Here is a 71,238-nt window from a genome sequence, read left to right on the forward strand (position 1 = left end):
CCGTCATGCATGGGTGAGTGGAAACATCCAGATGCACACTGCGCCCTGCCTGCAAGTCTCCCGTGGGTGTGCGGACACAGCCAGTTCCACACTGTGCCCTGCCTGCCCATCACCCATGGGTGAGTGGACACAGCCTGATCCACACTGCGCCCTGCCTGCCCGTTTCCCATGGGTGAGTAGACACAGCCACATCCACACTGCGCCCTGCCTGCTGTCTCACGCGGGTGAGTGGACACAGCCAGTTCCACACAGAGCCCTGTCTGCCCGTCTCCCGTGGGTGAGTGGACACAGCCACATCCACACTGTGCCCTGCCTGCCCATATCCCAAGGGTGAGTGGACACAGCCACATCCACACAGTGCCCTGCCTGCCCATCTCCCGTGGGTGAGTGGACACAGCCAGATCGTCACGGTGCCCAGCCTGCCCATCTCGGGTGGGTGAGTGGACACAGCCACATCCACACAGCACCCTGCCTGACAGTCTCCCATGGGTGTGTGGACACAGCCACTTCCACACTACGCCCTGCCTGCCTGTCTCCAGTGGGTGTGTGGACACAGCCAGATCCACACAGCGCCCTGCCTGAACGTATTCCTTTGGTGTGTGGAAACAGCCAGATCCACACAGCGCCCTCCGTGCCCGTCTCCCGTGAGTGTGTGTACACGGCAATATCCACACTGCGCCCAGCCTGCCCGTCTCCCGTGCGTGAGTGGACACAGCCACATCCACACAGCGCCCTGCCTGCCCATCTACTGTGGGTCAGTGGAAACAGCCAGATCCACACGGCGCCCTGCCTGACCATCTCCCATGGTTGTGTGGACACAGGAAGTTCCACACAACGCACTACCTGCCCCTCTTCGGTGGGTTTGTGGACACAGCAAGTTCCACACTGCACCCTGCCTGCCCGTCTCCCGTGGGGGAGTTGACACAGCCACATCCACACTGCACTGGGCCATCCCGTCTACCGTGGGTGTGTGGACACGGTAACATCCACACTGCGCCCTGCCTCCCCGTCTCCCGTGGGTGTGTGGACACGGCAAGATCGACACTGCGCCCTGCCTCCCTGTCTCCCGTGGGTGAGTGGACACAGCCATTTCCACAAAGCGCCCTGCCTGACCATATCCCATGGGTGAGTGGACACACCCAGATCCACACAGCGCCCTGCCTTCCCGTCTCCGGTGGGTGTGGGGACAAAGCCAGATCCACACAGAGCTCTGCCTGCCCATCACCCATGGGTGAGTGGACACAGTCAGATCCACACTGCGCCCTGCCTGCCCGTCTCCCGTGGTTGAGTGGAAACAGCAGTATCCACACTGCGCGCTGCCTGCCCATCTCCCGTGGGTGAGTGGAAAGAGCCGGATACACACGGCGCCCAGCCGGCCCATCTCCCATTGGTGAGTGGACACAGCCACATCCACAGAGCACCTTTCCTGTCATCTCCCATGGGTGTGTGGACACAGCCAGTTCCACACAGTGCCCTAACTGCCCGTCTCCGATGGGTGTGTGGACACAGCAAGTTCCACACTGCGCCCTGCCTGCCCGTCTCCCGTGGGTGTGTGGACACAGCCAGTTCCACACTGCGCCCTGTCTGCCCGACACCCCTGGGTGAGTGGAACCAGCCAGTTCAACACTGGGCCCTGCCTGCCCATCACCCAAGGGTGTGTGGACACGGCAAGATCCACACTGTGCCCTACCTGCCCGTCTCCCGTGGTTGAGTGGACACAGCCAGTTCCACACTGTGCCCTGCCTGCCCGTCTCCCGTGGTTGAGTAGACACAGCCAGATCCACACAGCACTGCGCTCTGCCAGCCCGTCTCCCGTGGGTGAGTGGACACAGCCAGATCCACACAGCGCCCTGCCTGCCCGTCTCTCATGAGTGTGTCGACACAACCAGATCCACCCGGCGCCCAGCCTGCACGTCTCCCGTGGGTGTGTGGACACAGCCAGTTCCACACAGCGCCCTGCCTGCCCGTCTCCCTTGGGTTAGTGGACACAGCCACATCCACACAGTGACCTGCCTGCCTGTCTACCGTGGGTGAGTGGACACAGCCAGGTCCACACAGCGCCCTGCCTGACCATATCCCATGGGTGTGTTGACACAGCCAGATCCACACTGCACCCTGCCTGCCCGTCTCCCATGGGTGTGTGGACACAGCCAGAACCACAGTGCACTCGCCTGCCCATCTCCCGTGGGTGTGTGCACACAGTGAGTTCCACACAGAACCCTGCCTGGCAGTCTCCCATGGGTGTGTGCACACAGCCAGATCCACACGACGCCCAGCCTGCCCATCTCCCATGGGTGTGTGGACACAGTCAGATCCACTCGGCGCCCAGCCTGCCCGTCTCCAGGGAGTGAGTGGACACAGCCTGATCCGCACTGCGCCCTGCCTGCCCGTCTACTGTGGGTGTGTGGTCACAGCCAGTTGCACACAGAGCCCTGCCTGCCCGCCTCCGGTGCGTGTGTGGACACAGCCAGTGCCACACTGCGCCCTGCCTGCCCATCACCCATGGGTGAGTGGACACAGCCACATCCACACTGCGCCCTGCCAGTCCGTCTCTCGTGGGTGAGTGGACACAGCCAGTTCCACACTGTGCCCTGCCTGCCAGTCTCCCGTGGGTGAGTGGACACAGCCAATTCCACACTGCGGCCTGCCTGCCCGTCTCCGGTGGGTGTGTGGACACAGCAAGTTCCACACAGCGCCCTTCCTGCCCGTCTCCCGTGGGTGTGTGGAAACAGCCAGATCCACACAGCACCGTGCCTGACCATATCCCATGGGAGTGTGGAAACAGCCAGATCCACGCAGCGCCCTGCCTGCCCGTCTCCCGTGGGTGAGTAGACACTGCCATTTCCACACTGCGCCCTGCGTGCCCATCTTCCATGGGTGAGTGAAGACAGGCACATCCACACAGAGTCCTGCCTGCCCATCTCTGATGGTGGTTGTGGACACTGCCAGTTCCAAACTGTGCCCTGCCTGCCCGTCACAGATGTGTGAGTGGACACAGCGAGATTCACACGGCGCCCAGCCTGCCTGTCTCCCGTGAGTGAGTGGACACAGCCAGATCCACACCGCTCCAAGCCTGCCCATCTCCCATGGGTGTGTGGACACGGCCACATCCACACTACGCCCTGCCTGCCAGTCTCCCGTGGGTGTGTGGATTCGGCAAGATCCACACTGCGCCCTGCCTGCCCGTCTCCCTTGTGTGAGTGGGCACAGCCAGATCCACACTGCGCCCTGCCTGCCCGTGTCCCATGGGTGAGTGGACACAGCCAGATCCACACAGCGCCCTGCCTGCCCATCTCCAATGAGTGTGTCGACACAACCAGACCCACATGGTGCCCAGCCTGCCCGAATCCCGTGGGTGAGTGGACACAGCCACATCCGCACAGCACCCTTTCTGAACATCTCCCATGGATGTGTGGACACAGCATGTTCCACACAGCGCCCTGCCTGCCCATCTGCCGTGGGTGAGTGGACAGAGCCAGATCCACATAGCGCCCTCCCTGCCCGTCTCCCGTGAGTGTGTGTACACGGCAACATCCACACGGCGCCCAGCCTGCCCGTCTCCCGTGCGTGAGTGGACACAGCCACATCCACACAGCTCCCTGCCTGCCCGTCTACCATGGGTCAGTGGAAACAGCCAGATCTACACTGCGCCCTGCCTGCCCGTCTCCCGTGGGTGAGTGGACACAGCCACATCCACACTGCACCCTGCCATCCCGTCTCCCGTGGGTGTGTGGACATGGCAAGATCCACACTGCGCCCTGCCTCCCCATCTCCCGTGGGTGTGTGGACACGGCAAGATCGACACTGCGCCCTGCCTCCCTGTCTCCTGTGGGTGAGTGGACACAGCCAGTTCCACACAGCGCCCTGCCTGACCGTATCCCATGGGTAAGTGGACACACCCAGATCCACACAGCGCCCTGCCTTCCCGTCTCCGGTGGGTGTGGGGACAAAGCCAGATCCACACAGAGCTCTGCCTGCCCATCACCCATGGGTGAGTGGACACAGTCAGATCCACACTGCGCCCTGCCTGCCCGTCTCCCGTGGTTGAGTGGAAACAGCAGGATCCACACTGCGTGCTGCCTGCCCATCTCCCGTGGGTGAGTGGACAGAGCCAGGTACACACAGCGCCCAGCCTGCCCGTCTCCCATTGGTGAGTGGACACAGCCACATCCACAAAGCACCTTGCCTGACCATCTCCCATGGGTGTGTGGACACAGCCAGTTCCACACAGCGCCCTACCTGCCCGTCTCCGGTGGGTGTGTGGACACAGCAAGTTCCACACTGCGCTCTGCCTGCCCGTCTCCCGTGGGTGAGTGGACACAGCCACATCCACACTGCGCCCTGCCTCCCGTTTACCGTGGGTGTGTGGACACACCAGTTCCACACTGCGCCCTGTCTGCCCGACACCCCTGGGTGAGTGGAACCAGCCAGTTCAACACTAGGCCCTGCCTGCCCGTCTCCCATGAGTGTGTGGACACGGCAAGATCCACACTGTGCCCTACCTGCCCGTCTCCTGTGGTTGAGTGGACACAGCCAGTTCCACACTGCGCCCTGCCTGCCCGTCTCCCGTGGGTGAGTAGACACAGCCAGATCCAACAGCGCCCTGCCTGCCCATCTCCCGTGGGTGAGTAGACACAGCCAGATCCACACAGCGCCGCGCCCTGCCTGCCCGTCTCCCGTGGGTTAGTGGATATAGCCAGATCCACACAGTGCCCTGCCTGCACGTCTCCCATGGGTGTGTGGACATAGCCAGATACACACAGCGCCCTGCCTGCCCGTCTCCCGTGGGTGAGTGGACACAGCCAGATCCACCCTGCACCCTGCCTGCCCGTCTCCCATGGGTGAGTGGACACAGCCAGATACACACAGCGCCCTGCCTGCCTGTCTCCCGTGGGTGACTGGACACAGCCAGATCCACACTGCACCCTGCCTGCCCGTCTCCCATGGGTGTGTGGACACAGCGAGTTCCACACAGAACCCTGCCTGGCAGTCTCCCATGGGTGTGTGCACACAGCCGGATCCACACGACGCCCAGCCTGCCCGTCTCCCATGGGTGTGTGGACACAGTCAGATGCACATGGCACCCAGCCTCCCCGTCTCCAGTGAGTGAGTGGACACAGCCAGATCTACACTGCGCCCTGCCTGCCCGTCTACTGTGGGTGTGTGGTCACAGCCAGTTGCACACAGAGCCCTGCCTGCCCGTCTCCGGTGCGTGTGTGGACACAGCCAGTTCCACACTGCGCCCTGCCTGACCGTATCCCATGGGTGTGTGGAAACAGCCAGATCCACTGCCAGTTCCAAACTGCGCCCTGCCTTCCCGTCACAGATGTTTGAATGGACACAGCGAGATCCACACTGCGCGCTGCCTGCCCATCTCCCGTGGGTGAGTGGACACAGCCACATCCACACTGTGCCCTGCCTGCCAGTCTCCCATGGGTGTGTGGATACGGCAAGATCCACACTGCCCCCTTCCTGCCCGTCTCCCGTGCGTGAGTGGGCACAGCCACATCTATACTGCGCCCTGCCTGCCCGTCTCCGGTGGGTGTGTGGACACAGCACGTTCCATACTGCGCCCTGTCTGCCCGTCACCCATGGGTGAGTGGACATAGCCAGTTCCACACTGCGCCCTGCCAGTCTGTCTCGTGGGTGAGTGGACACAGCCAGTTCCACACAGCGCCCTGCCTTCCCGTCTCCGGTTGGTGAGTGGACACAGCCACATCCACACTGCGCCCTGCCTACCCATCTCCCGTGGTGTGTGTACACAGCCAAGTCCACACGGCGCCCAGCGTGCCTGTCTCCCGTGGGTGTGTGGACACAGTCACAACCACACTGCGCCCTGCCTGCCCGTCTCCCGTGGGTGTGTGGACACGGCAAGATCCACACTGTGCCCTGCCTCCACGTTTACCGTGGGTGAGTGGACACAGCCTTTTACACACTGCACCCTACCTGCCCGTCTCCCGTGGGTGAGTGGAGACAGCCACATCCAAACAGCGCCTGCCTGCCTGTCTACTGTGGGTGAGTGGACACCGCCAGATCCACACGGCACCCAGCCTGCCTGTCTCCCGTGGGTGAGTGGACACAGCCACATCCACACTGCTCCCTGCCTGACCGTCTCCCATGGGTCTGTGGACACAGCCAGTTCCACAAAGCGCCCTACCTGACGTCTCCGGTGGGTGTGTGGACACAGCAAGTTCCACACTGCACCCTGCCTCCCAGTTCCCGTGGGAGAGGGGACACAGCCACATTCACACTGCGCCCTGCCTGTACGTCTCCCGTGGGTGAGTGGACACAGCCAGTTCCACACAGAGCCCTTCCTGCCCGTCTCCCTTGGGTGAGTGGACACAGCCACTTCTACACTCTGCCCTGCCTGCCCGTCTCCTGTAGGTGAGTGGACACAGCCACATCCACATGCGACCTTCCTGTACGTCTCCAGTGGATGAGAGGACACAGACAGTTCCACACTACGACCTGCTTGCCCGTCTGACTTGGGTGTGTGAACACGGCAAGATCCACACTGCGCCCTGCCTGCCCGTCTCCCGTGGATGAGTGGACACAGCCTGTTATACACTGTGCCCTACCTGCCCGTCTCCCTTGGGTGAGTGGACACAGCCACATTCACACTGCGCCCTGCCTGCCCATCTGCCGTGAGTGAGTGGACACAGCCAGATACACACAGCGCCCTGCCTGCCCGTCTCCCGTGGGTGAGTGGACACAGCCCTGCCCGCCCCGCCCCGCCTGTCACCCCCGTCCCTCGGAGCCCGCCGGACCCGGCCGGTGAACTCAACAGGCCCGGCCCGGCGCGGGTCAGCGCCGGCGCGGGGCCTGGGGCGGGAGGAGGCGGCGGGGAAGCGCAGAGAGGCTCGGCTTCTTGAGCGGGGCAGGGGCGCCCTCCGCCGTCTAGGGCCACACCACCCTGAACGCGCCCGATCTCGTCTGGTCTCGGAAGCTAAGCAGGGTCGGGCCTGGTTAGTACTTGGATGGGAGAACGCCTGGGAATACCGGGTGCCGTAGGCTTCTTCTTTTTTTTTTTTTTTGTTTTGCCTCTTGTTCTGTCCCCTTTCTGGGAGCGAGGCGGCGGCCCGGGGTGGGGGTCACCCCCACCCTCAGCGCCTGCCGCGGTGCCTGGCGCCCCAGCCCGCACCGTGGGGCCTCCTCTTGTCCCAAGCCGCGACACCGCCGTCACGCGGCAGCATGCGTGGCTTCTGGACTGTCAGGTCTCAGACCAAAGGTCTGCTCTGTGGGAACCGACACGCTGGAGGAAACCTTGAGAGTCTGAGAGGGGAGGGAGTTCCAGAAGAAGGCCAGGATGTCATTTTGAGGGAGTATGTGACCAGAACTCGTCCCGTTGCTTTTGGGGTTCTATGGGCTACACGTAGGAATCTTTGGTGGTGGCACCTGATGTTGGGGGATCCGGAGTCACACCCAGACCTGCTCCACAGGCCTCCTTTTACTTTTCTCTTCGGATTCATTATTTTTAAAAAGTGTCTCTTATCTCTATGATTGCATTTTCTTTTCTCTCTCTTTTCAAGCAGATGATGGGAGTCCAAGTATTAAGGTGACATGTGTTGCCCGTGCCCCCCTCCCCCCTGTGTTCTTATTCATTTACCTCTGATGTCGTTGCAGCGTATTGTGGGGGCACCAATGTTAAGGTCGGGTACGTTGCCCTCTCCCAGCCTCCCCCCTCGGGTCAGAGCCTCAAGTGCGCCCATCCCCCAGTCGGTGCGCACCCACCCCATTCCTAATGGAGGTGTATGCCCATCCCCTCCCCCCACCCGCCCGACACCCACCCGATGAAGGTGATTCCTCTGTGTCCACTTAGGTGTCCATCGGTTCGTACCCATTTGCTGGTGAGCGCGAGCACGTGGTGCTCGTGTGTCCATTCTTGGGCTACCTGGCTTACTGGAACGGGTTCCAGCTCTGGCCAGGAGAACCACGAGAGGTGCCCTCTCACCGCTGCTCCTCCTAGCTGAATAGCACTCCGTGGTGTCCACGCGCCACATTTCATTTACGCACTCGTGGGTCGATGGGCACTCGGGTCGCTTCCAGGTCTTTGCGATTGTGACTTGTGCCCTGACTCTAACCCTAACCCTTACCCAGCCCGTCTCCTCCTCGGCCCCTGCCTGACTGACTCCTTCCCGCCCGGCCTGTCACCTGTCACCGTCCTCTGCCCCTGCCTGACACGCTCCTCCCCGCCCGGGCCGTCACCGTCCTCGGCCCCTGCCTGACGGGGCTCCTCCGTCGCCTGGGCCTTCCAAGGGCTTGGTGTGGACGCTGGTTCCAGGACGCCCTCCCAGGAACCCGGTAGCAGGGCGGCCGCAGCGTCTCGCGCCACCCAACCGTCCGCCGGCCGGCGGCCGTCGCTAAGTGGCCTGCGGGGGACGTGCCCCCACTGTGGGGCGGGCGCCCAGCCTGGTGTCTTCTCTGAGGCCCCGTGGCTGCTTTTCCCCCCCGCAAGGGGAGAGCCGCGGAGGTGGGGACCGCCTCCTCGTGGGGACGTACACCCAGCTCTCCACGTCCGATTCCGGGGCTCTCTGTCCTGCCAGAAGGCCCAGCTGGCCTGCGGGTCCTTAGAGTGGCAAAAACATCCGAAAACTGAGATTGAGGGTCCGGTGGTTGTCTGCACTTTTGTGCTGGGCACCCCAGGGAGGCCCGGGGGCTGGCTGGACAACGCGGTCTGCTGGGCAGGGGGGGGGTTTGGAGGAGCAACTGATGCCCTTTGCACTTTGGGTAGCAAGTGTCTGAGGTGTCTCTGAGCCCTGCGCCATGTCGGGGGGGGTGGGAGGTCCGGGGGGTGGAGGAGCAGGAGGAGGAGGAGGAGGAGGTGGGAATGGCCGTGGCCTGCAGTCGTGTTCCCGGGGTGGCTTCTTCCACAGGCTGCTTGGCCTGGGCTCCCTGCACCTGGGCCTTTGGAGGACTGGCCCTGTGCTTGCCAACGCTTCCCCTGCAGGGACCCAGAGCTGGGAGGTTGCACCTCTCAGCCCTGGGTCGGGCAGAGCCCCAGCGGGCCATGCCCACAACCTCTCTCAGCACGGGTCCCCCAGAAGGCTCCTTTGGGACCAGGATTCTCTTGCGGGTGACTCTTTAAGGTCTGGCCCCTGGATGGAGGGGCACCAGGACTAGAGGAGCAGGAAGGGGAAGGGGGTGGCCATGCGAGGGGACACTTTCAGGCCAAGTCCCAGCTTCAGCCTGATCCTCCTGGGAACCCCGGGGTGTACGTCACACCTCCTGGTTGTCCCGCTCTGAGACAAGGGCTCTGAGACAAGGAGCCGGGCTGCGCATTCCCCCAGCAGCCAGTCGTGGGCTGAGGACACCTGGGGCGTTGGGAACTCCCTGGCTTCTCCTTGGCTTAACATCTGGAGCTGCTTGTGAATCGTGCCGCCACACACACCCGAGTGCAGGTGTCTTCTGCACAGACTGCGGGCCTCGCTCTTCTGAATGCCGCTAGCTCGCCACCCACCCACGGGTGAACCTGGTCAGGGTACTTTCTCTCGGGGGCAGACTCTGATCCTGGCGGGCTACTGGTGTTTCTGTTTGCTCGTTTCTTTCTTCCATTTCGGGAAAGGCTTCCTTACTGGGTGTGGAAATCTCCTATGCCTTTCCTCGCCTATTCTGTCAGCTTTAAAATTCTCTTTCAGTTGCCACCCTCACAGATGGATTAGAAAACTCTTTCCGGTGCACTCATTAGTCAAATGACCTCAATGAAGCTGGAATCCAATATCTAATGGCCGATTTTTAGCGAGTCCACACGCCAGGGTGGTCGGGGTCCAATGCAGCCCCGGCCAGGCCCAGGCCCCTTGGACCGGGCCACAGGAGGACACAGAGGAGGGTCCCGGCCCCCACGGTCGCGTTGCCGGCAGTTCTCCAAGGGCTTGGGCGTTTTCCAGAGGTAGGAGATGGAGGGGACTGATTTCTTCAGCGCCCCACAACCACGCCACCCCACCCATGGGACACATCCCTAGAGAGAGAGAGAGACGCCCCATACACTCGCTCCCCTCCCCCATGCGCTGTGCCCCAGCCCGGGCCCGGGGGAATAGGCGGCAGCCCACCCACAGGGTGGGGGGCGCAGCTGAAAGGGGTTGTCGGGGAGGGCGGCCCCTGCCTGGGGTCAAAGGGCGGGCGACCCGCGCGTGCGCAATCAGCGGCGGCGGCGGCCATGAGCTGGGGGTGGGGGGCGGGTAGGTGAAGGAGGCTGGAAGGTCTCCACCTTGGCGAGTCCAGCAGTGGAGGCGCATCTTGTGTGAGTGTGAGTGAGTGAGTGTGAGTGTGAGTGTGTGTGTGTGTGTGTGTGTGTGTGTGTGTATAGAGAGACAGCCTCCCACCCCGGCCCGCCGCTCCCTGCCCGCCCCGCCCCGCCCCGCCTGTCACCCCCATCCCTCGGAGCCCGCCGGACCCCGCCGGTGAACTCAACAGGCCCGGCCCGGCGCGGGGCCTGGGGCGGGAGGAGGCGGCGGGGAAGCGCAGAGAGGCTCGGCTTCTTGAGCGGGGCAGGGGCGCCCTCCGCCGTCCACGGCCACACCACCCCGAACGCGCCCGATCTCGTCTGATCTCGGAAGCTAAGCAGGGTCGGGCCTGGTTAGTACTTGGATGGGAGACCGCCTGGGAATACCGGGTGCCGTAGGCTTCTTCTTTTTTTTTTTTTTTGTTTTGCCTCTTGTTCTGTCCCCTTTCTGGGAGCGAGGCGGCGGCCCGGGGTGGGGGTCACCCCCACCCTCAGCGCCCGCCGCGGTGCCTGGCGCCCCAGCCCGCACCGTGGGGCCTCCTCTTGTCCCAAGCCGCGACACCGCCGTCACGCGGCAGCATGCTTGGCTTCTGGACTGTCAGGTCTCAGACCAAAGGTCTGCTCTGTGGGAACCGACACGCTGGAGGAAACCTTGAGAGTCTGAGAGGGGAGGGAGTTCCAGAAGAAGGCCAGGATGTCATTTTGAGGGAGTATGTGACCAGAACTCGTCCCGTTGCTTTTGGGGTTCTATAGGCTAAACATAGGAATCTTTGGTGGTGGCACCTGATGTTGGGGGATCCGGAGTCACACCCAGACCTGCTCCACAGGCCTCCTTTTACTTTTCTCTTCGGATTCATTATTTTTAAAAAGTGTCTCTTATCTCTATGATTGCATTTTCTTTTCTCTCTCTTTTCAAGCAGATGATGGGAGTCCAAGTATTAAGGTGACATGTGTTGCCCGTGCCCCCCTCCCCCCTGTGTTCTTATTCATTTACCTCTGATGTCGTTGCAGCGTATTGTGGGGGTACCAATGTTAAGGTCGGGTACGTTGCCCTCTCCCAGCCTCCCCCCTCGGGTCAGAGCCTCAAGTGCGCCCATCCCCCAGTCGGTGCGCACCCACCCCATTCCTAATGGAGGTGTATGCCCATCCCCTCCCCCCACCCGCCCGACACCCACCCGATGAAGGTGATTCCTCTGTGTCCACTTAGGTGTCCTTCGGTTTGTACCCATTTGCTGGTGAGCGCGAACACGTGGTGCTCGTGTGTCCATTCTTGGGCTACCTGGCTTACTGGAACGGGTTCCAGCTCTGGCCAGGAGAACCACGAGAGTTGCCCTCTCACCGCTGCTCCTCCTAGCTGAATAGGACTCCGTGGTGTCCACACGCCACATTTCATTTACGCACTCGTGGGTCGATGGGCACTCGGGTCGCTTCCAGTTCTTTGCGATTGTGACTTGTGCCCTGACTCTAACCCTAACCCTTACCCAGCCAGTCTCCTCCTCGGCCCCTGCCTGACTGACTCCTTCCCGCCCGGCCTGTCACCTGTCACCGTCCTCTGCCCCTGCCTGACACGCTCCTCCCCGCCCGGGCCGTCACCGTCCTCGGCCCCTGCCTGACGGGGCTCCTCCGTCGCCTGGGCCTTCCAAGGGCTTGGTGTGGACGCTGGTTCCAGGACGCCCTCCCAGGAACCTGGTAGCAGGGCGGCCGCAGCGTCTCGCGCCACCCAACCGTCCGCCGGCCGGCGGCCGTCGCTAAGTGGCCTGCGGGGGACGTGCCCCCACTGTGGGGCGGGCGCCCAGCCTGGTGTCTTCTCTGAGGCCCCGTGGCTGCTTTTCCCCCCCGCAAGGGGAGAGCCGCGGAGGTGGGGACCGCCTCCTCGTGGGGACGTACACCCAGCTCTCCACGTCCGATTCCGGGGCTCTCTGTCCTGCCAGAAGGCCCAGCTGGCCTGCGGGTCCTTAGAGTGGCAAAAACATCCGAAAACTGAGATTGAGGGTCCGGTGGTTGTCTGCACTTTTGTGCTGGGCACCCCAGGGAGGCCCGGGGGCTGGCTGGACAACGCGGTTTGCTGGGCAGGGGGGGTGGTTTGGAGGAGCAACTGATGCCCTTTGCACTTTGGGTAGCAAGTGTCTGAGGTGTCTCTGAGCCCTGCGCCATGTGGTGGGGGGTCGGAGGTCCAGGGGTTGGAGGAGCAGGAGGAGGAGGAGGAGGAGGTGGGAAGGGCCGTGGCCTGCAGTCGTGTTCCCGGGGTGGCTTCTTCCACAGGCTGCTTGGCCTGGGCTCCCTGCACCTGGGCCTTTGGAGGACTGGCCCTGTGCTTGCCAACGCTTCCCCTGCAGGGACCCAGAGCTGGGAGGTTGCACCTCTCAGCCCTGGGTCGGGCAGAGCCCCAGCGGGCCATGCCCACAACCTCTCTCAGCACGGGTCCCCCAGAAGGCTCCTTTGGGACCAGGATTCTCTTGCGGGTGACTCTTTAAGGTCTGGCCCCTGGATGGAGGGGCACCAGGACTAGAGGAGCAGGAAGGGGAAGGGGGTGGCCATGCGAGGGGACACTTTCAGGCCAAGTCCCAGCTTCAGCCTGATCCTCCTGGGAACCCCGGGGTGTACGTCACACCTCCTGGTTGTCCCGCTCTGAGACAAGGAGCCGGGCTTCGCATTCCCCCAGCAGCCAGTCGTGGGCTGAGGACACCTGGGGCGTTGGGAACTCCCTGGCTTCTCCTTGGCTTAACATCTGGAGCTGCTTGTGAATCGTGCCGCCACACACACCCGAGTGCAGGTGTCTTCTGCACAGACTGCGGGCCTCGCTCTTCTGAATGCCGCTAGCTCGCCACCCACCCACGGGTGAACCTGGTCAGGGTACTTTCTCTCGGGGGCAGACTCTGATCCTGGCGGGCTACCGGTGTTTCTGTTTGCTCGTTTCTTTCTTCCATTTCGGGAAAGGCTTCCTTACTGGGTGTGGAAATCTCCTATGCCTTTCCTCGCCTATTCTGTCAGCTTTAAAATTCTCTTTCAGTTGCCACGCTCACAGATGGATTAGGAAACTCTTTCCGGTGCACTCATTAGTGAAATGACCTCAATGAAGCTGGAATCCAATATCTAATCGCCGATTTTTAGCGAGTCCACACGCCAGGGTGGTCGGGGTCCAATGCAGCCCCGGCCAGGCCCAGGCCCCTTGGACCGGGCCACAGGAGGACACAGAGGAGGGTCCCGGCCCCCACGGTCGCGTTGCCGGCAGTTCTCCAAGGGCTTGGGCGTTTTCCAGAGGTAGGAGATGGAGGGGACTGATTTCTTCAGCGCCCCACAAACCACGCCACCCCACCCATGGGACACATCCCTAGAGAGAGAGAGAGAGACGCCCCATACACTCGCTCCCCACCCCCATGCGCTGTGCCCCAGCCCCGGCCCGGGGGAATAGGCGGCAGCCCACCCACAGGGTGGGGGGCGCAGCTGAAAGGGGTTGTCGGGGAGGGCGGCCCCTGCCTGGGGTCAAAGGGCGGGCGACCCGGCGCGTGCGCAATCGGCGGCGGCGGCGGAGGCGGCCAGGAGCTGGGGGTGGGGGGCGGGTAGGTGAAGGAGGCTGGAAGGTCTCCACCTTGGCGAGTCCAGCAGTGGAGGCGCATCTTGTGTGAGTGTGAGTGAGTGAGTGTGAGTGTGAGTGTGTGTGTGTGTGTGTGTGTGTGTGTGTATAGAGAGACAGCCCCCCACCCCGGCCCGCCGCTCCCTGCCCGCCCCGCCCCGCCCCGCCTGTCACCCCCGTCCCACGGAGCCCGCCGGACCCGGCCGGTGAACTCAACAGGCCCGGCCCGGCGCGGGTCAGCGCCGGCGCGGGGCCTGGGGCGGGAGGAGGCGGCGGGGAAGCGCAGAGAGGCTCGGCTTCTTGAGCGGGGCAGGGGCGCCCTCCGCCGTCTAGGGCCACACCACCCTGAACGCGCCCGATCTCGTCTGGTCTCGGAAGCTAAGCAGGGTCGGGCCTGGTTAGTACTTGGATGGGAGACCCCCTGGGAATACCGGGTGCCGTAGGCTTCTTCTTTTTTTTTTTTTTTGTTTTGCCTCTTGTTCTGTCCCCTTTCTGGGAGCGAGGCGGCGGCCCGGGGTGGGGGTCACCCCCACCCTCAGCGCCCGCCGCGGTGCCTGGCGCCCCAGCCCGCACCGTGGGGCCTCCTCTTGTCCCAAGCCGCGACACCGCCGTCACGCGGCAGCATGCGTGGCTTCTGGACTGTCAGATCTCAGACCAAAGGTCTGCTCTGTGGGAACCGACACGCTGGAGGAAACCTTGAGAGTCTGAGAGGGGAGGGAGTTCCAGAAGAAGGCCAGGATGTCATTTTGAGGGAGTATGTGACCAGAACTCGTCCCGTTGCTTTTGGGGTTCTATGGGCTACACGTAGGAATCTTTACTGGTGGCACCTGATGTTGGGGGATCCGGAGTCACACCCAGACCTGCTCCACAGGCCTCCTTTTACTTTTCTCTTCGGATTCATTATTTTTAAAAAGTGTCTCTTATCTCTATGATTGCATTTTCTTTTCTCTCTCTTTTCAAGCAGATGATGGGAGTCCAAGTATTAAGGTGACATGTGTTGCCCGTGCCCCCCTCCCCCCTGTGTTCTTATTCATTTACCTCTGATGTCGTTGCAGCGTATTGTGGGGGTACCAATGTTAAGGTCGGGTACGTTGCCCTCTCCCAGCCTCCCCCCTCGGGTCAGAGCCTCAAGTGCGCCCATCCCCCAGTCGGTGCGCACCCACCCCATTCCTAATGGAGGTGTATGCCCATCCCCTCCCCCCACCCGCCCGACACCCACCCGATGAAGGTGATTCCTCTGTGTCCACTTAGGTGTCCATCGGTTCGTACCCATTTGCTGGTGAGCGCGAGCACGTGGTGCTCGTGTGTCCATTCTTGGGCTACCTGGCTTACTGGAACGGGTTCCAGCTCTGGCCAGGAGAACCACGAGAGGTGCCCTCTCACCGCTGCTCCTCCTAGCTGAATAGCACTCCGTGGTGTCCACGCGCCACATTTCCTTTACGCACTCGTGGGTCGATGGGCACTCGGGTCGCTTCCAGGTCTTTGCGATTGTGACTTGTGCCCTGACTCTAACCCTAACCCTTACCCAGCCCGTCTCCTCCTCGGCCCCTGCCTGACTGACTCCTTCCCGCCCGGCCTGTCACCTGTCCCCGTCCTCTGCCCCTGCCTGACACGCTCCTCCCCGCCCGGGCCGTCACCGTCCTCGGCCCCTGCCTGACGGGGCTCCTCCGTCGCCTGGGCCTTCCAAGGGCTTGGTGTGGACGCTGGTTCCAGGACGCCCTCCCAGGAACCCGGTAGCAGGGCGGCCGCAGTGTCTCGCGCCACCCAACCGTCCGCCGGCCGGCGGCCGTCGCTAAGTGGCCTGCGGGGGACGTGCCCCCACTGTGGGGCGGGCGCCCAGCCTGGTGTCTTCTCTGAGGCCCCGTGGCTGCTTTTCCCCCCCGCAAGGGGAGAGCCGCGGAGGTGGGGACCGCCTCCTCGTGGGGACGTACACCCAGCTCTCCACGTCGGATTCCGGGGCTCTCTGTCCTGCCAGAAGGCCCAGCTGGCCTGCGGGTCCTTAGAGTGGCAAAAACATCCGAAAACTGAGATTGAGGGTCCGGTGGTTGTCTGCACTTTTGTGCTGGGCACCCCACGGAGGCCCGGGGGCTGGCTGGACAACGCGGTCTGCTGGGCAGGGGGGGGGGTTTGGAGGAGCAACTGATGCCCTTTGCACTTTGGGTAGCAAGTGTCTGAGGTGTCTCTGAGCCCTGCGGCATGTCGGGGGGTGGTGGGAGGTCGGGGGGGGGTGGAGGAGCAGGAGGAGGAGGAGGAGGAGGAGGTGGGAAGGGCCGTGGCCTGCAGTCGTGTTCCCGGGGTGGCTTCTTCCACAGGCTGCTTGGCCTGGGCTCCCTGCACCTGGGCCTTTGGAGGACTGGCCCTGTGCTTGCCAACGCTTCCCCTGCAGGGACCCAGAGCTGGGAGGTTGCACCTCTCAGCCCTGGGTCGGGCAGAGCCCCAGCGGGCCATGCCCACAACCTCTCTCAGCACGGGTCCCCCAGAAGGCTCCTTTGGGACCAGGATTCTCTTGCGGGTGACTCTTTAAGGTCTGGCCCCTGGATGGAGGAGTAGGAACAGGAAGTAGAGGAACAGGAGTAGGCTCCAGGAGTAGAGGAACAGGAAGGGGAAGGGGGTGGCCATGCGAGGGGACACTTTCAGGCCAAGTCCCAGCTTCAGCCTGATCCTCCTGGGAACCCCACTCTGAGACAAGGATCCGGGCTTCGCATTCCCACAGCATCCAGTCGTGGGCTGAGGACACCTTCGGCGTTGGGAACTCCCTGGCTTCTCCTTGGCTTAACATCTGGAGTTGCTTGTGAATTGTGCCGCCACACACACCCGAGTGCAGGTGTCTTCTGCACAGACTGCGGGCCTCGCTCTTCAAATGCCGTCAGCTCGCGACCCACCCACGGGTGAACCTGGTCAGGGTACTTTCTCTCAGGGGCAGACTCTGATCCAGGCGGGCTACCGGTGTCTCTGTTTGCTCGTTTCTTTCTTCCATTTCGGGAAAGTCTTCCTTGCTGGGTGTGGAAATCTCCTATGCCTTTCCTCGCCTATTCTGTCAGCTTTAAAATTCTCTTTCAGTTGCAACCCTCAAAGATGGATTAGGAAACTCTTTCCGGTGCACTCATTAGTGAAATGACCTCAATGAAGCTGGAATCCAATATCTAATCGCCGACTTTTACCGAGTCCACACGCCAGGGTGGTCGGGGTCCAATGCAGCCCCGGCCAGGCCCAGGCCCCTTGGACCGGGCCACAGGAGGACACAGAGGAGGGTCCCGGCCCCCACGAAGCGGTGCTGGCAGTTCTCCACGTGCTTGGGCGTTTTCCAGAGGTAGGAGATGGAGGGGACTGATTTCTTCAGCGCCCCACAAACCACGCCACCCCACCCCACCCATGGGCACATCCCCAGAGAGAGACGCCCCATACACTGGCTCCCCTCCCCCTTGCGCTGTGCCCCAGCCCTGGCCCTGGGGAATAGGTGGCAGCCCACCCACAGGGCGAGGGGGGGCGCAGCTGAAAGGGGTTGTGGGGGAGGGTGGCCCTTGGCTGGGGTCAAAGGGCGAGTGTCCCGCGCGTGCGCAGTCAGTGGTGGCCACGGGCTGGGGGTGGGCAGCTGGTAGGTTAAGGAGGCGAGGGGGACTGGGAGGGTTCCACCTCGGCGAGTCCAGCCATGGAGGCGCATCTTGTGTGAGTGTGAGTGAGTGTGAGTGTGTGTGTGTGTGTGTGTATAGAGAGACAGCCCCCCACCCCGCCCTGCCCCGCCCCGCCCCGCCCATCAACCCCTTCCCTCTCCTGGAGCCCGCCAGACCAGGAGGCGAACTCAACATCCCGGCCCGGCGCGGGTCAGCGCCGGTGCGGAGCCTGGGGCGGGAGGAGGCAGTGGGGAAGCGCAGAGAGGCTCGGCTTCTTGAGCGGGGCAGGGGCGCCCTCCGCCGTCTAGGGCCACACCACCCTGAACGCCCCCGATCTCGTCTGGTCTCGGAAGCTAAGCAGGGTCGGGCCTGGTTAGTACTTGGATGGGAGACCGCCTGGGTATACCGGGTGCCACAGGCTGCTGCTTCTTCTTTTTTTTTTTTTTGCCTCTTGTTCTGTCCCCTTTCTGGGAGCATGGCGGCGGCCCGGGGTTTGGGTGACGCCCACCCTCAGCGCCCGCCTTGGTGCCTGGCACCCCAGCCCGCACCGTGGGGCCTCCTCTTGTCCCAAGCCGCGACACCGCCGCCACGCGGCAGCATGCGTGGCATCTGGACTGTCAGGTCTCAGACCAAAGGTCTGGCACCCTGTCTGACCGTCCCCCATGGGTGTGTGGACACACCCATATCGACACTGCGCACGGCCTGCCCAACTCCCATGGGTGTGTGGAAACAGCTAGATCCACACAGAGCCCTGCCTTCCTGTCACCCACGGGTGAGTGGACACAGCCTTATCCACACTGCGCCCTGCCTGCCTGTGTCCCTTTGGTGTGTGGACACAGCCAGTTCCACACTGCGCCCTGACTGCCCGTCTCCCGTGGGTGAGTTTACAGTCACATCCACACTGTGCCCTGTCCTCCTGTCTCTGCTGGGTGTGTGGACACAACAAGTTCCACACAGCGCCCTGCCACCCGTCTCCCGTTGGTGAGGGGACACAATAAATCCACACGGCGCCCAGCCTACATGTCTCCCGTGGGTGAGTGGACACAGCCACGTCCACACAGCGTCCTGCCTACCCGTCTCTGTTTGATGTGTGGACACAGCAAGTTCCACACTGCTCCCTGTCTGCCCGTGTCCCGTGGGTGTGTGGACAATGACAGTTCCACACATAGCCCAGCCTGCATGTCACCCATGGGTGAGTGGATACAGCAAGTTCCACACTGCGCCCTGTCTGCCCGTTTGCCGTATGTCTGTGGACACAGAAAGTTCCACACAGAGCCCTGCCTGCCCGCCTCCCGTTGGTTTGTGGACACAGCCAGTTCCACACTGCGCCCTGACTGCCTGTCTCTGGTGGGTGAGTGGACACAGCCACATCCACACAGCACCCTGCCTGCCCGTCTCCCGTGGGTGAGTGGACACAGCCACATCCACACAGCGCCCTTCCTGCCCCTCTCCCGTGGGTGAGTGGACACAGCCACATGCAAACTGTGACCTGCCAGCCCATCTCCCGTGGGAGAGTGGACACTGCCAGTTCCACACTGCGCCCTACCTGACCGTCTCCCGTGGGTGTGTGGACACAGCCACATCCACACAGCACCCTGGCTGACCGCCTCCCATGGGTGTGTGAACCCAGCCAGTTCCACACTGCGCCCTGACTGCCCATCTCCCGTGGGTGAGTGGACACAGACAGATCCCCACATCGCCCAGCCTGCCCGTCTCCCATCGGTGAGTGGACACAGCCAAATCGTCACGGTGCCCAGCCTGCCCATCTACGGTGGGTGAGTAGACACAGCCACATCCACACAGCACCCTGCCTGACAGTCTTTCATGGGTGTGTGGACACAGCCAGTTCCACACAGCGCTCTTCCTGCCCATCTCCCGTGGGTGTGTGGACACAGCCAGATCCACACAGCGCCCTGCCTGCCCGTCACCCGTGGGTGAGTAGACACAGCTAGTTCCACACTGTGCCCTGCCTGCCCATCTCGCGTATGTGAGTGGACACAGCCACATCCATACTGCGCCCTGCCTGCCCGTCTCCCATGGGTGTGTGGACACAACCAGTTCCATACTGCTCCCTGTCTGCCTGTCACCCATGGGTGAGTGGACACAGCCAGTTCCACACTGTGCCCTGCCTGCCCGTCTCCCATGGGTGTGTGGACAAGGGAAGATCCACACTGCGCCTTACCTGCCGGTCATCCATGGATGAGTGGACACTGAAAGTTCCACACTGTGCCCTACCTTCCCGTCTCTCATGGGTGAGTAGACACAGCCACATCCACACTGCGCCCTGCCTGCCTGTCTCACGCAGGTGTGTGGACACGGCAAGATCCACACTGCGCTCTCCTGCCCGTCTCCCGTGGGTGAATGGACATAGCCACATCCACACTGCGCCCTATGTGCCCGACTCCCGTGGGTGAGTGGACACAGTCAAATCCAAACTGTGCCCTACCTGCCCGTCTCCAGTGGGTGTGTGGACACAGTCATTCCACAAAGCGCGATGCCTGCCCGTCTCTCATGGGTGTGTGGACACAGACTGATCCACACCACGCCCAGCCTGCCCTTCTCCTGTGGGTGAGTGGACACAGCCAGATCCACACTGCGCCCTGCCTGCCCGTCTCCCGTGGGTGAGTGGACACAGCCAGATCCACACTGCGCCCTGCGTGCCCGTCTCTGGTGGGTGTGTGGACACGACAAGATCCACACTGCGCCCTGCCAGCCCATCTCCCGTGGGTGAGTGGAGACAGCCATATCCACACAGCGCCCTGCCTGCCCATCTCCTGTGGGTGAGTGGACACAGCCAGATCCACACAGCGCCCTGACTGCCCGTCTCCCATGGATGTGTGGACACGGCCACATCGACACTGCGCCCTGCCTCCCCGTATCCCGTGGGTGTGTGGACACGGCCATATCTACACAGCGCCCTGCCTGCCCATCACCCGTGGGTGACTGTACACAGCCAGATCCACACAGCGCCCTGCCTGCCTGTCTACCTTGGGTGTGTGGACACAGCCAGATCTACACAGCGCCCTGCCTGTGGGTGTGTGGACACGGCCATATCTACACAGCGCCCTGCCTTGGGTGTGTGGACACGGCCATATCTACGCAGCGCCCTGCCTGCCTGCCTGTCTACCTTGGGTGTGTGGACACTGCCAGATCTACACAGCGCCCTGCCTTGGGTGTGTGGACACGGCCATATCTACACAGCGCCCTGCCTGCCCATCACCCGTGGGTGACTGTACACAGCCAGATCCACACAGTGCCCTGCCTGCCTGTCTACCTTGGGTGTGTCCACACAGCACCCTGCCTGACCGTCCCCCATGGGTAATTGGACACAGCCAGACCCACACAGCGCCCTGCCTGCCCATCTCCCGTGGGTGTGTGGACACGGCAAGATCCACACAGCGCCCTGCCTGCCCATCTCCCGTGGGTTAGTGGACACAGCCAGATCCACACACCGCCTTGCCTGACCGTCTCCCATGGGCTGTGTAGACAGCCAGTTCCACACAGAGCCCTGCTTGCCCGTCTCCCGTGGGTGAGTGGACAAGCCAGATCCACAGAGCGCCCTGTCTGCCCATCTACCGTGAGTGAGTGGACACAGCCAGATCCACACAGTGCCCTGCCTGACCGTATCCCTTGGGTGTGTGGACACAGCCAGATCTACACAGCACCCTGCCTGCCCGTCTCCGGTGGGTGTGTGGACTCAGGCAGATCCACACAGAGCTCTGCCTGCTCGTAACCCATGGGTGAGTGGACACAGTCTGATCCACACTGCGCCCTTCCTGCCCGTTTCCCGTGGGTGAGTGGACATAGCCAGATGCACACTGCGCCCTGCCTGTCTGTCTCTCGTGGGTGAGTGGACACAGCCAGATCCACACGGCGCCCAGCCTGCCCATCTCGGGTGGGTGAGTGGACACAGCCACATCCACAGAGCACCCTGCCTGACCGTCTCCCATGGGTGTGTGGACACAGCCAGTTCCACACAGCGACCTGCCTGACCGTCTCCCGTGGATGAGTGGACACAGCCAGATCCACACAGCGCCCTGCCTTCCCGTCTACAGTGGGTGTGTGGACACGGCCACATACAGAATGCCCCCTGCCTGTCCGTCTCCTGTGGGTTTGTGGACACGGCCACATCCACACTGCGCCCTGCCTACCCGTCTCCCGTGGGTGAATGGACACGGCCACATCCACACTGCGCCCTGCCTGCCCGTCTCCCGTGGGTGTGTGGACACGGCCAGATCCACACAGCGCCCTGCCTGCCCGTCTCTCGTGGGTGAGTGGACACAGCCAGATCCACACAGCGCAATGCCTGACCGTACCCATTTGTGAATATACACAGCCAGATCGACACGGTGCCCAGCCTGCCCATCTATGGTGGGTGAGTGGATACAGCCACATCCACACAGCACCCTGCGTAACAGTCTCCCATGGGTGTGTGGACACAGCCAGTTCCACACTACGCCCCGCCTGCCCCTCTCCGGTGGGTATGTGGACACAGCAAGTTCCACACAGCGCCCTTCCTACCCATCTCCGTTGTGTATGTAGACACCGCCAGATCCAAACAGCGCCCTGCCTGACCGTATCCATGGGTGTGTGGAAACAGCCAGATCCACACTGCGCCGTGCCTGCCCATGCTCCGTGGGTGACTGAGGACAGCCACATCCACACAGAGCCCTACCTGCCCGTCTCCCTTGGGTGTGTGGACACTGCCAGTTCCACACTGCACCATGCCTGTCTCCCGTGGATGTGTGGACAAGGCCACATCCACACTGCGCCCTGCCTGCCCATCTCCCGTGGGTGTGTGGATACGGGCAGATCTACACAGCGCCTAGCCTGCCCATCTCCCGTGGGTGAGTGGACACGGCCAGATACACACAGCGCCTGCCTGCCCATCTCCCGTGGGTGTGTGGACAGAGCCAGATCCACACAGCGCCCTGCCTGCCCGTCCCCCATGGGTAATTGGACACAGCCAGACCCACACAGCGCCCTGCCTGCCCATCTCCCGTAGCTGTGTGGACACGGCAAGATCCACACAGCGCCCTGCCTGCCCGTCTCCCGTGGGTTAGTGGACACAGCCAGATCCACACTGCGCCCTGCCTGCTTGTCTCTGGTGAGTGTGTGGACACAGCCAGATCCACACACCGCCCTGCCTGACCGTCTCCCATGGGGTGTGTAGACAGCCAGTTCCACACAGAGCCCTGCTTGCCCATCTCCCGTGGGTGACTGGACACAGCCCGTCCCACAGAGCGCCCTACCTTCCTCTCTACCATGGGTGAGTGGACAGCGCCAGATCCAGACCGTGCCTGCCTGCCCGTCTCCCGTGGGTGAGTGGACACTGCCAGTTCCACACAGCGCCCTACCTACCCGTCACTAGTGGGTCAGTGGACACAGCCAGTTCCACACAGCGCCATCCCTGCCCATCAACCGTGGGTGAGTGGACACTGCCACTTACACACAGAACCCTACCTGCGTGTCATCCGTGGGTGAGTGGACACTGCCAGTTCCACACCACGCAATGCCTGCCCGTGTCCCGTGGGTGAGTGGACACTGCCAGTATAAAACAGTGCCCTGCCTGCCCGTCCGCCGTGGGTGAGTGGACAAGGCCAGTTCCACACAGTGCCTTACCTACCCATCACCCATGGGTCAGTGGACACAGCCCATCCCACAGAGCGCCCTACCTGCCTCTCTACCATGGGTGGGTGGACAGCGCCAGTTCCACACCGCGCCCTGCCTGCCCATCAACCGTCAGTGAGTGGACACTGCCAGTTCCACACAGCGCCCTACCTGCCCGTCAACCGTCAGTGAGTGGACACTGCCAGTTCCACACAGCGCCCTGCCTGCCCGTCTCCCGTGGGTGAGTGGACACTGCCAGTTCAACACAGCGCCTTGCCTGCCCATCTCCCCTGTGTGAGTGTACACAGCCAGTTCAACACAGCGCCCTACCTGCCCGTCCCCCGTGGGTGAGTGGACAAAGCCAGTTCCACACAGTGCCTTACCTACCCGTCACCCGTGGGACATTGGACACAGCCCGTCCCACAGAGCGCCCTACCTGCCTCTCTACCATGGGTGATTGGACAGTGCCAGTTCTACACCGCGCCCTTCCTACCCGTGTCCCGTGTGTGAGTGGACACAGCCAGTTCAACACAGCGACCTGCCTGCCCGTCTCCTATGGGTGAGTGGACACTGCCAGTTCCACACAGTGCCTTACCTACCTGTCACCCGAGGGTCAGTGGACACAGCCGGTCCCACAGAGCGCCCTACCTGCCTCTCTACCATGGGTGAGTGTACAGCGCCTGTTCCATATTGCGCCCTCCCTGTCCGTTTCCCGTCGGGGAGTGGACACTGCCAGTTCAACACAGCGCCCTGCCTGCCCGTCTTCCATGGGTGAGTGGACACAGCCAGTTCCACACAGCGCCCGACCTGCCCGACTCCCGTAGGTGAGTGGACACAGCCAGGTCAACACAGTAACCTGCATGCCCGTCTCCCGTGGGTGACTGGACATTGCCAGTTCAACACAGCGCCCTGCCTGCGCATCTCCCGTGTGTGAGTGGACATAGCGAGTTCAACACAGCGAACTGCTTTCCCGTCTCCCGTGGGTGAGTGGACACTGCCAGTTCCACACAGCGCCCTACTTGCCTGTAACCCATGGGTCAGTGGACAGAGCCAGTTCCACACAGCGCCCTACCTGCCCGTCAGCAGTGGGTGAGTGGACACTGCCAGTTCCACACCGCGCCCTGCCTGCCCGTGTCCCGTGGGTGAGTAGACACTGCCAGTACAAAACAGCGCCCTGGCTGCCCGTCTCCCGTGTGTGTGTGGACACAGACAGTTCCACACAGCGCCCTACCTGCCCGTCACCCGTGGGTTAGTGGACACAGCCAGTTCCACACAGCGCCCTACCTGCCCATCTCCAGTGGCTGAGTGGACTCAGCCCGTTTCACACAGCCCACTGCTTGCCCGTCTCCCATGGGTGGGTCGACATAGCCAGTTCCACACAGCGCCATACCTGCCCGTCTACCACGGCTGAGTGGACAGCACCATTTCCACACCGTGCCTTGCCTTCCCGTCTCCAGTGGGAGATAGGACACTGCCAGTTCCACACCACCTGCTGCCTGCCCGTGTCCCGTGGGTGAGTGGACACTGCCAGTACAAAAGAGCGCCCTGCCTGCCCGTCCCCCGTGGGTGAGTGGACAAAGCCAGTTCCACACAGTGCCTTACCTACCCGTCACCCGTGGGTCAGTGGACACAGCCCGTCCCAGAGAGTGCCCTACCTGCCTCTCTACCATGGGTGAGTGGACAGCGCCAGTTCCACACCGCACTCTGCCTGCCCGTCTCCCGTGGGTGAGTGGACACTGCCAGTTCCAGACAGTGCCCTACCTTCCCGTCATCTGTGGTCAGTGGACACAGCAAGTTCCACACAGCACCCTACCTGCGCATCAACCGTGGGTGAGTGGACACTGCCAGTTCCACACAGCGCCCTACCTGCCTGTCAAACGTGGGTGAGTGGACACTGCCAGTTCCAAACAGGGCCCTACCTGCCCGTCAAACGTGGGTGAGTGGACACTGCCAGTTCCACACAGGGCCCTACCTGCCCGTCAACCGTTGGTGAGTGGACACTGCCAGTTCCACACAGCGCCCTACCTGCCCGTCACCCGTGGGACAGTTGACACAGCCAGTTCCACACAGCGCCCTACCTGCCCGTCAACTGTGGGACAGTTGACACAGCCAGTTCCACACAGCGCCCTACCTGCCCGTCAACTGTGGGTGAGTGGACACTGCAAGTTCCACACCACGCTCTGCCTGCCCGTGTCCCGTGGGTGAGTGGACACAGCCAGGTCAACACAGTGACCTGCCTGCCCGTATCCCGTGGGTGAATGGGCACTGCCAGTTCAACAAAGCGCCCTGCCTGCCCGTCTCCCGTGTGTGAGTGGACTCAGCCAGTTCAACACAGCGACCTGCCTGCCTGTCTCCCATGGGTGAGTGGACACTGCGAGTTCCACACAGCGCCCTATCTGCCTGTCACCCGTGGGTCAGTGGACACAGCCAGTTCCACACAGCGCCCTACCTGCTTGTCACCCCTGGGTCAGTGGACACAGCCCGTCCCACAGAGCGCCCTACCTGCCTCTCTACCATGGGTGAGTGGACAGCGCCAGATCCACACCGTGCCCTGCCTGCCCATCTCCCGTGACTGAGTGGACACTGCCAGTTCCACACAGCGCCCTACCTACCCGTCAACAGTGGGTGAGTGGACACAGCCAGTACCACACAGTTCCCTACCTGCCCATCAGCCGTTGGTGAGTGGACACTGCCAGGTCAATACCGTGCCCTGCCTACCCGTCTCCCGTGGGTGAGAGGACACTGCCAGTTCCACACAGCGCCCTACATGCCCGACACCTGTGGGTCAGAGTACACAGACAGTTCCACACAGCGCCCTACCTGCCCGTCAGCCGTGGGTGAGTGGACACTGCCAGTTCCACACCACGCCCTGCCTGCCCGTGTCCCGTGGGTGAGTGGACACTGCCAGTGCAAAACAGCGCCCTGCCTGCCCATCCCACGTGGGTGAGTGGACAAAGCCAGTTCCACACAGTGCCTTACCTACCCGTCACCCGTGGGTCAGTGGACACAGCCCGTCCCACAGAGCACCCTACCTGCCTCTCTACCATGGGTGAGTGGACAGCGCCAGTTCCACACCGCACTCTGCCTGCCCGTCTCCCGTGGGTGAGTGGACACTGCCAGTTCCAGACAGTGCCCTACCTTCCCGTCATCTGTGGTCAGTGGACACAGCAAGTTCCACACAGCGTCCTACCTGCGCATCAACCGTGGGTGAGTGGACACTGCCAGTTCCACACAGCGCCCTACCTGCCTGTCAAACGTGGGTGAGTGGACACTGCCAGTTCCAAACAGGGCCCTACCTGCCCGTCAACCGTGGGTGAGTGGACACTGCCAGTTCCACACAGGGCCCTACCTGCCCGTCAACCGTTGGTGAGTGGACACTGCCAGTTCCACACAGCGCCCTACCTGCCTGTCACCCGTGGGTCAGTGGACACAGCCAGTTCCACACAGTGCCCTACCTGCCCGTCACCCGTTCGTCAGTGGACACAGCCCGTCCCACAGAGCGCCCTACTGCCTCTCTACCATGGGTGAGTGGACAGCGCCTGTTCCACATTGTGCCCTGCATGTCCGTTTCTCGTTGGTGAGTGGACACTGCCAGTTAAACACAGCGACCTGCCTGCCCGTCACCTGTGGGTCAGTGGACACAGCAAGTTCCACACAGCGCCCGACCTCCCCATCAATCGTAGGTGAGTGGACACTGTTAGTTCCACAACGCGCCCTGCCTGCCCGTGTCGCGTGAGTGAGTGGACACAGCCAGGTCAACACAGTGACCTGCCTGCCCATCTCCCGTGTGTGAGTGGACACAGCCAGTTCAACACAGCGACCTGCCTGCTCGTCTCTCATTCGTGGGTGGACACTGCCAGTTCCAAACAGCGCCCTACCTGCCTGTCACCCGTGGGTCAGTGGACACAGCCAGTTTCACACAGCGCCCTACCTGCACATCACCCGTTCGTCAGTGGACACAGACCGTCCCACAGAGTGCCCTACCTGCCTCTCTACCATGGGTGAGTGGACAGCGCCTGTTCCACATTGTGCCCTGCATGTCCGTTTCTCGCTGGTGAGTGGACACTGCCAGTTAAACACAGTGACCTGCCTGCCCGTCTCCCGTTGGAGAGTGGACACTGCCAGTTCCACACAGCGTCCTACCTGCCCTTCACCCGTGGGTCAGTGGACACAGCCATTCCACACAGCGCCCTACCTGCCCGTCAACTGTGGGTGAGTGGACACTGCCAGTTCCACATCGAGCCCTTCCTGCCCGTGTCCCGTGCGTGAGTGGACACAGCCAGGTCAACACAGTGACCTGCCTGCCCGTATCCCGTGGGTGAGTGGACACTGCCAGTTCAACACAGCGCCCTGCATGCCCGTCTCCCGTGTGTGAGTGGACACAGCCAGTTCAACACAGCGCCCTACCTCCCTGTCACCCGTGGGTCAGTGGACACAGCCAGTTCCACACAGCGCTTTACCTGCCTGTCACCCATGTGTCAGTGGACACAGCCCGTCCCACAGAGTGCCCTACCTGCCTCTCTACCATGGGTGAGTGTACAGCCCCTGTTCCACATTGCGCCCTGCCTGCCCATCTCCCGTCGGTGAGTGGACACAACCAGTTACACACAGCGCCCTATCTGCCCATCTCCCATGGGTCAGTGGACACAGCCAGGTCAAGACAGCGCCCTGCCTGCCCGTCTCCCGTGTCTGAGTGGACACAGCCAGTTCAACACAGCCACCTGCCTGCCCGTCTCCCGTCGGTGAGTGGACACTGCCAGTTCCACACAGCGCCCTACCTGCCCGTCACCCGTGGGTCAGCGGACAAAGTCAGTTCCACACAGCGCCCTACCTGCCCGTCACCCGTGGGTCAGTGGACACAGCCAGTTCCACAAAGCGCCCTACCTGTCGGTTAACCTTGGGTGAGTGGACATTGCCAGTTCCACACAGCGCCCTACCTGCCTGTCACCCGTGGGTCAGTGGACATAGCCAGTTCCACACTGCGCCTTACCTGCCCGTCAACCTTGTGTCAGTGGACACTGCCAGTTCCACACCACGCCCTGCCTGCCCGTGTCCCGTGGGTGAGTGGACACTGCCAGTACAAAACAGCGCCCTGCCTGTCAGTCCCCCGTGGGTGAGTGGACAAAGCCAGTTCCACACAGTGCCTTACCTACCCATCACCCGTGGGTCAGTGGACACAGCCCGTCCCACAGAGCGCCATACCTTCCTCTCTACCATGGGTGAGTGGAAACAGGCAGTTCCACACAGCGCCCTATCTGCCCGTATCCCATGGGTCAGTTGAAACAGCCAGGTCAACACAGTGACCTTCCTGCCCGTCTCCCGTGGGAGAGTTGACATTGCCAGTTCAACACAGCACCCTGCATGCCCGTCTCCCATGTGTGAGTGGACACAGCCAGTTCAACACAGCGACCTGCCTCCCCGTTCCCCTTGGTTGAGTGGACAAAGCCAGTTCCACACAGTGCCTTACCTACCCATCACCCGTGGGTCAGTGGACACAGCCCGTCCCACAAAGCGCCCTACCTGCCTCTCTACCATGGGTGTGTGGACAGCGCCAGTTCCACACCGCGCCCTGCCTGCCCGTCACCCTGGGTGAGTGGACACTGCCAGTTCCACACAGCGCCCTACCTGCCCGTCACCCATGGGAAAGTGGACACAGCCAGTCCAAACAGCGCCTTACCTCCCCGTCAACCGTGGGTGAGTGGACACTGCCAGTTCCACACAGCGCCCTACCTGCCTTTCACCCATGGGTCAGGGGACACAGCCAGTTCCACACAGCGCCCTACCTGCCCGTCAACTGTGGGTGAGTGGACACTGCCAGTTCCACACCGTGCCCTGCCTGCCCATGTCCCGTGGGTGAGTGGACACAGCCGGGTCAACACAGTGACCTGCCTGCCCGTCTCCCGTGGGTGAGTGGACACTGCCAGTTCAACACAGCGCCCTGCATGCCCGTCTCCCGTGTGTGAGTGGACACAGCCAGTTCAACACAGCGCCCTGTCTGCCCGTCCCGCGTGGGTGAGTGGACACAGCCAGTTCCACACAGCGCCCTACCTGCCCATCTCCAGTGGCTGAGTGGGCTCAGCCCGTTCCACACAGTCCACTGCCTGCCCGTCTCCTATGGGTGGGTTGACATAGCCAGTTCCACACAGCGCCATACCTGCCCGTCTACCAGGGCTGAGTGGACAGCGCCAGTTCCACACCTTGCCTTGCCTTCCCATTTCCCATGGGAGAGTGGACACTGCCAGTTCCACACCAAGCCCAGCCTGCCCTGGTCCCGTGGGTGAGTGGACACTGCCAGTACAAAACAGCGCTCTGCCTGCCTGTCCCCCGTGGGTGAGTGGACAAAGCCAGTTCCACACAGTGCCTTACCTACCCGTCACCCGTGGGTCAGTGGACACAGTCCGTCCCACAGAGCACCCTACCTGCCTCTCTACCATGGGTGAGTGGACAGCACCAGTTCCACACCGTGCCCTGCCTGCCCGTCTCCCGTGGGAGATGTACACTGCCAGTTCCTCACATCGACCTGTCTGTCCGTCTCCCATTGGTGAGTGGACACTGCCAGTTCCACACAGCGCCCTACCTGCCCGTCACCCGTGGGACAGTTGACACAGCCAGTTCCACACAGCGCCCTACCTGCCCGTCAACTGTGGGACAGTTGACACAGCCAGTTCCACACAGCGCCCTACCTGCCCGTCAACTGTGGGTGAGTGGACACTGCAAGTTCCACACCACGCTCTGCCTGCCCGTGTCCCGTGGGTGAGTGGACACAGCCAGGTCAACACAGTGACCTGCCTGCCCGTCTCCCGTGTGTGAGTGGACTCAGCCAGTTCAACACAGCGACCTGCCTGCCTGTCTCCCATGGGTGAGTGGACACTGCGAGTTCCACACAGCGCCCTATCTGCCTGTCACCCGTGGGTCAGTGGACACAGCCAGTTCCACACAGCGCCCTACCTGCTTGTCACCCCTGGGTCAGTGGACACAGCCCGTCCCACAGAGCGCCCTACCTGCCTCTCTACCATGGGTGAGTGGACAGCGCCAGATCCACACCGTGCCCTGCCTGCCCATCTCCCGTGACTGAGTGGACACTGCCAGTTCCACACAGCGCCCTACCTACCCGTCAACAGTGGGTGAGTGGACACAGCCAGTACCACACAGTTCCCTACCTGCCCATCAGCCGTTGGTGAGTGGACACTGCCAGGTCAATACCGTGCCCTGCCTACCCGTCTCCCGTGGGTGAGAGGACACTGCCAGTCCCACACAGCGCCCTACATGCCCGACACCTGTGGGTCAGAGTACACAGACAGTTCCACACAGCGCCCTACCTGCCCGTCAGCCGTGGGTGAGTGGACACTGCCAGTTCCATACCACGCCCTGCCTGCCCGTGTCCCGTGGGTGAGTGGACACTGCCAGTGCAAAACAGCGCCCTGCCTGCCCATCCCACGTGGGTGAGTGGACAAAGCCAGTTCCACACAGTGCCTTACCTACCCGTCACCCGTGGGTCAGTGGACACAGCCCGTCCCACAGAGCGCCCTACCTGCCTCTCTACCATGGGTGAGTGGACAGCGCCTGATCCACACCGCACCCTGCCTGCCCGTCTCCCGTGGGTGAATGGACACTGCTAGTTCCACACAGCGCCCTACCTTCCCGTCACCCGTGGGTCAGTGGACACAGCCAGTTCCATACAGCATCCTACCTGCACGTCAACCGTCGGTTAGTGGACACTGCCAGTTCCACACCACGCCCTGCATGACCTTGTCCCGTGGGTGAGTGGACACTGTCAGTACAAAACAGCGCCCTGCCTGCCCATCTCCCCTGGGTGTGTAGACACTGCCAGTTCCAAACAGCACCCTTCCTGCCCATCACCCGTGGGTCAGTGGACTCAGCCAGTTCCACACAGCGTCCTACCGGCCCGTCAACCGTGGGTGAGAGGACACTGCCAGTTCCACACAGCGCCCCACCTGCCCGTCAACCGTGGGTGAGTGGACACTGCCAGTTCCACACCACGCCCTGCCTGCCCGTGTCCCGTGGGTGAGTGGACACTGCCAGTAAAAAACAGCGCCCTGCCTGCCCGTCCCCCGTGGGTGAGTGGACAAAGCCAGTTCCACAGAGTGCCTTACCTACCTGTGACCCGTGGGTCAGTGGACACAGCCCGTCCCACAGTGCGCCCTACTTGCCTCTCTACCATCGGTGAGTGGACAGCGCCAGTTCCACACCACGCCCTGCCGTCCCGTATCCAGTGGGTGAGTGGACACTGTCAGTTCCACACCGTGCCCTGCCGGCCCGTATCCCGTGGGTGAGTGGACACAGCCAGTTCCACACAGCGCCCTACCTACCCGTCAACTGTGGGTGAGTGGACACTGCCAGTACCACACAGCGCCCCACCTGCCCGTCAGCCGTGGGTGAGTGGACACTGCCAGTTCCACACCACGCCTTGCCTGCCAGTGTCCCGTGGGTGAGTGGACACTGCCAGTACAAAACAGTGCCCTGCCTGCCCGTCTCCCATGGGTGAGTGGACACTGCCAGTTCCACACAGCACCCTAACTGCCCGTCACCCATGGGTCAGTGTACACAGCCAGTTCCACACACTGCCCTACCTGCCCGTCAACTGTGGGTGAGTGGACACTGCCACTTCCACACAGCTCCCTACCTGCCTATCACCCATGGGTCAGTGGACACTGGCAGTTCCACACAGTGGCCTACCAGCCCGTCAGCCATGGTTGAGTGGACACTGCCAGTTCCACACCACGTCCTGTCTGCCCGTGTCCCGTGTGTGAGTGGACACTGCCAGTACAAAATAGCGCCCTGCCTGCCCGTCCCCCGTGGGTGAATGGACAAAGCCAGTTCCACACAGTGCCTTACCTACCCGTCACCCGTGGGTCAGTGGACACAGCCTGTCCCACAGAGCGCACTACCTGCCTCTCTATGATGGGTGAGTGGACATCTCCAGTTCCACACCGCGCCCTGCCTGCCCGTCTCCCGTGGTTGAGTGGACACAGCCAGTTCCAGACAGTGCCCTACCTGCCCGTCACCCGTGGGTCAGTGGACACAGCCAGTTCCACACAGCGCCTTACATGCCCGTCAGCCCTGGGTGAGTGGACACTGCCAGTTGCACACCACGTCCTGACTCCCCATCTCCCGTGGGTGAGTGGACACTGCCAGTTCCACACAGTGCCCTACATGCCCGTCACCTGTGGGTCAGTGTACACAGACAGTTCCACACAGCGCCCTACCAGCCTGTCAACCGTGGGAGAGTGTACACTGCCAGTTCCACACAGCGCCCTACCTGCCCGTCAGCCATGGGTGAGTGGACACTGCCAGTTCCACACCACGCCCTGCCAGCCCGTGTCCTGTGGGTGAGTGGACACTGCCAGTATAAAACAGTGCCCTGCCTGCCCGTCCAAAGTGGGTGAGTGGACAAATCCAGTTCCACACAGTGCCCTACCTGCCCGTCACCCGTGGGTCAGAGGACACAGCCAGTTCCACACAGTGCCCTACCTGCCCGTCAACCGTTGGTGAGTGGACACTGCCAGTTAAACACAGCGACCTGCCTGCCCGTCTCCCATGGGTGAGTGGACACTGCCAGTTCCACACAGCGCCCTACCTGCCTGTCACCCGTGGGTCATTGGACACAGCCAGTTCCACACAGCGCCTTACCTGCCCGTCAGCCGTGGGTCAGTAGACACAGTCCGTCCCACAGAGCGCCATACCTGCCTCTCTACCATGGGTGAGTGGACAGCGCCTGTTCCACATTGCGCCCTGCCTGCCCGTCTCCAGTCCGTGAGTGGACACAGGCAGTTCCACACGGCTCCATATCTGCCTGTCTCCCGTGGGTCAGTGGACACAGCCAGGTCAACAGAGTGACCGTCCTGCCCGTCTCCCATGGGTGAGTGGACATAGCCAGTTCAACACAGCACCCTGCCTGCCCGTCTCCCATGAGTGAGTGGACAATGCCAGTTCCACACAGCGCCCTACCTGCCCATCACCCGTGGGTCAGAGGACACAGCCAGTTCCACACAGCGCCCTACCTGCCCGTCAACCGTTGGTGAGTGGACACTGCCAGTTAAACACAGCGACCTGCCTGCCCGTCTCCCGTGGGTGAGTGGACACTGCCAGTTCCACACAGCGTCCTACCTGCCCTTCACCCGTGGGTCAGTGGACACAGCCAGTTCCACACAGCGCCCTACCTGCCCATCAACCGTGGGTGAGTGGACACTGCCAGTTCAACACAGCGCCCTGCCTGCCCGTCTCCCGTGTGTGAGTGGACACAGCCAGTTCAACACAGTGACGTGCCAGCCTGTCTCCCGTGGGTGAGTGGACAAAGCCAGTTCCACACAGTGCCTTACCTACCCGTCACCCGAGGGTCAGTGGACACAGCCCGTCCCACAGAGCGCACTACCTGCCTCTCTACCATGAGTGAGTGGACAGCACCAGTTCCACATCGCGCCCTGCCTGCCCATCTCCCGTGGGTGAGTGGACACTGCCAGTTCCACACAGCGCCCTGCCTGCCCATCAAGCGTGGGTGAGTGGACACTGCCACTTCCACACAGCGCCCTACTTGTCTGTCACCTGTGGGTCAGTTGACACAGCCAGTTCCACACTGCGACCTACCTGCCCGTCAGCCGTGGGTGAGTGGACACTGCAAGTTCCACACCACGCACTTACTGCCCGTGTCCCGTGGGTGAGTGGACACTGCCAGGACAAAACAGCGCCCTGCCTGCCCGTCCCCCATTGGTGAGTGGACAAAGCCAGTTCCACACAGTGCCTTACCTACCCGTCACCCGTGGGTCAGTGGACACAGCCCGTCCCACAGAGCACCCTACCTGCCCCTCTACCATGGGTGAGTGGACAGTGCCAGTTCCACAACGCGCCCTGCCGGCCCGTCTCCCGTGGGTGAGTGGACACTGCCAGTTCCAAACCACGCCCTGCCTTCCTGTGTCCCGTGGGTGAGTGGACACTGCCAGTACAAAACAGCGCCCTGCCTGCCTGTCCCCCGTGGGTGAGTGGACAAAGCCAGTTCCACACAGTGCCTTACGTACCAGTCACCCGTGTGTCACTGGACACAGCCCGTCCCACAGAGCGCCCTACCTGCCTCTCTACCATGGGTGAGTGGACAGCACCAGTTCCACACCGTGCCCTGCCTGCCCTTCTCCTGTGGGTGAGTGGACACTGCCAGTTCCACACAGTGCCCTACCTGCCCGTCACCCGTGGGTCTGTGGAAACAGGAACGTCAACACCGTGACCTGCCTGCCCGTCTCCCGTGGGTGAGTGGACACTGCCAGTTCCACACAGCGCCCTACCTGCCCGTCACCCGTGGGTCAGTGGACACAAACAGTTACACACAGTGCCCTACCTGCCCGTCACCCGTGAGTCAGTGGACACAGCACGTCCCACAGAGCGCCCAACCTGCCTCTCAACCATGGGTGAGTTGACAGCGACAGTTCCACACCGCGCCCTGCCTGCCCGTCTCCCATGGGTGAGTGGACACTGCCAGTTCCAAACAGCGCCTACCTGCCCGTCACCCGTGGGTCAGTGGACACAGCCATTTCCACACAGCGCCCTACCTGCCCATCAACCGTGGGTGAGTGGACACTGCCAGTTCCACACAGCGCCCTGCCTGCCCGTGTCCCGTGGGTGAGTGGACACTGCCAGTACAAAAGAGCGCCCTGCCTGCCCGTCCCCCATGGGTGATTGGAGAAAGCCACTTCCACACAGTGCCTTACCTACCTGTCACCCATGGGTCAGTGGACACAGCCCGTCCCACAGAGTGCCCTACATGCCTCTCTACCATGGGTGAGTGGACAGCGCCAGTTCCACTCCGCGCCCTGCCTGCTCGTCTCTCGTGGGTTAGTGGACACTGCCAGTTCCATACCACGCCCTGCCTGCCCGTGTCCCGTGGGTGAGAGGACACTGCCAGTACAAAACAGCGCCCTGCGTGCCCGTCCCCCGTGGGTGAGTGGTGAAAGCCAGTTCCACACAGTGCCTTACCTACCCCTCACCCATGGGTCAGTGGACACACCCCGTCCCACAGAGCGCCCTACCTGCCTCTCTACGATGGGTGAGTGGACAGAGCCTGTTCCACATTGCGCCCTGCCTGCCCGTCTCCCGTCGGTGAGTGGACACAGCCAGTTCCACACAGCGCCCTATCTGCCCGTCTCCCGTGGGTCAGTGGACACAGCCAGGTAAACACAGTGACCTGCCTGCCCGTCTCCCGTGGGTGAGAGGACATTGCCAATTCAACACAGCACCCTGCCTGCCCGTCTCCCGTGTGTGAGTGGACAAAGCCAGTTCAACACAGCGACCTGCCTGCCTGTCTCCCCGGGGTGAGTGCAGAAAGCCAGTTCCACACAGTGCCTTACCTACCCGTCACCTGTGGGTCAGTGGACACAGCCCGTCCCACAGAGCGCACTACCTGCCTCTCTACCATGGGTGAGTGGACAGTGCCAGTTCCACAATGCGCCCTGCCTGCCCGTCTCCCGTGGGTGAGTGGAGACTGCCAGTTTCACACAGCGCCCCACCTGCCCGTCAGCCGTGGGTGAGTGGACACTGCAAGTTCCAAACCACGCCCTGCCTTCCTGTGTCCCGGGGGTGAGTGGACACTGCCAGTACAAAACAGCGCCCTGCCTGCCTGTCCCCCGTGGGTGAGTGGACAAAGCCAGTTCCACACAGTGCCTTACCTACCCGTCACCCGTGGGTCAGTGGACACAGCCCGTCCCACAGAGCGCACTACCTGCCTCTCTATGATGGGTGAGTGGACAGTGCCAGTTCCACACCGCGCCCTGCCTGCCCGTCTCCCATGGTTGAGTGGACACTGCCAGTTCCACACAGCGCCCTACCTGCCCGTCACACGTGGGTCAGTGGACACATGCAGTTCAACACAGCGGCCTACCTGCCCGACAACCGTGGGTGAGTGGACACTGCCAGTTCCACACAGCGCTCCACCTGCCCGTCACCCGTGGTTCAGTGGACACAGCCAGTTCCACACAGCGCTCTACCTGCCTGTCAACCATGGGTGAGTGGACAGAACCAATTCCACACAGCGCCCTACCAGCCATCAGCCGTTGGTGAGTGGACACTGCCAGTTCAACACAGGGCCCTGCCTTCCCGTCCCGCGTGGGTGAGTGGACAAAGCCAGTTCCACACAGTGCCTTACCTACACCTCACCCGTGGGTCAGTGGACACAGCTCGTCCCACCGAGCGCCCTACCTGCCTTTCTACCATGGGTGAGTGGACAGCGCCAGTTCCACACCGCACCCTGCCTGCCCGTCTCCCGTGGGTCAGTGGACACAGCGAGTTCCACACAGTGCCCTACCTGCCTGTCAACCATGGGTGAGTGGACACTGCCAGTTCCACACAGCGCCCTACCTGCCTGTCACCCATGGGTCAGTGGACAGAACCAATTCCACATAGCGCCCTACCAGCCATCAGCCGTGGGTGAGTGGACACTGCCAGTTCCACACCGCGCCCTGCCGGCCCGTATCCAGTGGGTGAGTGGACACTGTCAGTTCCACACCGTGCCCTGCCGGCCCGTATCCCGTGTGTGAGTGGACACAGCCAGTTCCACACAGCGCCCTACCTACCCGTCAACCGAGGGTGAGTGGACACTGCCAGTACCACACAGTGCCCCACCTGCCCGTCAGCCGTGGGTGAGTGGACACTGCCAGTTCCACACCACGCCTTGCCTGCCAGTGTCCCGTGGGTGAGTGGACACTGCCAGTACAAAACAGCGCCCTGCCTGCCCGTCTACCGTGGGTGAGTGGACACTGCCACTTCCACACAGCGCCCTACCTGCCTATCACCCGTGGGTCAGTGGACACTGGCAGTTCCACACAGCGGCCTACCAGCCCGTCAGCCATGGTTGAGTGGACACTGCCAGTTCCACACCACGTCCTGTCTGCCCGTGTCCCGTGTGTGAGTGGACACTGCCAGTACAAAACAGCACCCTGCCTGCCCGTCACCTGTGGGTCAGTGTACACAGACAGTTCCACACAGCGCCCTACCGGCCTGTCAACCGTGGGAGAGTGGACACTGCCAGTTCCACACAGCGCCCTTCCTGCCTGTCAGCCGTGGGTGAGTGGACACTGCCAGTTCCACACCATGCCCTGCCTGCCCGTGTCCCGTGGGTGAGTGGACACTGCCAGTATAAAACAGCGCCCTACCTGCCCGTCAGCCGTGGGTCAGTAGACACAGTCCGTCCCACAGAGCGCCGTACCTGCCTCTCTACCATGGGTGAGTGGACAGCGCCTGTTCCACATTGCGCCCTGCCTGCCCGTCTCCAGTCCGTGAGTGGCCACAGGCAGTTCCACACAGCTCCATATCTGCCTGTCTCCCGTGGGTCAGTGGACACAGCCAGGTCAACAGAGTGACCGTCCTGCCCGTCTCCCGTGGGTGAGTGGACATAGCCAGTTCAACACAGCACCCTGCCTGCCCGTCTCCCGTGAGTGAGTGGACAATGCCAGTTCTACACAGCGCCCTACCTGCCCGTCACCCGTGGGTCAGAGGACACAGCCAGTTCCACACAGCGCCCTACCTGCCCGTCAACCGTGGGTGAGTGGACACTGCCTTTTCCACACAGCGCCCACCTGCCTGTCACCAGTGGGTCAGTGGACACAGCCAGTTCCACACAGCGCCCTACCTGCCCGTCAGCCGTGGGTGAGTGGACACTGCCAGTTCCACACCACTCCCTGCCTGCCCGTGTTCCGTGGGTCAGTGGACACTGCCAGTACAAAACAGCGCCCTGCCTGCCCATCCCCCGTGGGTGAGTGGACAAAGCCAGTTCCACACAGTGCCTTACCTGCCCGTCACAGTGGGTCAGTGGACACAGCCCGTCCCACAGAGCGCCCTACCTGCCTCTCTACCATGGGTGAGTGGACAGCGCCAGTTCCACACCGTGCGCTCCCTGCCTGTCTCCCGTGGGTGAGAGGACACTGGCAGTTCCACACAGTGCCCTACCTGCTCGTCACCCGTGGGTCGGTGGACAAAGCCAGTTCCAGACAGCGCCCTACCTGCCCGTCAATCGTCGGTTAGGGGATACCGCCATTTCCACACCGCGCCCTGCCTGCCCGTGTCCCGTGGGTGAGTGGACAAAGCCAGGTCAACCCAGTGACCTGCCTGCCCGTCTCCCGTGGGTGCGTGGACACTGCCATTTCAACACAGCGCCTTGCCTGCCCATCTCCCCTGTGTGAGTGGACACAGCCAGTTCAACACAGCGCCCTGCCTGCCCGTCCTTCGTGGGTGAGTGGACAAAGCCAGTTCCACACAGTGCCTTACCTACCCTTCACCTGTGGGACATTGGACACAGCCCGTCCCACAGAGCCCCCTACCTGCCTCTCTACCATGGGTGAGTGGACAGCACCAGTTCCATACCGCGCCCTTCCTACCGATATCCCGTGTGTGAGTGGACACAGCCAGTTCAACACAGCGAATTGCCTGCCCGTCTCCCATGGGTGAGTGGACACTGCCACTTCCACACAGTGCCTTACCTACCTGTCACCCGTGGGGCAGTGGACACAGCCCCTCCCACAGAGCGCCCTACTTGCCTCTCTACCATGGGTGAGTGTACAGCGCATGTTCCATATTGCGCCCTCCCTGTCCGTTTCCCATCGGGCAGTGGACACTGCCAGTTCAACACAGCGCCCGACCTGCCCGACTCCCGTGGGTGAGTGGACACAGCCAGGTCAACACAGTGACCTGCATGCCCGTCTCCCGTGGGTGACTGGACATTGCCAGTTCAACACAGCGACCAACCTGCCCGTCTCCTGTGGGTAAGTGGACACTGCCAGTTCCACACAGCGCCCTACTTGCCTGTAACCCGGGGGTCAGTGGACATAGCCAGTTCCACGCAGCGCCCTACCTGCCCGTCAGCCGTGGGTGAGTAGACACTGCCAGTTCCACACCACGCCCTGCCTGCCCGTGTCCCGTGGGTGAGTGGACACTGCCAGTACAAAACAGCGCCCTGCCTGCCCGTCTCCCATGGGTGAGTGGACACAGCCTGTTCCACACAGTGCCTTACCTACCTGTCACCAGTGCGTCAGTGGACACAGCCCGGTCCGAAGAGAGCCCTACCTGCCTTCTACCATGGGTGAATGGACAGCGCCTGTTCCACATATTGCCCTGCCTGTCCGTTTCCCGTCGTTGAGTGGACATTGCCAGTTCATCACAGCGACCTGCCTGCCCGTCTCCAGTTGGTGAGTGGACACTGCCAGTTCCACACAGCGCCCTACCTGCCCGTCACCCGTGGGTCAGTGGACACAGGGAGTTCCACACAACGCCCTACCTGCCTGTCAACCGTGGGTGAGTGGACACTGCCAGTTCCACACAGCACCCTACCTGCCTGTCAGCCATGTGTCAGTGGACAGAACCAATTCCACACAGCGCCCTACAAGCCATCAGCCGTGGGTGAGTGGACACTGCCAGTTCAACACAGCGCCATGCCTTCCCGTCCCGCGTGGGGGAGTGGACAAAGCCAGTTCTACACAGTGCCTTACCTACACGTCACCCGTGGGTAGGTGGACACAGCCCGTCCCACAGAGCGCCGTACCTTCCTCTCTATCATGGGTGAGTGGACAGCGAAGTTCCACACCATGCCCTGCCTGCCCGTCTCCCGAGGGTGAGTGGACACTGCCAGTTCCACACAGCGTCCTACCTGACCGTCACCCGTGTGTCAGTGGACACAGCCAGTTCCACAGAGCGCCCTACCTGCCCGTCAACCGTTGGTGAGTAGATACTGCCACTTCCACACAGTGCCCTACGTGCCTGTCACCCATGGGTCAGTGGACACAGCCAGTTCCACACAGCGCCCTACCTGCCCGTCAGCCGTGGGTGAGTGGACACTGCCAGTTCCACACCACGCCCTGCCTGCCCGTGTCCCGTGGGTGAGTGGACACTGCCAGTACAAAACAGCACCCTGCCTGCCCGTCCCCCGTGGGTGAGTGGACAAAGCCACTTCCACACAGTGCCTTACCTACCCGTCACCCGTGGGTAACTGGACACAGCCCGTCCCACAGAGTGCCCTACCTGCCTCTCTACCATGGGTGAGTGGACAGCGCCAGTTCCACACCGTGCACTGCTTGCCCGTCTCCTGTGGGTGAGTGGACACTGCCAGTTCCACACAGCGCCCTCCATGCCCGTGTCTGTTGCGTGAGTGGACACAGCCCGGTCAACAAAGTGACCTGCCTGCCCGTCTCCCGTGGGTGAGTGGACAGCGCCAGATCCACACCGCGCCCTGCCTGCCCGTCTCCCGTGGGTGAGTGGACACTGCCAGTTCCACACAGCGCCCTACCTGCCCGTCACCCGTGGGTCAGTGGACACAGCCAGTACCACACAGCTCCCTACCTGCCCGTCAATCGTGGGTGAGTGGACACTGCCATTTCCACACAGCGCCCTACCTCCTGTCACCCGTGGGTTAGTGGACACAGCCAGTTCCACACAGAGACCTACCTGCCCGTCAGCCGTGGGTGAGTGGACACTGCCAGTTCCACACCACACCCTGCCTGCCCGTGTCCCGTGTGTGAGTGGACACTGCCAGTTCAACACAGCGCCCTACCTGCCCGTCCCCCGTGGGTGAGTGGACAAAGCCAGTTCCACACAGTGCCTTACCTACCCGTCACCCGTGGGACATTGGACACAGCCCGTCCCACAGAGCGCCCTACCTGCCTCTCTACCATGGGTGAGTGGACAGCGCCAGTTCTACACCGCGCCCTTCCTACTCGTGTCCCGTGTGTGAGTGGACACAGCCAGTTCAACACAGCGACCTGCCTGCCCGTCTCCCATGGGTGAGTGGACACTGCCAGTTCCACACAGTGCCTTACCTACCTGTTACCCGTGGGTCAGTGGACACAGCCGGTCCCAAAGAGCGCCCTACCTGCCTCTCTACCATGGGTGAGTGTACAGTGCCTGTTCCATATTGCGCCATCCCTGTCCGTTTCCCGTCGGAAAGCGGACACTGCCAGTTCAACACAGAGCCCTGCCTGCCCATCTTCCATGGGTGAGTGGACACAGCCAGTTCCACACAGCTCCCGACCTGCCCAACTCCCGTAGGTGAGTGGACACAGCCAGGTCAACACAGTGACCTGCATGCCCGTCAGCCGTGGGTGAGTGGACACTGCCAGTTCCACACCACGCCCTGCCTGCCCGTGTCCCGTGGGTGAGTGGACACTGCCAGTACAAAACAGCGCCCTGCCTGCCCGTCACCCGTGGGTTAGTGGACACAGCCAGTTCCACACAGCACCCTACCTGCCCATCTCCAGTGGCTGAGTTGACTCAGCCCGTCCACACAGCGCACTGCTTGCCCGTCTCCCATTGGTGGGTCGATATAGCCAGTTCCACACAGCGCCATACCTGCCCATCTACCACGGCTGAGTGGACAGCATAAATTTCCACACCATGCCTTGCCTTCCCGTCTCCCGTGGGAGAGTGGACACTGCCAGTTCCACACCATGTGCTGCCTGCCCGTGTCCCGTGGGTGAGTGGACACTGCCAGTACAAAAGAGCGCCCTGCCTGCCCGTTCCCCGTGGTTGAGTGGACAAAGCCAGTTCTACACAGTGCCTTACCTACCCGTCACCCGTGGGTCAGTGGACACAGCCCGTCCCACAGAGCACCCTACCTGCCTCTCTACCATGGGTGAGTGGACAGCACCAGTTCCACACCGTGCCCTGCCTGACCGTCTCCCGTGGGAGAGTGGACACTGCAAGTTCCAGACAGCGCCCTACCTGCCCGGCATCCGTGGTCGGTGGACACAGCAAGTTCCACACAGCGCCCTACCTGCGCATCAACCATGGGTGAGTGGACACTGCCAGTTCCACACAGCGCCCTACCTGCCCGTCAACCGTGGGTGAGTGGACACTGCCAGTTCCACACAGCGCCCTACCTGCTTGTCACCCGTGGTTCAGTGGACACCGCCAGTTCCACACAGCACCCTACCTGCCCATCACCCGTTCGTCAGTGGACACAGCCCGTCCCACAGAGCGCCCTACCTGCCTCTCTAACATGGGTGAGTGGACAGCGCCTGTTCCACATTGTGCCCTGCATGTCCGTTTCTCGTTGGTGAGTGGACACTGCCAGTTAAACACAGCGACCTGCCTGCCCGTCTCCCGTGGGTGAGTGGACACTGCCAGTTCCACACAGCGCCCTACCTGCCCGTCAACTGTGGGTGAGTGGACACTGCCAGTTCCACACCGCGTCCTTCCTGCCCGTCTCCCGTGGGTGAGAGGACACTGCCAGTTCAACACAGCGCCCTGCCTGCCCGTCTCCCGTGTGTGAGTGGACACAGCCAGTTCAACACAGTGACGTGCCAGCCTGTCTCCCGTGGGTGAGTGGACAAAGCCAGTTCCACACAGTGCCTTACCTACCCGTCACCCGAGGGTCAGTGGACACAGCCCGTCCCACAGAGCGCACTACCTGCCTCTCTACCATGGGTGAGTGGACAGCGCCAGTTCCACATCGCGCCCTGCCTGCCCATCTCCCGTGGGTCAGAGGACACAGCCAGTTCCACACAGCGCCCTACCTGCCCGTCAACCGTGGGTGAGTGGACACTGCCTGTTCCACACAGCGCCCACCTGCCTGTCACCAGTGGGTCAGTGGATACAGCCAGTTCCACAGAGCGCCCTACCTGCCCATCAGCCGTGGGTGAGTGGATGCTGCCAGTTCCACACCACTCCCTGCCTGCCCGTGTTCCGTGGGTCAGTGGACACTGCCAGTACAAAACAGCGCCCTGACTGCCCGTCCCCCGTGGGTGAGTGGACAAAGCCAGTTCCACACAGTGCCTTACCTGCCCGTCACCAGTGGGTCAGTGGACACAGCCCGTCCCACAGAGCGCCCTACCTGCCTCTCTACCATGGGTGAGTGGACAGCGCCAGTTCCACACCGTGCGCTCCCTGCCTGTCTCCCGTGGGTGAGTTGACACTGGCAGTTCCACACAGCGCCCTACCTGCCCATCACCCGTGGGTCGGTGGACAAAGCCAGTTCAAGACAGCGCCCTACCTGCCCATCAATCGTCGGTTAGGGGACACCACCATTTCCACACCGCGCCCTGCCTGCCCGTGTACCGTGGGTGAGTGGACAAAGCCAGGTCAACCCAGTGACCTGCCTGCCCGTCTCCCGTGGGTGGGTGGACCCTGCCATTTCAACACAGCGCATTGCCTGCCCATCTCCCCTGTGTGAGTGGACACAGCCAGTTCAACACAGCGCCCTGCCTGCCCGTCCTTCGTGGGTGAGTGGACAAAGCCAGTTCCACACAGTGCCTTACCTACCCGTCACCCGTGGGACATTGGACACAGCCCGTCCCACATAGCGCCCTACCTGCCTCTCTACCATGGGTGAGTGGACAGCACCAGTTCCATACCACGCCCTTCCTACCCGTATCCCGTGTGTGAGTGGACACAGCCAGTTCAACACAGCGAATTGCCTGCCCGTCTCCCATGGGTGAGTGGACACTGCCACTTCCACACAGTGCCTTACCTACCTGTCACCCGTGGGGCAGTGGACACAGCCCGTCCCACAGAGCGCCCTACCTGCCTCTCTACCATGGGTGAGTGTACAGCGCATGTTCCATATTGCGCCCTCCCTGTCCGTTTCCCGTCGAGGAGTGGACACTGCCAGTTCAACACAGCGCCAGACCTGCCCGACTCCCGTGGGTGAGTGGACACAGCCAGGTCAACACAGTGACCTGCATGCCCGTCTCCCGTGGGTGACTGGCCATTGCCAGTTCAACACAGTGACCCACCTGCCCGTCTCCCGTGGGTAAGTGGACACTGCCAGTTCCACACAGCGCCCTACTTGCCTGTAACCCGGGGGTCAGTGGACACAGCCAGTTCCACGCAGCGCCCTACCTGCCCGTCAGCCGTGGGTGAGTGGACACTGCCAGTTCCACACCGCGCCCTGCCTGCCCGTGTCCCGTGGGTGAGTGTACACTGCCAGTACAAAACAGCGCCCTGCCTTCCCGTCTCCCATGGGTGAGTGGACACAGCCTGTTCCACACAGTGCCTTACCTACCTGTCACCAGTGGGTCAGTGGACACAGCCCGGCCCGCAGAGAGCCCTACGTGCCTTCTACCATGGGTGAATGGACAGCGCCTGTTCCACATATTGCCCTGCCTGTCTGTTTCCCGTCGTTGAGTGGACACTGCCAGTTCATCACAGCGACCTGCCTGCCCGTCTCCAGTTGGTGAGTGGACACTGCCAGTTCCACACAGCGCCCTACCTGCCCGTCACCCGTGGGTCAGTGGACACAGGGAGTTCCACACAGCGCCCTACCTGCCTGTCAACCGTGGGTGAGTGGACACTGCCAGTTCCACACAGCACCCTACCTGCCCGTCAAGCATGGGTGAGTGGACACTGCCACTTCCACACAGCGCCCTACTTGTCTGTCACTTGTGGGTCAGTGGACACAGCCAGTTCCACACAGTGCCCCACCTGCCCATCAGCCGTGGGTGAGTGGACACTGCCAGTTCCAAACCACGCCCTGCCATCCTGTGTCCCGTGGGTGAGTGGACACTGCCAGTACAAAACAGTGCCCTGCCTGCCTGTCCCCCGTGGGTGAGAGGACAAAGCCAGTTCCACACAGTGCCTTACCTACCAGTCACCCGTGTGTCACTGGACACAGCCCGTCCCACAGAGCGCCCTACCTGCCTCTCTACCATGGGTGAGTGGACAGCACCAGTTCCACACCTCACCCTGCCTGCCCTTCTCCTGTGGGTGAGTGGACACTGCCAGTTCCACACAGCACCCTACCTGCCCGTCACCCGTGGATCAGTGGACACAAACAGTTCCACACAGCGCCCTACCTGCCCGTCACCCGTGGGTCTGTGGAAACAGGAAGGTCAACACAGTGACATGCCTGCCCATCTCCACTGTGTGAGTGGACACTGCCAGTTCCACACAGCGCCCTACCTGCCCGTCACCCGTGGATCAGTGGACACAAACAGTTCCACACAGCGCCCTACCTGCCCGTCACCCGTGAGTCAGTGGACACAGCACGTCCCACAGAGCGCCCAACCTGCCTCTCAACCATGGGTGAGTTGACAGCGACAGTTCCACACCGCGCCCTGCCTGCCCGTCTCCCGTGGGTGAGTGGACACTGCCAGTTCCACACAGCACACTACCTGCCCGTCATCCGTGGGTCAATGGACACAGCCAGTTCCACACAGCGCCCTACCTGCCTCTCTCCCGTGGGTGAGTGGACACAGCCAGTTCCACACCGCGCCCTGCCTGCCTGTCTCCCGTGGTTGAGTGGACACTGCCAGTTCCACACAGCACTACCTCCCCATCACCCATGGGTCAGTGGACACTGCCAGTTCCACACCACGCCCTGCCTGCCCCTGTCCCGTGGGTGAGTGGACACAGCCAGTTCAACACAGCGCCCTGCCTGCCCGTATCCCGTGGGTGAGTGTACAAAGCCAGTTCCATACAGTGCCTTACCTACCCATCACCCGTGGGTCAGGGGACCTAGCCCTTCCCACAGAGCGCCCTACCTGCCTCTCTACCATGGGTGAGTGGACAGTGCCAGTTCCACACCGCGCCCTGCCTGCCCGTCTCCCGTGAGTGAGTGGACAATGCCAGTTCCACACAGCGCCCTACCTGCCCGTCATCCGTGGGTCAGTGGACACAGCCAGTTCCACACAGCGCCCTACCTGCCTCTCTCCCGTGGGTGAGTGGACACTGCCAGTTCTACACAGCGCCCACCTGCCTGTCCCCCGTGGGTCAGTGGACACAGCCAGTTCCACACAGCGCCCTACCTGCCCGTCAGCCGTGGGTGAGTGGACACTGCCAGTTCCACACCACTCCCTGCCGGCCTTGTTCCGTGGGTCAGTGGACACTGCCAGTACAAAACAGCGCCCTGACTGCCCGTCCCCCGTGGGTGAGTGGACAAAGCCAGTTCCACACAGTGCCTTACCTGCCCGTCACCCGTGGGTCAGTGGACACAGCCCGTCCCACAGAGCGCCCTACCTGCCTCTCTACCATGGGTGAGTGGACAGCGCCAGTTCCACACCGTGCGCTGCCTGCCTGTCTCCCGTGGGTGAGTGGACACTGGCAGTTCCACACAGCGCCCTACCTGCCCATCATCCGTGTGTCGGTGGACAAAGCCAGTTCCAGACAGCGCCCTACCTGCCCGTCAATAGTCGGTTAGGGGACACCGCCAGTTCCACACCGCGCCCTGCCTGCCCGTGTCCCTTGGGTGAGTGGACAAAGCCAGGTCAACCCAGAGACCTGCCTGCCCGTCTCCCGTCGGTGAGTGGACACTGCCATTTCAACACAGCGCCTTGCCTGCCCATCTCCCCTGTGTGAGTGGACACAGCCAGTTCAACACAGTGCCCTGCCTGCCCGTCTGCCATGGGTGAGTGGACACAGCCAGTTCCACACTGCGCCTTCCTGCCCGTCTCCCGTGGGTGAGTGGACACAGCCACAACCACACAGCGCACTGCCTGCCCCTCTCTGTGGGTGAGTGTACACGGCCAGATCCACACTGCGCCCTGCCTGCCCCTCTCCCGTGGGTGTGTGGACACGGCCAGATCCACACAGCGCCCTGCCTGCCCGTCTCTCGTGGGTGAGTGGACACAGCCAGATCCACACATCGCAATGCCTGACCGTACCCATTTGTGAATATACACAGCCAGATCGACACGGTGCCCAGCCTGCCCATCTATCGTGGGTGAGTGGATACAGCCACATCCACACAGCACCCTGTGTAACAGTCTCCCATGGGTGTGTGGACACAGCCAGTTCCACACTACGCCCCGCCTGCCCCTCTCTGGGGGGTATGTGGACACAGCAAGTTCCACACAGCGCCCTTCCTGCCCATCTCCGTTGTGTATGTGGACACCGCCAGATCCAAACAGCGCCCTGCCTGACCGTATCCATGGGTGTGTGGAAACAGCCAGATCCACACTGCGCCCTGCCTGCCCATGTTCCGTGGGTGACTGAGGACAGCCACATCCACACAGAGCCCTACCTGCCCGTCTCCCTTGGGTGTGTGGACTCAGCCCGATCCACTAGGCACCCAGACTGCCCGTCTCCCGTGGGTGTGTGGACAAGCCATATCCACCCAGCATTCTGCCTGCCCGTCTCCCATGGGTGTGTGGACACAGCCAGTTCCACACTACGCCCGCCTGCCCATCTCCGGTGGGTGTGTGGACACAGCAAGTTCCACACAGCGCCCTACCTGCCCGTCAACCGTCGGTAAGTGGACACTGCCAGTTCCACACCGTGCCCTGACTGCCCGTGTCCCGTGGGTGAGTGGACACAGCCAGGTCAACACATTGACCTGCCTGCCCGTCTCTCGTGAGTGAGTGGACACTGCCAGTTCAACACAGCGCCCTGCCTGACTGTCTCCCGTGTGTGAGTGGACAGCGACAGTTCCACACCGCGCCCTGCCTGCCCGTGTCCCGTGGGTGAGTGGACACTGCCTGTTTCAAACAGCGCCTCACCTGCCCGTCACCCATGGGTCAGTGGACACAGCCAGTTCCACACAGCGCCCTACCTGCCCGTCAACCGTCGGTAAGTGGACACTGCCAGTTCCACACCGCGCCCTGACTGCCCGTGTCCCGTGGGTGAGTGGACACAGCCAGGTCAACACATTGACCTGCCTGCCCGTCTCTCGTGAGTGAGTGGACACTGCCAGTTCAACACAGCGCCCTGCCTGACTGTCCCCCGTGTGTGAGTGGACAGCGACAGTTCCACACCGCGCCCTGCCTGCCCGTGTCCCGTGGGTGAGTGGACACTGCCTGTTTCAAACAGCGCCTCACCTGCCCGTCACCCATGGGTCAGTGGACACAGCCAGTTCCACACAGCGCCCTACCTGCCCGTCAACCGTGGGTGAGTGGACACTGCCAGTTCCACACCACGCCCTGCCTGCCCGTGTCCCGTGGGTGAGTGGACACTGCCAGCTCAACACAGCGCCATGCCTTCCCGTCCCGCGTGGTGGAGTGGACAAAGCCAGTTCTACACAGTGCCTTACCTACACGTCACCCGTGGGTCAGTGGACATAGCCCGTCCCACAGAGCGCCCTACCTGCCTCTCTACCATGGGTGAGTGGACAGCGCCAGTTCCACACCGCACTCTGCCTGCCCATCTCCCGTGGGTGAGTGGACACTGCCAGTTCCACACAGCGCCCTACCTGCCCGTCACCCCTGGTCCTTGGACACAGCAAGTTCCACACAGCTCCCTACCTGCCTGTCAACCGTGGGTGAGTGGACACTGCCAGTTCCACACAGTGCACTACCTGCCCGTCAACCGTGGGTGAGTGGACACTGCCAGTTCAACACAGCGCCCTGCCTGACTGTCACCCGTGTGTCAGTGGACACAGCCAGTTCCACAGAGCACCCTACCTGCCCGTCAGCCATGGGTGAGTGGACACTGCCAGTTCCACACCACGCCCTGCCTGCCCGTGTCCCGTGGGTGAGTGGACACTACCAGTACAAAACAGCGCCCTGCCTGTCCGTCCCCCGTGGGTGAGTGGACAAAGCCAGTTCCACACAGTGCCTTACCTACCCGTCACCTGTGGGTCAGTGGACACAGCCCGTCCCACAGAGCGCCCTACCTGCCTCTCTACCATGGGTGAGTGGACAGGGCCTGTTCCACATTGCGCCCTGCCTACCCGTCTCCCGTCGGTGAGTGGACACAGCCAGTTCCACACAGCGCCCTACCTGTCCGTCAACCGTGGTTGAGTGGACACTGCCAGTTCCACACAGCACCCTACCTGACAGTCAGCCGTCGGTGAGTGGACAAAGCCAGTTCCAAACAGTGCCTTATTTACCCGTACCCGTGGGTCAGTGGACACAGCCAGTTCCACACAATGCCCTACCTGCCCGTCAGCCCTGGGTGAGTGGACACTGCCAGTTCCACACCACGCCCTGCCTGCCCGTGTCCTGTGGGCGAGTGGACACTGCCAGTACAAAACAGCGCCCTGCCTGCCCGTCCCCCGTGGGTGAGTTGACAAAGGCAGTTCCACACAGTGCCTTACCTACCCGTCACCCGTGGGTCAGTGGACACAGCCCATCCCACAGAGCGCCCTACCTGCCTCTCTACCATGGGTGAGTGGACAGCGCCAGTTCCAGAACGCGCCCTGCCTGCCGTCACCCGTGGGTGAGTGGACACTGCCAGTTCCACACAGCGCCCTACCCGCCTGTCACCCCTGGGTCAACGGACATAGTCAGTTCCACACAGAGCCCTACCCACCCGTCACCCGTGGGTCAGTGGACACAGCCCGTCCCACAGAGCGCCCTACCTGCCTCTCTACCATGGGTGAGTGGACAGGGCCAGATCCACACCGCGCCCTGCCTGCCCATGTCCCGTACGTGAGTAAACACAGCCAGTTCAACACAGTGATCTGCCTGCCCGTCTCCTGTGGGTGAGTGGACACTGCCAGTACAAAACAGCACCCTGTCTGCCCGTCTCTCGTGGGTGAGTGGACACTGCCAGTACAAAACAGCACCCTGCCTGCCCGTCTCCCGTGGATGAGTGGACACTGCCAGTTCCTCACAGCGCCCTACCTGCCGGTCACCCGTGGGTCAGTGGACACAGCCTGTCCCACAGAGCGCCCTACCTGCCTCTCTACCATGGGTGAGTGGACAGCACCTGTTCCACATTGCGCCCTGCCTGCCCGTTCCCCGTCGGTGAGTGGACACATCCAGTTCCACACAGCGCCCTATCTGCCCATCTCCCACGGGTCAGTGGACACAGCAAGGTCAACACAGTGACCTGCCAGCCCGTCTCCCGTGGGTGAGTGGACACTGCCAGTTCAAGACAGTGCCCTGCCTGCCCGTCTCCCATGTGTGAGTGGACACAGCCAGTTCAACACAGCGATCTGCCTGCCCGTCTCCAATGGGTGAGTGGACACTGCGAGTTCCACACAGCACTCTACCTGCCCGTCACCCGTGGGTCAGTGGATACAGCCCGTCCCACAGAGCGCCTTACCTGCCTCTCTACCATGGGTGAGTGGACAGCGCCAGTTCCACACCGTGCCCTGCCTGCCTGTCTCCCGTGGGTGAGTGGACACTGCCAGTTCCACACAGCGCCCTACCTGCCCGTCACCCGTGGGTCAGTGGACACAACCCGTCCCACAGAGTGCCCTACCTGCCTCTCTACCATGGGTGAGTGGACAGTGCCTGTTCCACATAGTGCCCTGCCTGTCCGTTTCTCGTCAGTGAGTGTACACTGCCAGTTCAACACAGCGACCTGCCTGCCTGTCTCCCGTGGGTGAGTGGACACTGCCAGTTCCACACAGCGCCCTACCTGCCCTTCACCCGTGGGTCAGTGGACACAGCCAGTTCCATACAGCGCCCTACCTGCCGGTCAACCGTGGGTGAGTGGACACTGCCAGTTCCCCACTGCGCCCTGCCAGCCCGTGTCCCATGGGTGAGTGGACACTGCCAGTTCCCCACTGCGCCCTGCCTGCCCGTGTCCCATGGGTGAGTGGACACTACCAGTCCAACACAGTGCCCTGCCTGCCCGCCTTTCCTAGGTGAGTGGAAATAGCCAGTTCCACACTGCGCCCTGCCTGCCCGTGTCCTGTGGGTGAGTGGACACAGCCAGGTCAACACAGTGACCTGCCTGCCATCTCCCGTGGGTGAGTGGACACTGCCAGTTCAACACAGCGCCCTGCCTGCCCGTCTCCCGTGTGTGAGTGGACACAGCCAGTTCAACAGAGCGACCTGCATGCCCGTCTCCCGTGGGTGAGTGGACACTGACAGTTCCACACAGCGCCCTACCTGCCTGCCACTTGTGGGTCAGTGGATACAGCCAGTTCCACACAGCGCCCTACCTGACCGTCACCCGTGGGTCAGTGGACACAGCCATTTCCACACAGCGCCCTACCTGCCCGTCTACCGTGGTTGAGTGGACACTGCCAGTTCCACACCGCGCCCTGCCTGCCCGTGTCCCATGGGTGAGTGGACACTGCCAGTCCAACACAGTGCCCTGCCTGCCCGCCTTTCCTAGGTGAGTGGAAACAGCCAGTTCCACACAGGGCCCTAACTGCCCGTCTACCGTGGCTCAGTGGACACAGCCATATCCACAACGTGCCCTGCCTGCCCAACCTGTCTAGATGAGTGGAAACTGCCAGTTCCACACCGGGCCCTGCCTGCTCATTACCCGTGGGACAGTGGACACAGCTCGTTCCACACACCGCCCTTCAAGCCCATCTACCGTGTATGAGTGGACACAACCAGTTCCACATCGCGCCCTGCCTGCCCATCTCCCATAGGTGAGTGGACACTGCGAGTTCCACACCGGGCCCTGACTGCCCGTCTCCTGTGTGTGTGTGGACACATCCAGTTCCACACAGCGCCCTACCTGACCGTCACCCGTGGGTTAGTGGACACAGCCAGTTCCACACAGCGCCCTACCTGCCCATCTCCACACAGCCCACTGCCTGCCCGTCTACCAGGGCTGAGTGGACAGCGCCAGTTCCACACCGTGCCTTGCCTTCCCGTCTCCCTTGGGAGAGTGGACACTGCCAGTTCCACACCAAGCCCTGCCTGCCCGTGTCCCGTGGGTGAGTGGATACCGCCAGTGCCAAACAGCGCCCTGCCTGCCCGTCCCCCGTGGGTGAGTGGACAAAGCCAGTTCCAGACAGGGCCTTACCTACCCGTTACCCGTGGGTCAGTGGACACAGCCCGTCCCACAGAGCACCCTACCTGCGTCTCAACAATGGGTGAGTGGACAGCACCAGTTCCACACCGTGCCCTGCCTGCCCGTCTCCCGTGGGAGAGTGGACACTGCCAGTTCCTCACAGCGACCTGTCTGTCCGTCTCCCGTTGGTGAGTGGACACTGCCAGTTCTACACAACGCCCTACCTGCCCGTCAACTGTGGGTGAGTGGACACTGCCAGTTCCACACCATGCTCTGCCTGCCCGTGTCCCGTGGGTGAGTGGACACAGCCAGGTCAACACAGTGACCTGCCTGCCCGTATCCCGTGGGTGAGTGGACACTGCCAGTTCAACACAGCGCCCTGCCTGCCCATCTCCCGTGTGTGAGTAGACTCAGCCAGTTCAACACAGCTACCTGCCGGCCTGTCTCCCGTGGGTTAGTGGACACTGCCAGTTCCACACAGCGCCCTACCTGCCTGTCACCCGTGGGTCAGTGGACAAAGCCAATTCCACACAGCGCCCTACCTGCAACAACCGTGGGTGAGTGCACACTGCCAGTTCCACACCTCGCGCTGCCTGCCCGTGTCGTGTGGGTGAGTGGACACTGCCAGTACAAAACAGCGCCCTGCCTGTCCATCTCCCGTGGGTGAGAGACACTGCCAGGTACACACAGCGCCCTATCTGCCTGTCACCCGCGGGTCAGTGGAAACAGCCAGTTCCACACAGCACCCTACCTGCCCGTCACCCATGTGTCAGTGGACACAGCCCGTCCCACAGTGCGCCCTACCTGCCTCTCTACCATGGGTGAGTGGACAGCGCCTGTTTCACATAGTGCCCTGCCTGTCCGTTTCCCGTGGGTGAGTGGACACTGCCAGTTCAACACAGCGACCTGCCTGCCCGTCTCCTGTGGTTGAGTGGACACTGCCACTTCCACACAGCACCATACCTGCCCGTCACCCGTGGGTCAGTGGACACAGCCAGTTCCACACAGCGCCCTATCTGCCAGTCAACCGTGGGTGAGTGGACACTGCCAGCTCCACACCACGCCCTGCCTGCCCGTGACCCGTGTGTGAGTGGACGCGGCCAGTTCCACACAGCGCCCTACCTGCCGTCTACCGTAGGTGAGTGGACACTGCCAGTTCCACACCGCGCCCTGCCTGCCCATGTCCCGTGAGTGAGTGGAGACTGCCAGTCCAACACAGCGTGCTGCTTGCCCGTCTTTCCTGGGTGAGTGGACACAGTCAGGTCCACTCAGCGCCCTACCTGCCCGTCACCCGTGGGTCAGTGGACACAGCACGTCCCACAGAGCGCCCTACCTGCCTCTGTTCCATGGGTGAGTGGACAGCACATGTTCCACAATGTGCCCTGCCTGCCCGTCTCTTCGGTGAGTGGACACAGGCAGTTCCACACAGCGCCCTATCTGCCCATATCCCATGGGTCAGTGGACACAGCCAGGTCAACCCAGTGACCTTCCTGCCCGTCTCCCGTGGGTGAGTTGACATTGCCAGTTCAACACAGCACCCTGCATGCCCGCCTCCCGTGTGTGAGTGGACACAGCCAGTTCAACACAGCGACCTGCCTGCCCGTCCCCCGTGGGTGAGTGGACAAAGCCAGTTCCACAGAGCGCCATACCTTCCTCTCTACCATTGGTCTGTGGACAGTGCCAGTTCCCAACCGCGTCCTGCCTGCACGTCTCCCGTGGGTAAGTGGACACAGCCAGTTCCACACAGCGCCCTACCTGCCCGTCAACTGTGGGTGAGTGGACACTGCCAGTTCCACACCATGCCCTGCCTGCCCGTGTCCCGTGAGTGAATGGACACAGCCAGGTCAACACAGTGACCTGCCTGTCCGTCTCCCGTGGGTGAGTGGACACTGCCAGTTCAACACAGTGCCCTGCATGCCCGTCTCCCGTGTGTGAGTGGACACAGCCAGTTCAACACAGCGCCGTGTCTGCCCGTCTACCGTGGGTGAGTGGACACTGCCAGTTCCACACAGCGCCCTACCTGCCCGTCACCCGTGGGTCAGTGGACACAGCCAGTTCCACACAGCGCCCTACCTGCCCGTCAACCGTGGGTGAGTGGGCACTGCCACTTCCACACGGCACCCTACCTGCCTGTCACCCGTGGGTCAGTGGACACAGCCAGTTCCACACAGCGCCCTACCTGCGCGTCAGTCGTGAGTGAGTGGACACTGCTAGTTCTACACCACCACCAGCCTGCCCGTGCCCCGTGGCTGAGTGTACAAAGCCAGTTCCACACAGTGACTTACCTGCCCGTCACCCGTGGGTCAATGGACACAGCCCGTCCCACAGAGCGCCCTACCTGACTCTCTACCATGGGTGAGTGGACAGCGCAGTTCCACACCGTGCCCTGCCTGCCCATCTACCGTGGGTGAGTGGACACTGCCAGTTCCACACAGCGCCCTACCTGCCCGTCACCCATGGGTCATTAGACAGAGCCAGTTCCACACAGCGCCCTACCTGCCTGTGAACCGTGGGTGAGTGGACACTGCCAGTTCCACACTGCGCCCTGCCTGCCCGTGTCCCGTGCGTGATTGGACACAGCCAGGTCAAAACAGTGACCTGCCTGCCCGTCTCCCGTTTGTGAGTGGACACTGCCAGTTCCACACAGCGCCCTACCGGCACGTCACCCGTGGGTCAGTGGACACAGCCCATTCCACAGAGCGCCCTACCTGCCTCTCTGCCATGGGTGAGTGGACAGCGCCTGTTCCACATTGCGCCCTGCCTGCCCGTCCCCTGTCGGTGAGTGGACACAGCCGGTTCCACACAGCGCACTATCTGCCCGTCTCCCGTGGGTCAGTGGACACAGCCAGGTCAACACAGAGACCTGCCTGCCCGTCTCCCGTGGGTGAGTGGACACTGCCAGTTCCAAACAGCGCCCTACCTGCCCGTCACCCGTGGGTCCGTGGACTCAGCCAGTTCCAAAAGCGCCCTACCTGCCCGTCAACTGTGGGTGAGTGGGCACTGCCAGTTCCACATAGCGCCCCACCTGCCCGTCAGCCGAGGGGGAGTGGACACTGCCAGTTCCATACCACGCCTTCCCTGCCTGTGTCCTGTTGGTGAGTGGACACAGCCAGTTCAACACAGCGACCTGCCTGCCCGTCTCCCACGGGTGAGTTGACACTGCTAGTTCCACACAGCGCCCTACCTGCCCGTCACCCATGGGTCAGTGGACACAGCCAGTTCCACACAGCGCCCTACCTGCCCGTAACCCGTGGGTGAGTGGACAAAGCCAATTCCACACAGTGCCTTACCTACTCGTCACCCGTGGGTCAGTGGACACAGCCCGTCCCACAGAGCGCCCTACCTGCCTCTCTACCATGGGTGAGTGACAGCACCTGTTCCACATTGCACCCTGCCTGCACGTCTCCCGTCGCTGAGTGGACACAGCCAATTCCACACAGCGCCCTTTCTGCCCGTCTCCCGTGGGTCAGTGGACACAGCCAGGTCAACACAGTGACCTGCCTGCCCGTCTCCCGTGGGTGAGTGGACACTGCCAGTTCAACACAGCGCCCTGCCTGCCCGTCTCCCATGTGTGAGTGGACACAGCCAGTTCAACACAGCGCCCTGCCTGCCCCTCTCTCGTGTGTGACTGGACACTGCCAGTTCCTCACCGCGCCCTACCTGCCTGTCACCCGTGGGTCAGTGGACACACCCAGGTCCACACAGTGCCCTTCCTGCTCGTCACCCGTGGGTCAGTGGACACAGCCCGTCCCACGAAGTGCCCTACCTGCCTCTTTACCATGGGTGAGTGGACAGTGCCTTTTCCACATTCCGCCCTGCCTGCCCGTCTCCCGTCGGTGAGTGGACACAGCCAGTTCCACACAGCGCCGTATATGCCCGTCTCCCGTGGGTCAGTGGACAAAGCCAGTTCCACACAGTGCCTTACCTACCCGTCACCCATGGGTCAGTGGACACAGCCAGTTCCACACAGCACCCTACCTGCCCGTCAACCTTGGGTGAGTGGACAGTGCCAATTCCACACAGCGCCCTACCTGCCTGTCACCCGTGGGTCAGTGGACATAGCCAGTTCCACACTGCGCCTTACCTGCCCGTCAACCTTGTGTCAGTGGACACTGCCAGTTCCACACCACGCCCTGCCTGCCCGTGTCCCGTGGGTGAGTGGACACTGCCAGTACAAAACAGCGCCCTGCCTGCCCGTCCCCCGTGGGTGAGGGGACAAAGCCAGTTCCACACACTGCCTTACCTACCCGTCACCCATGGGTCAGTGGACACAGCCCATCGCACAGAGCACCCTACCTGTCTCTCTACCATGGGTGAGTGGACAGCGCATGTTCCACATTGTGCCCTGCCTTCCCATCTCCCGTGGGTGAGTGGACACTGCCAGGTCCACACAGCGCCCTATCTGCCTGTCACCCGTGTGTCAGTGGACACAGCCAGTTCCACACAGTGCCCTACCTGCCCGTCACCCATGTGTCAGTGGACACAGCCCGTCCCACAGTGCGCCCTACCTGCCTCTCTACCATGGGTGAGTGGACAGCGCCTGTTTCACATAGTGCCCTGCCTGTCCGTTTCCCGTCGGTGAGTGGACACTGCCAGTTCAACACAGCGACCTGCCTGCCCGTCTCCTGTGGTTGAGTGGACACTGCCACTTCCACACAGCACCATACCTGCCCGTCACCCGTGGGTCAGTGGACACAGCCAGTTCCACACAGCGCCCTATCTGCCAGTCAACCGTGGGTGAGTGGACACTGCCAGCTCCACACCACGCCATGCCTGCCCGTGACCCGTGTGTGAGTGGACGAGGCCAGTTCCACACAGCGCCCTACCTGCCGTCTACCGTAAGTGAGTGGACACTGCCAGTTCCACACCGCGCCCTGCCTGCCCATGTCCAGTGGGTGAGTGGAGACTGCCAGTCCAACACAGCGCGCTGCGTGCCCGTCTTTCCTGGGTGAGTGGACACAGTCAGGTCCACTCAGCACCCTACCTGCCCGTCACCCGTGGGTCAGTGGACACAGCACGTCCCACAGAGCGCCCTACCTGCCTCTGTTCCATGGGTGAGTGGACAGCACATGTTCCACAATGTGCCCTGCCTGCCCGTCTCTTCGGTGAGTGGACACAGGCAGTTCCACACAGCGCCCTATCTGCCCATATCCCATGGGTCAGTGGACACAGCCAGGTCAACCCAGTGACCTTCCTGCCCGTCTCCCGTGGGTGAGTTGACATTGCCAGTTCAACACAGCGCCCTGCATGCCCGTCTCCCGTGTGTGAGTGGACACAGCCAGTTCAACACAGCGACCTGCCTGCCCGTCCCCCGTGGGTGAGTGGACAAAGCCAGTTCAACAGAGCGCCCTACCTTCCTCTATCCATTGGTCTGTGGACAGCGCCAGTTCCCAACCGCGTTCTGCCTGCACGTCTCCCGTGGCTGAGTGGACACAGCCAGTTCCACACAGCGCCCTACCTGCCCGTCAACTGTGGGTGAGTGGACACTGCCAGTTCCACACCGTTCCCTGCCTGCCCGTGTCCCGTGAGTGAGTGGACACAGCCAGGTCAACACAGTGACCTGCCTGCCCGTCTCCCGTGGGTGAGTGGACACTGCCAGTTCAACACAGTGCCCTGCATGCCCGTCTCCCGTGTGTGAGTGGACACAGCCAGGTCAACACAGTGACCTGCCTGCCCGTCTCCCGTGGGTGAGTGGACACTGCCAGTTCCACACAGCGCCCTACCTGCCTGTCACCAGTGGGTCAGTGGACACAGCCAGTTCCACACAGCGCCCTACTTGCATTTCACCCGTGGGTCAGTGGACACAGCACGTCCCACAGAGCGCCCTACATGCCTTTCTACCATGGGTGAGTGGACAGGGCCAGTTCCACACCGCGCCCTGCCCGTCTCCCGTGGGAGAGTGGACACTGCCAGTTCCACACAGCGCCCTACCTGCCCGTCACCCGTGGGTCAGTGGATACAGCCAGTTCCATACAGCGCCCTACCTGCACGTCAACAGTCAGTTAGTGGACACTGCCAGTTCCACACCATGCCCTGCCTGCCCGTGTCCCGTGGGTGAGTGGACACTGCCAGTACAAAACAGCGCCCTGCCTGCCCATCTCCCGTGGGTGAGTGGACACTGCCAGTTCCACACAGCGCCCTATCTGCCTGTCACCCGTGGGTCAGTGGACACAGCCAGTTCCACACAGCGCCCTACCTGCCCGTCACCCGTGGGTCAGTGGACACAGCCCGTCCCACACAGCGCCCTACCTGCCTCTCTACCATGGGTGAGTGGACAGCGCCTATTTCACATAGTGCCCTTCCTGTCCGTTTCCCGTCGGTGAGTGGACACTACTAGTTCAACACAGCGACCTACCTGCCCATCTCCCGTGGGTGAGTGGACACTGCCACTTCCACACAGCACCATACCTTCCCGTCACCCGTGGGTCAGTGGACACAGCCAATTCCACACAGCGCCCTATCTGCCAGTCAACCGTGGGTGAGTGGACACTGCCAGTTCCACACCACGCCCTGCCTGCCTGTGTCCCGTGGGTGAGTGGACATAGCCAGTTCCACACAGTGCCCTACCTGCCCGTCACCCGTCGGTCAGTGGACACAGCACGTCCCACAGAGCGCCATACCTGCCTCTATACCATGGGTGAGTGGACAGGGCCTGTTCCACATTGTGCCCTGCCTGCCCGTCTCCCGTCGGTGAGTGGACACAGGCAGTTCCACACAGCGCCCTATCTGCCCGTATCCCATGGGTCAGTGGATACAGCCAGGTCAACACAGTGACTTTCCTGCCCGTCTCCCGTGGGTGAGTTGACATTGCCAGTTCAACACAGCGCCCTGCATGCCCGTCTCCCGTGTGTGAGTGGACACAGCCAGTTCAACACAGCGACCTGCCTGCCCGTCTCCCGTGGGTGAGTGGACACTGCCAGTTCCACACAGCACCCTACCTGCCCGTCACCCGTGGGTCAGTGGACACATCCAGTTCCACACAGCGCCCTACCTGCCCGTCAGCCGTGGGTGAGTTGACACTGCCAGTTCCACACAGCGCCCTACCTGCCCATCACCCGTGGGTCAGTGGACACAGCCCGTCCCACTGAGCGCCCTACCTACCTCTCTACCATGGGTGAGTAGACAGCGCCTGTTCCACATTGCGCCCTGCCTGCCCGTCTCCCATCGGTGAGTGGACACAGTCAGTTCCACACAGCGCCCTGCCTGCCCGTCTCCAGTGTGTTAGTGGACACAGCCAGTTCAACACAGCGACCTGCCTGCCCGTCCCCCGTTGGTGAGTGGAGAAAGCCAGTTCCACACAGTGCCTTACCTACCCGTCACCCGTGGGTCAGTGGACACAGCCCGTCCCACAGAGCGCCCTACCTGCCTCTCTACCATGGGTGAGTGGACAGCGCCAGTTCCACACTGCGCCCGGCCTGCCCGTCTACCGTGGGTGAGTGGACACTGCCAGTTCCACACAGCACCCTACCTACCCGTCACCTGTGGGTCATTAGACACAGCCAGTTCCACAGAGCGCCCTACCTGCCTGTGAACCGTGGTTGAGTGGACACTGCCAGTTCCACACTGCGCCCTGCCTGCCCGTGTCCCCTGCGTGATTGGACACAGCCAGGTCAACACAGTGACATGCCTGCCCGTCTCCCGTTTGTCAGTGGACACTGCCAGTTCCACACAGCGCCCTACCGGCCCGTCACCCGTGGGTCAGTGGACACAGCCCGTCCCACAGAGCGCCCTACCTGCCTCTCTCCATGGGTGAGTGGACAGCGCCTCTTCCACATTGCGCCCTGCCTGCCCGTCCCCCGTCGTTGAGTGGATACAGCCGGTTCCACACAGCGCCCTATCTGCCCGTCTCCCGTGGGACAGTGGACACAGCCAGGTCAACACAGAGACCTGCCTGCCCGTCTCCCGTGGGTGAGTGGACACTGCCAGTTCCAAACAGCGCCCTACCTGCCCGTCACCCTTGGGTCCGTGGACTCAGCCAGTTCCACACAGCGCCCCACCTGCCCGTCAGCCGTGGGGGAGCGGACACTGCCAGTTCCACACCACGCCCTGCCTCCCTGTGTCCAGTGGGTGAGTGGACACTGCCAGTAAAAAACAGCGCCCTGCCAGCCCGTCTTCCGTGTGTGAGTGGACACAGCCAGTTCAACACAGCGACCTGCCTGCCCGTCTCCCATGGGTGAGTTGACACTGCTAGTTCCACACAGCGCCCTACCTGCCCGTCACCCATGGGTCAGTGGACACAGCAAGTTCCACACAGCGCCCTACCTGCCCGTAACCTGTGGGTGAGTGGACAAAGCCAATTCCACACAGTGCCTTACCTACTCGTCACCCGTGGGTCAGTGGACACAGCCCGTCCCACAGAGCGCCCTACCTGCCTCTCTACCATGGGTGAGTGGACAGCGCCTGTTCCACATTGCACCCTGCCTGCCCGTCTCCCGTCGCTGAGTGGACACAGCCAGTTCCACACAGCGCCCTTTCTGCCCATCTCCCGTGGGTCAGTGGACACAGCCAGGTCAACACAGTGACCTGCCTGCCAATCTCCCGTGGGTGAGTGGACACTACCAGTTCAACACAGTGCCCTGCCTGCCCCTCTCTCGTGTGTGACTGGACACTGTCAGTTCCTCACCGTGCGCTACCTGCCTGTCACCCGTGGGTCAGTGGACAAAGCCAGGTCCACACAGTGCCCTACCTGCTCGTCACCCGTGGGTCAGTGGACACAGCCCGTCCCACGAAGTTCCCTACCTGCCTCTTTACCATGGGTGAGTGGACAGTGCCTTTTCCACATTCCGCCCTGCCTGCCCGTCTCCCGTGGATGAGTGGACAAAGCCAGTTCCACACAGTGCCTTACCTACCCATCACCCGTGGGTCAGTGGACACAGCCAGTTCCACACAGCGCCCTATCTGCCCGTCACCCGTGGGTCAGTGGACACAGCCAGTTCCACAAAGCGCCCTACCTGCCCGTCAACCTTGGGTGATTGGACAGTGCCAGTTCCACAGAGCGCCCTAGTTGCCTGCCACCCGTGGGTCAGTGGACATAGCTAGTTCCACACTGCGCCTTACCTGCCCGTCAACCTTGTGTCAGTGGACACTGCCAGTTCCACACCACGCCCTGCCTGCCCGTGTCCCGTGGGTGAGTGGACACTGCCAGTAAAAAACAGCGCCCTGCCTGCCCGTCTTCCGTGTGTGAGTGGACACAGCCAGTTCAACACAGCGACCTGCCTGCCCGTCTCCCATGGGTGAGTTGACACTGCTAGTTCCACACAGCGCCCTACCTGCCCGTCACCCATGGGTCAGTGAACACAGCCAGTTCCACACAGCGCCCTACCTGCCCGTAACCCGTGGGTGAGTGGACAAAGACAATTCCACACAGTGCCTTACCTACTCGTCACCCGTGGGTCAGTGGACACAGCCCGTCCCACAGAGCGCCCTACCTGCCTCTCTACCATGGGTGAGTGGACAGCGCCTGTTCCACATTGCACCCTTCCTGCCCGTCTCCCGTCGCTGAGTGGACACAGCCAGTTCCACACAGCGCCCTTTCTGCCCGTCTCCCGTGGGTCAGTGGACACAGCCAGGTCAACACAGTGACCTCCCTGCCCGTCTCCCATGGGTGAGTGGACACTGCCAGTTCAACACAGCCCCCTGCCTGCCCGTCTCCCATGTGTGAGTGGACACAGCCAGTTCAACACAGCGCCCTGCCTGCCCCTCTCTCGTGTGTGATTGGACACTGCCAGTTCCTCACTGCGCCCTACCTGCCTGTCACGCGTGGGTCAGTGGACACAGCCAGGTCCACACAGTGCCCTACCTGCTCGTCACCAGTGGGTCAGTGGACATAGCCAGTTCCACACTGCGCCTTACCTGCCCGTCAACCTTGTGTCAGTGGACACTGCCAGTTCCACACCACAACCTGCCTGCCCGTGTCCCGTGGGTGAGTGGACACTGCCAGTACAAAACAGCGCCCTGCCGGTCCATCCCCCGTGGGTGAGGGGACAAAGCCAGTTCCACACACTGCCTTACCTACCCGTCACCCATGGGTCAGTGGACACAGCCCATCGCACAGTGCGCCCTACCTGTCTCTCTACCATGGGTGATTGGACAGCGCCAGTTCCACACCGTGCCCTGCCTGCCCGTCTCCCGTGGGTGAGTGGACACTGCCAGTTCCACACAGCGCCCTACCTGCCCGTCACCCGTGGGTCAGTGGATACAGCCAGTTCCATACAGCGCCCTACCTGCATGTCAACAGTCAGTTAGTGGACACTGCCAGTTCCACACCACGCCCTGCCTGCCCGTGTCCCATGGGTGAGTGTACACTGCCAGTACAAAACAGCGCCCTGCCTGCCCATCTCCCGTGGGTGAGTGGACACTGCCAGTTCCACACAGCGCCCTATCTGCCTGTCACCCGTGGGACAGTGGACACACCCAGTTCCACACAGCGCCCTACCTGCCCGTCACCCGTGGGTCAGTGGACACAGCCCGTCCCACACAGCGCCCTACCTGCCTCTCTACCATGGGTGAGTGGACAGCGCCTATTTCACATAGTGCCCTGCCTGTCCGTTTCCCGTCGGTGAGTGGACACTACTAGTTCAACACAGCGACCTGCCTGCCCGTCTCCCGTGGGTGAGTGGACACTGCCACTTCCACACAGCACCATACCTTCCCGTCACCCGTGGGTCAGTGGACACAGCCAGTTCCACACAGCGCCCTATCTGCCATTCAACCGTGGGTGAGTGGACACTGCCAGTTCCACACCACGCCCTGCCTGCCTGTGTCCCGTGGGTGAGTGGACACAGCCAGTTCCACACAGTGCCCTACCTGCCCGTCACCCGTCGGTCAGAGGACACAGCACGTCCCACAGAGCACCCTACCTGCCTCTATACCATGGGTGAGTGGACAGGGCCTGTTCCACATTGTGCCCTGCCTGCCCGTCTCCCGTCGGTGAGTGGACACAGGCAGTTCCACACAGCGCCCTATCTGCCCGTATCCCATGGGTCAGTGGACACAGCCAGGTCAACACAGTGACTTTCCTGCCCGTCTCCCGTGGGTGAGTTGACATTGCCAGTTCAACACAGCGCCCTGCATGCCCGTCTCCCGTGTGTGAGTGGACACAGCCAGTTCAACACAGCGACCTGCCTGCCCGTCTCCCATGGGTGAGTGGACACTGCCAGTTCCACACAGCGACCTGCCTGCCCGTCTCCCTTGGGTGAGTGGACACTGCCAGTTCCACACAGCACCCTACCTGCCCGTCACCCGTGGGTCAGTGGACACAGCCAGTTCCACACAGCGCCCTACCTGCCCGTTAGCCGTGGGTGAGTTGACACTGCCAGTTCCACACAGCGCCCTACCTGCCCATCACCCGTGGGTCAGTGGACACAGCCCGTCCCACAGAGCGCCCTACCTACCTCTCTACCATGGGTGAGTGGACAGCGCCTGTTCCACATTGCGCCCTGCCTGCCCGTCTCCCGTCGGTGAGTGGACACAGTCAGTTCCACACAGCGCCCTGCCTGCCCGTCTCCAGTGTGTTAGTGGACACAGCCAGTTCAACACAGCGACCTGCCTGCCCGTCCCCCGTTGGTGAGTGGAGAAAGCCAGTTCCACACAGTGTCTTACCTACCCGTCACCCGTGGGTCAGTGGACACAGCCCGTCCCACAGAGCGCCCTACCTGCCTCACTACCATGGGTGAGTGGACAGCGCCAGTTCCACACCGCGCCCGGCCTGCCCGTCTCCCGTGGGTGAGTGGACACTGCCAGTTCCACAGAGCGCCCTACCTGCCCGTCACCCATGGGAAAGTGGACACAGCAAGTTCCACACAGCGCCCTACCTGCCCGTCAACCTTGGGTGAGTGGACACTGCCAGTTCCACACAGTGCCTTACCTACCCGTAACCCGTGGGTCAGTGGACACAGCCCGTCCCACAGAGCGCCCTACCTGCCTCTCTCCATGGGTCAGCGGACAGCGCCTGTTCCACATTGCGCCCTGCCTGCCCGTTCCCCGTCGTTGAGTGGACACAGCCGGTTCCACACAGCGCCCTATCTGCCCGTCTCCCGTGGGACAGTGGACACAGCCAGGTCAACACAGCGACCTGCCTGCCCGTCTCCCGTGGGTGAGTGGACACTGCCAGTTCCACACAGCGCCCTACCTGCCCGTCACCCGTGGGTCAGTGGACTCAGCCAGTTCCACACAGCGCCCCACCTGCCCGTCAGCCGTGGGGGAGCAGACACTGCCAGTTCCACACCACGCCCTGCCTGCCTGTGTCCAGTGGGTGAGTGGACACTGCCAGTAAAAAACAGCGCCCTGCCTGCCCGTCTTCCATGTGTGAGTGGACACAGCCAGTTCAACACAGTGACCTCCCTGCCCGTCTCCCATGGGTGAGTTGACACTGCTAGTTCCACACAGCGCCCTACCTGCCCGTCACCCATGCGTCAGTGGACACAGCCAGTTCCACACAGCGCCTTACCTGCCTGTAACCCGTGGGTGAGTGGACAAAGACAATTCCACACAGTGCCTTACCTACTCGTCACCCGTGGGTCAGTGGACACAGCCCGTCCCACAGAGCGCCCTACCTGCCTCTCTACCATGGGTGAGTAGACAGCGCCTGTTCCACATTGCACCCTGCCTGCCCGTCTCCCGTCGCTGAGTGGACACAGCCAGTTCCACACAGCGCCCTTTCTGCCCGTCTCCCGTGGGTCAGTGGACACAGCCAGGTCAACACGGTGACCTGCCTGCCCATCTCCCGTGGGTGAGTAGACACTGCCAGTTCAACACAGCGCCCTGCCTGCCCGTCTCCCATGTGTGAGTGGACACAGCCAGTTCAACACAGTGCCCTGCCTGCCCCTCTCTCGTGTGTGACTGGACAGTGTCAGTTCCTCACCGCGCGCTACCTGCCTGTCACCCGTGGGTCAGTGGACACAGCCAGGTCCACACAGTGCCCTACCTGCTCGTCACCCGTGGGTTAGTGGACACAGCCCGTCCCACGAAGTGCCCTACCTGCCTCTTTACCATGGGTGAGTGGACAGTGCCTTTTCCACATTCCGTCCTGCCTGCCCGTCTCCCGTCGGTGAGTGGACACAGCCAGTTCCACACAGCGCCGTATATGCCCGTCTCCCGTGGGTGAGTGGACAAAGCCAGTTCCACACAGTGCCTTACCTACCCATTACCCGTGGGTCAGTGGACACAGCCAGTTCCACACAGCGCCCTATCTGCCCGTCACCCGTGGGTCAGTGGACACAGCCAGTTCCACAAAGCGCCCTACCTGCCCGTCAACCTTGGGTGATTGGACAGTGCCAGTTCCACAGAGCGCCCTAGTTGCCTGCCACCCGTGGGTCAGTGGACATAGCTAGTTCCACACTGCGCCTTACCTGCCCGTCAACCTTGTGTCAGTGGACACTGCCAGTTCCACACCACGCCCTGCCTGCCCGTGTCCCGTGGGTGAGTGGACACTGCTAGTTCCACACAGCGCCCTACCTGCCCGTCACCCATGGGTCAGTGGACACAGCCAGTTCGACACAGCGCCCTTTCTGCCCATCTCCCGTGGGTCAGTGGACACAGCCAGGTAAACACAGTGACCTGCCTGCCCGTCTCCCGTGGGTGAGTGGACACTGCCAGTTCAACACAGCGCCCTGCCTGCCCGTCTCCCATGTGTGAGTGGTCACAGCCAGTTCAACACAGCGCCCTGCCTGCCCCTCTCTCGTGTGTGACTGGACACTGCCAGTTCCTCACTGTGCCCTACCTGCCTGTCACCCGTGGGTCATGGACACAGCCAGGTCCACACAGTGCCCTACCTGCTCGTCACCCGTGGGTCAGTGGACACAGCCCGTCCCACGAAGTGCCCTACCTGCCTCTTTACCATGGGTGAGTGGACAGTGCCTTTTCCACATTCCGCCCTGCCTGCCCGTCTCCCGTCGGTGAGTGGACACAGCCAGTTCCACACAGCGCCGTATATGCCCGTCTCCCCTGGGTCAGTGGACAAAGCCAGATCCACACAGTGCCTTACCTACCCGTCACCCGTGGGTCAGTGGACACAGCCAGTTCCACACAGCGCCCTACCTGCCCGTCAACCTTGGGTGAGTGGACAGTGCCAGTTCCACACAGCGCCCTACCTGCCTGTCACCCGTGGGTCAGTGGACATAGCCAGTTCCACACTGCGCCTTACCTGCCCGTCAACCTTGTGTCAGTGGACACTGCCAGTTCCACACCATGACCTGCCTGCCCGTGTCCCGTGGGTGAGTGGACACTGCCAGTACAAAACAGCGCCCTGCCTGTCCGTCCCCCGTGGGTGAGGGGACAAAGCCAGTTCCACACACTGCCTTACCTACCCGTCACCCATGGGTCAGTGGACACAGCCCATCGCACAGAGCACCCTACCTGTCTCTCTACCATGGGTGAGTGGACAGCGCCAGTTCCACACCACGCCCTGCCTGCCCGTCTCCCGTGGGTGAGTGGACACTGCCAGTTCCACACAGCGCCCTACCTGCCCGTCACCCGTGGGTCAGTGGATACAGCCAGTTCCATACAGCGCCCTACCTGCACGTCAACAGTCAGTTAGTGGACACTGCCAGTTCCACACCACGCCCTGCCTGCCCGTGTCCCGTGGGTGAGTGGACACTGCCAGTACAAAACAGTGCCCTGCCTGCCCATCTCCCGTGGGTGAGTGGACACTGCCAGTTCCACACAGCGCCCTATCTGCCTGTCACCCGTGGGTCAGTGGACACAGCCAGTTCCACACAGCGCCCTACCTGCCCGTCACCCGTGGGTCAGTGGACACAGCCCGTCCCACACAGCGCCCTACCTGCCTCTCTACCATGGGTGAGTGGACAGCGCCTATTTCACATAGTGCCCTGCCTGTCCGTTTCCCGTCGGTGAGTGGACACTACTAGTTCAACACAGCGACCTGCCTGCCCGTCTCCCGTGGGTGAGTGGACACTGCCACTTCCACACAGCACCATACCTTCCAGTCACCCTTGGATGAGTGGACAAGCCAGTTCCACACAGCGCCCTATCTGCCAGTCAACCGTGGGTGAGTGGACACTGCCAGTTCCACACCACGCCCTGCCTGCCTGTGTCCCGTGGGTGAGTGGACACAGCCAGTTCCACACAGTGCCCTACCTGCCCATCACCCGTTGGTCAGTGGACACAGCACGTCCCACAGAGCGCCCTACCTGCCTCTATACCATGGGTGAGTGGACAGGGCCTGTTCCACATTGTGCCCTGCCTGCCCGTCTCCCGTCGGTGAGTGGACACAGGCAGTTCCACACAGCGCCCTATCTGCCCGTATCCCATGGGTCAGTGGATACAGCCAGGTCAACACAGTGACCTTTCTGCCTGTCTCCCGTGGGTGAGTTGACATTGCCAGTTCAACACAGCGCCTTGCATGCCCGTCTCCCGTGTGTGAGTTGACACAGCCAGTTCAACACAGCGACCTGCCTGCCCGTCTCCCGTGGGTGAGTGGACACTGCCAGTTCCACACAGCGACCTGCCTGCCCGTCTCCCGTGGGTAAGTGGACACTGCCAGTTCCACACAGCACCCTACCTGCCCGTCACCCGTGGGTCAGTGGACACAGCCAGTTCCACACAGCGCCCTACCTGCCCGTCAGCCGTGGGTGAGTTGACACTGCCAGTTCCACACAGCGCCCTACCTGCCCATCACCTGTGGGTCAGTGGACACAGCCCGTCCCACAGAGCGCCCTACCTACCTCTCTACCATGGGTGAGTGGACAGCGCCTGTTCCACATTGCGCCCTGCCTGCCCGTCTCCTGTCGGTGAGTGGACACAGTCAGTTCCACACAGCGCCCTGCCTGCCCGTCCCCCGTTGGTGAGTGGACAAAGCCACTTCCACACAGTGCCTTACCTACCCGTCACCCGTGGGTCAGTGGACACAGCCCGTCCCACAGAGCACCCTACCTGCCTCACTACCATGGGTGAGTGGACAGCACCAGTTCCACACCGCGCCCGGCCTGCCTGTCTCCCGTGGGTGAGTGGACACTGCCAGTTCCACAGAGCGGCCTACCTGTTCGTCACCCATGGGAAAGTGGACACAGCAAGTTCCACACAGCGCCCTACCTGCCCGTCAACCTTGGGTGAGTGGACTCTGCCAGTTCCACACAGTGCCTTACCTACCCGTCACCCGTGGGTCAGTGGACACAGCCCGTCCCACAGAGCGCCCTACCTGCCTCTCTCCATGGGTCAGTGGACAGCGCCTCTTCCACATTGCGCCCTGCCTGCCCGTTCCCCGTCGTTGAGTGGACACAGCCGGTTCCACACAGCGCCCTATCTGCCCGTCTCCCGTGGGACAGTGGACACAGCCAGGTCAACACAGCGACCTGCCTGCCCGTCTCCCGTAGGTGAGTGGACACTGCCAGTTCCACACAGCGCCCTACCTGCCCGTCACCCGTGGGTCAGTGGACTCAGCCAGTTCCACACAGCGCCCCACCTGCCAGTCAGCCGTGGGGGAGTGGACACTGCCAGTTCCACACCACTCCCTGCCTGCCTGTGTCCAGTGGGTGAGTGGACACTGGCAGTAAAAAACAGCACCCTGCCTGCCCGTCTTCCGTGTGTGAGTGGACACAGCCAGTTCAACACAGCGACCTGCCTGCCCGTCTCCCATGGGTGAGTTGACACTGCTAGTTCCACACAGCGCCCTACCTGCCCGTCACCCATGGGTCAGTGGACACAGCCAGTTCCACACAGCGCCTTACCTGCCCGTAACCCGTGGGTGAGTGGACAAAGCCAATTCCACACAGTGCCTTACCTACTCGTCACCCGTGGGTCAGTGGACACAGCCCGTCCCACAGAGCGCCCTACCTGCCTCTCTACCATGGGTGAGTAGACAGCGCCTGTTCCACATTGCACCCTGCTTGCCCGTCTCCCGTCGCTGAGTGGACACAGCCAGTTCCACACAGCGCCCTTTCTGCCCGTCTCCCGTGGGTCAGTGGACACAGCCAGGTCAACACGGTGACCTGCCTGCCGATCTCCCGTGGTTGAGTGGACACTGCCAGTTCAACACAGCGCCCTGCCTGCCCGACTCCCATGTGTGAGTGGACACAGCCAGTTCAACACAGCGCCCTCCCTGCCCCTTTCTCGTGTGTGACTGGACACTGTCAGTTCCTCACCGCGCGCTACCTGCCTGTCACCCGTGGGTCAGTGGACACAGCCAGGTCCACACAGTGCCCTACCTGCTCGTCACCCGTGGGTTAGTGGACACAGCCCGTCCCACGAAGTGCCCTACCTGCCTCTTTACCATGGGTGAGTGGACAGTGCCTTTTCCACATTCCGCCCTGCCTGCCCGTCTCCCGTAGGTGAGTGGACTCAGCCAGTTCCACACAGCGCCGTATATGCCCATCTCCCGTGGGTGAGTGGACAAAGCCAGTTCCACACAGTGCCTTACCTACCCATCACCCATGGGTGAGTGGACACAGCCAGTTCCACACAGCGCCCTATCTGCCCGTCACCCGTGGGTCAGTGGACACAGCCAGTTCCACAAAGCGCCCTACCTGCCCGTCAACCTTGGGTGATTGGACAGTGCCAGTTCCACAGAGCGCCCTAGTTGCCTGTCACCCGTGGTTCAGTGGACATAGCTAGTTCCACACTGCGCCTTACCTGCCCGTCAACCTTGTGTCAGTGGACACTGCCAGTTCCACACCACGCCCTGCCTGCCCGTGTCCCGTGGGTGAGTGGACACTGCCAGTATAAAACAGCGCCCTGCCTGTCCGTCCCCCGTGGGTGAGTGGACAAAGCCAATTCCACACAGTGCCTTACCTACCCGTCACCCATGGGTCAGTGGACACAGCCCATCCCACAGAGCGCCCTACCTGCCTCTCTACCATGGGTGAATGGACAGCGCCAGTTCCACACCGCGCCCTGCTTGCCCGTCTCCCGTGGGTGAGTGGACACTGCCAGTTCCACACAGCGCCATACTTTCCCATCACCCGTGGGTCAGTGGACACAGCCAGTTCCAAACAGCGTCCAAACTTCACGTCAACCTTCGGTTAGTGGACACTGCCAGTTCCACCCGCGCCCTGCCTGCCCGTGTCCCGTGGGTGAGTGGACACAGCCAGGCCAACACAGTGACCTGCCTGCCCGTCTCCCTTGGGTGAGGGACACTGCCAGTTCCACACAGCGCCCTACCTGCCTGTCACCAGTGGGTCTGTGGACACAGCCAGTTCCACACAGCGCCCTACCTGCCTTTCACCCGTGGGTCAGTGGACACAGCACATCCCACAGAGCGCCCTACATGCCTTTCTACCATGGGTGAGTGGACAGGGCCAGTTCCACACCACGCCCTGCCTGCCCGCCTCCCGAGGGTGAGTGGACACTGCCAGTTCCACACAGCGCCCTATCTGCCCGTCACCCGTGGGTCAGTGGACACAGCCAGTTCCATACAGCGCCCTACCTGCACGTCAACAGTCAGTTAGTGGATACTGCCAGTTCCACACTACGCCCTGCCTGCCCGTGTCCCGTGGTTGAGTGGACACTGCCAGTACAAAACAGCGCCCTGCCTCCCCGTCTCCCGTGGGTGAGTGGACACTGCCAGTTCCACACAGCGCCCTATCTGCCTGTCACCAGTGGGTCAGTGGACACAGCCAGTTCCACACAGCGCCCTACCTGCCTCTCTACCATGGGTGAGTGGACAGTGCCTGTTTCACATAGTGCCCTGCCTCTCCGTTTCCCGTCGGTGAGTGGACACTACTAGTTCAACACAGCGACCTGCCTGCCCGCCTCCCGTGGGTGAGTGGACACTGCAACTTCCACACAGCACCATACCTTCCCATCACCCGTGGGTCAGTGGACACAGCCAGTTCCACACAGCGCCCTATCTGCCAGTCAACCGTGGGTGAGTGGACACTGCCAGTTCCACACCACGCCCTGCCTGCCTGTGTCCCGTGGGTGAGTGGACACAGCCAGTTCCACACAGCGCCCTACCTGCCCGTCACCCTTGCATCAGTGGACACAGCACGTCCCACAGAACGCCCTACCTGCCTCTATACCATGGGTGAGTGGACAGGGCCTGTTCCACATTGTGCCCTGCCTGCCCATCTCCCGTCGGTGAGTGGACAAAGGCAGTTCCACACAGCGCCCTATCTGCCTGTATCCCATGGGTCAGTGGATACAGCCAGGTCAACACAGTGACCTTCCTGCCCGTCTCCCGTGGGTGAGTTGACATTGCCAGTCCAACACAGCGCCCTGCATGCCCGTCTCCCATGTGTGAGTGGACACAGCCAGTTCAACACAGCGACCTGCCTGCCCATCTCCCGTGGGTGAGTGGACACTGCCAGTTCCAAACAACGCCCCACCTGCCCGTCACCCGTGGGTCAGTGAACTCAGCCGGTTCCACACAGCGCCCTACCTGGCCGTCAACCGTGGGTGAGTGGACACAGCCAGTTCCACACAGCGCTCCACCTGCCCGTCAGTCATGGGTGAGTGGACACTGCCAGTTCCACACCACGCCCTGCCTGCTTGTGTCCAGTGGGTGGGTGGACACTGCCAGTACAAAACAGCGCCCTGCCTGCCCGCCCCCGTGGATGAGTGGACAAAGCCAGTTCCACACAGTGCTTTACCTACCGTCACTCGTGCGTCAGTGGACACAGCCCGTCCCACAGAGCGCCCTACCTGCCTCTCTACCATGGGTGAGTGGACAGCGCCAGTTCCACACCGCGCCCTGCCTGCCCGTCTCCTGT

The 71,238-nt window shown here is 62.4% G+C and overlaps 3 non-coding genes and 1 pseudogene across 3 annotated transcripts; all 4 read left to right on the forward strand.

Annotated features, from left to right (window-relative positions):
* Positions 1-6,895: 6,895 nt before the first annotated feature.
* On the forward strand, positions 6,896-7,014 carry LOC142872148 (5S ribosomal RNA). The gene has a single exon (XR_012920389.1). It is a non-coding gene; the product is annotated as a 5S ribosomal RNA (ribosomal RNA).
* A 3,488-nt stretch (positions 7,015-10,502) lies between these two features.
* Positions 10,503-10,621, forward strand: LOC142872047 (5S ribosomal RNA). Its single transcript, XR_012920292.1, has one exon. It is a non-coding gene; the product is annotated as a 5S ribosomal RNA (ribosomal RNA).
* Positions 10,622-14,120: 3,499 nt separating this feature from the next.
* On the forward strand, positions 14,121-14,239 carry LOC142871976 (5S ribosomal RNA). Its single transcript, XR_012920238.1, has one exon. It is a non-coding gene; the product is annotated as a 5S ribosomal RNA (ribosomal RNA).
* A 3,467-nt stretch (positions 14,240-17,706) lies between these two features.
* LOC142872249 (uncharacterized) lies at positions 17,707-17,825 on the forward strand (annotated as a pseudogene).
* Positions 17,826-71,238: the final 53,413 nt, after the last annotated feature.

The sequence above is a fragment of the Microcebus murinus genome, chromosome 7, assembly GCF_040939455.1.
Source record: "Microcebus murinus isolate Inina chromosome 7, M.murinus_Inina_mat1.0, whole genome shotgun sequence".
Lineage (NCBI taxonomy): Eukaryota > Metazoa > Chordata > Mammalia > Primates > Cheirogaleidae > Microcebus > Microcebus murinus.